At 55.2% G+C, this 70,337-nt stretch overlaps 2 protein-coding genes across 6 annotated transcripts; one reads left to right on the plus strand and one right to left on the minus strand.

The window, feature by feature from the left end:
- Positions 1–3,120: 3,120 nt before the first annotated feature.
- Positions 3,121–6,505, plus strand: LOC123369743 (bone marrow proteoglycan-like). Of its 2 annotated transcripts, XM_045015679.1 has the most exons (6): positions 3,121–3,200; positions 3,877–3,951; positions 4,427–4,602; positions 5,145–5,279; positions 5,829–5,940; positions 6,327–6,505. In XM_045015679.1, exons 2-6 carry the CDS (start codon positions 3,897–3,899, stop codon positions 6,383–6,385), a joined length of 537 nt encoding a protein of 178 aa, XP_044871614.1. In that variant the 5' UTR covers positions 3,121–3,200; positions 3,877–3,896; the 3' UTR covers positions 6,386–6,505. The 2 variants fall into 2 exon arrangements, with proteins under 2 accessions (XP_044871614.1, XP_044871615.1); XM_045015680.1 differs by lacking the exon at positions 3,121–3,200 and having other exon boundaries at positions 3,862–3,951.
- Positions 6,506–7,265: 760 nt separating this feature from the next.
- Positions 7,266–47,864, minus strand: SLC43A3 (solute carrier family 43 member 3). Of its 4 annotated transcripts, none has more exons than XM_045015675.1 (13): positions 47,701–47,860; positions 22,421–22,659; positions 21,756–21,885; positions 19,341–19,387; positions 18,282–18,358; positions 13,994–14,086; positions 12,586–12,725; positions 11,831–11,976; positions 10,684–10,866; positions 9,156–9,275; positions 8,666–8,852; positions 8,304–8,427; positions 7,266–7,874 (listed from the first exon to the last, which is right to left on the minus strand). In XM_045015675.1, exons 2-13 carry the CDS (start codon positions 22,608–22,610, stop codon positions 7,719–7,721), a joined length of 1,593 nt encoding a protein of 530 aa, XP_044871610.1. In that variant the 5' UTR covers positions 22,611–22,659; positions 47,701–47,860; the 3' UTR covers positions 7,266–7,718. The 4 variants fall into 4 exon arrangements, with proteins under 4 accessions (XP_044871610.1, XP_044871611.1, XP_044871612.1 ...); XM_045015676.1 differs by lacking the exon at positions 47,701–47,860 and adding an exon at positions 38,107–39,832; XM_045015677.1 differs by lacking the exon at positions 47,701–47,860 and adding an exon at positions 36,060–36,145.
- Between the last annotated feature and the right edge of the window lie 22,473 nt (positions 47,865–70,337).

The raw sequence follows: 70,337 nt of genomic DNA on the forward strand, positions 1-70,337 counted from the left end.
CGGCTTGGGACAGAGGCTGTGTCTACACTACCCAATCTGTGCCAACACAGCTCCCAGGGTAGACACAGCGTAGGCCAGTGGAGGAGCCTTTCCTGCTGCTGTAGGGATGCCGTCTCCCTGAACGGCATTCGCTGGGCCAACGGCAACACCCGTCCATCGACGTAGCTGAGTCCACTCTGGGGGTTGTGCCAGCACAGCTGCGCTGGGTTCTCTGACGTAGCTGTGCCAGTGTTTTAAGACTAGACCAGACCTGACTGGCAAAGGGACGTAGCGAGCCAGAGCCACAGCGTGAATTCAGTGTCTGTGCCAAGTGAAGCTGGCCCGCCTGGAGCAAGGCTGCCCGGTGCTGATGCGAACACAGGACGCGGTGAAAAGCCTCTGCACCGGGCAGCACTAGCGGGGAGAAGGAGGCTGGAGCCGTGTGGCCTGTCCGTGGGGAAAAGCACGACCCCTTGCGGGGGCTGGGCAGGAAGAGGCAGACCCAGGAGACCGGGGATGGGGCATAACATATACCCTGTGAATCCGTGACAGGGAGCCCAGGGCTGGGGTGTGCGGGCTGGGATTGAGGGGCACCGGCAGAGCTGGGCGTGTGCCTAGGGACGGGCTAGCAGGGGCTGCGGGTCGGGACTGAGGAGCACTGTTGCCAGTCACAGCCTCCATCCCACCCCCATCACTGCCCTGCTCTCCGGCCGCACTGGCTCAGGGCATCCCTGCAGATAAGCATCTCCCCGCCGCGCTGGGCAGGTTTCACAAGGGCATTTCACACAGTAACGGCTGAGCTGGGACCCCGCGTCTGGGCCGTCCTGATAACCCCGGGGCCGTTTCACCGCAGGCTGCAGCGCTGAGCGCCCGGCCACATGCCCCCTGAGTGTCAGCATTAGCATCCCCTCCCCTGCCAGCACTCCCTGGTAGTGTTGCCAAGCCTCCAGGATTGCCCTGGAGTCCCCAGGAATTAAAGATTATGTCCTGTGATGAAATCTCTAGGAATTCATCCAACCAAAGTTGGCAACCCTGCTCTCTGGGCCCCCCCCTCAGAGCCAGGGGACCCTCCCCCCATTGCCATGGGGACCCTGCCCAGTGCGGCTGGGACTCAGGAGCTGTAAACATGCCCCCCAGACTCTGGCGGACCCGGGGTCGAGCTGCCCAGCGCCCTGGCACCAGCCCTGTGCAATGCTGCTATCAGTGCCCAGACCAGGCTGTGGATTGTGCTATGACCTGGCCTGGCCTGACCCCGTCCTGTGCATTCCCACCGCTGCCAGCTCCAGCCTGCCCCAGCCATGGCACAACCTGCCCATGCCCCTGTCTCTGCCCTGGTCCCCACCCTGCTCCCTGGCTCTAGCCTGGCGCAGAGGAGCTGTGAGAACTGGGGCAAGCAGAGAGCAGGGCCTGGGGCCCATCCCGGGATATAGGGGATGGGGGGACAGTCCCATGCAGGGCTGGGGGGGCAGTGGGGCTGGCCATTGTGAGGGATGGGAGGACAGTCCCATGCAGGGCTGGGGAGCAGTGGGGCTGGCCATGGTGGAGGATGGGGGACAGTCCCATGCAGGGCTGGGGGGGGGGCAGTGGGGCTGGCCATTGTAGGGGACAGGGGCACAGTCCCACGCAGGGCTGGGAGGACAGTGAGGCCAGCTGTGGTAGAGGATGGGGGCACAGTCCCATGCAGGGCTGTGGGGTGGGGTAGGGGGGCAGTGGGTCAGCCCTGGTGGGAGCCTGGTTAGTTTTAGTAGCATCCTTAGACCCACAAGCGGCTGAACACGCTCAGTAGCCCCCTGTGGGTGTCCAGGGTGTTACCCTGCCCAGCCCCCTCCAGCAGGGGTGTCTCCCCCAGAGATGGCCCCAGGCCTCAGCACCTGTTCCCACCTGCGCCCCTCCCCAGACTGTCCCTCGGGGATCCTGCTCAGAGCTCTGCAGCCAGCAATGTCCTGCCAGCCCATCTCACTGGGCCCCCGCCAGCTCCCAACCAGCCCACGGAGCCCAGCCACAGACGCTCCCCCCAGCTCAGGGCAGCTGCAGTGGGGCGCAGCTGCTCTCACCCCCAAGGAGTCACAGGGAGCCCCAGGAATCACATGGAGGGCTGAGATCCCATAAGGCCTTTGACTCAGAGGCAAAGGCCCTAGGCACTGTCATGGCAACAGGAGCTGGTGTCCAGCCACTCAACTCTCCCAGCCCCACGCACCCTGGAGCAGGAACTCGAGCTGGGGGATCATCTCCTCCCAGCCCTGGGTTCTCACATATCAATTACTGAGATCAGAGTCCCTGATGGAGTCGGGGTTGGGGGTGGGGGGTTCTGGGCCAGTCCCAGCGCCCCTGCTCACCGCAGGCAGGGAAGAGCCATGTGCCAGGCTCTGGGTGATCACCCCACTCCAGTCCCAGCCCCATTGTGCACCGTCCCATGGCAGTGGGGAGGGTCCGTGGCTCTGAGGGGCTGCCCCCCAGGGAGTGCTGGCAGGGGAGGGAACCCCAACGCTGGCACTCAGAGAGTAGATGGCACCAGCCCGTTGGCTGCTGCCCCATTCCCTGTGACCAGGCACCCAGCGCTGTGGCCTGCGGTGAAACGGCCCCGGGCTTATCAGGACGGCCCAGGTGCGGGGTCCCAGCGCGGCCATTACTGTGTGAAATGCCCTTGTGAAACCTGCCCAGCGCGGTGGGGAGATGCTTATCTGCAGGGACGCCCTGAGCCAGTGCGGCCGGAGAGCAGGGCAGTGATGGCGCGGGGGGGCTGGCAGCAGCGCTCCTCAGTCCCGACCCGCAGCCCCTGCTTGCCCAGCACTGGCTCCCCTCTGCCTCAGCTCTGCCGGTGCCCCTCTCTCCTGACCCACAGCACATGCTAGCCCAGCCTTACAGTCAGGGTCTTTCTAAAGCGGGTCGCCGAGGGGCTGGGAGCCCAGCTCTCTGCTACCATCAGCAGGGGGGTGCATCCAGGACCTGGTCTATGGGGAGTTGGGAGCCCTTTGTAGACAGCTCGTTTATAAACTCTGCCAATGGCCCCTAGGTGGCAACATGGGACAGCTCATAGATCGGAGCCCAGGCTGGGTGTGGGGATGTCACAAGCTGGGCGGGGGGGGAAGGGGGACGCACTAGGGGCTGGGAGCTGATAGTGACTCTTTCCCCATCACCCAGCTTCCTGTTCCAGACCAACATAAGGGGCTGGGATGGCTGGAGCTGTCGGAGCTCACTGAGGACCCACAGCCATCACAGAGGTGGCGGGGGGTCTTTGGTTGACCCCGGGGAATATGGGGGGTAATGGGGACCTGCTCCAGAGTGGGGTCACTCGGTCAGGGCCTGGCTCTTACAGCAGCCAGTGCTGGTTGCCTTGGGGAGGTGCTTGCCATTATTCACCTCTCTGTGGCAGGGGCAGATCCCTGCCTGACTCCAGGGTCTGTTCAGCTCCTGCCCTGGAGCCTGAGATCATGAGGCCTCACTGTTGGCCCCTGAGGCTGCTGTGATGCCCAGAAAGGCCTGGCACTGCTCAGCACTCTCAGCCCCTTGTATCCTGTGGCAGGGAGTTCCACAGGCTAACAGCACATGCTAGAATTTTCCTGACTGCTTCTGCCCATAGCCAATATGTGCATGTACCCCTTGTCCTTGTGAGTGAGAGCCCCTCTGCTCCCACATAGAGGCAAGGCCCCAGGTTCTCTCCATCCCCCTTGGTTGGCCCAGCCCTACCTTAGTTGGGAAAGGCTGCCTTGGTTGTGGGGTGGTCATCAACCCAGGGGAGCTTGGTGGAAGGTTATGGCTCAGTGATTGGGGGGTCCCTAGATGGGGGATCAGTCTGAGCTAAGTGGAGGGAGGGGATAGATTCTAGGCAGGGAGGTCAGTCTGGGCTCAGTGATTGGGGGGTCCTGGTGGAGGGGTCAATCTGTCTCTGTCTCACAGCCCCGCCAGATCTGCCCGAGATGAAGCTGTCCCTGCTGCTTGCCCTCCTGGGGGCCGTCTCTGCTCAACAGCTCCGTAAGTCCTGGGGCCCAAGTCACCATGGCTACAGCCCCTCCCCCACCCTGTGGGGAGCCTGACCTACAGCCACTGCCCCCAATGGGAACCTCCACCCCCCCAGCAGACACTGCATGGACCCCATGGGCTTGGGTCAGACCCCAGCAAGCACAGTTCAGGGCTCCATTACCCCAGACCTGTGCTCTCACTAGCCCCCAGCCCCACTCTGTTCCGGCCACCTGGGGCGCCTGCCCCCAATAACCTTCCACCTCTCTGCAGCCCGGACACCAGGGTCCCCTGGCCCCGCAATGACCCTCTGAGCCTCTCTGTCCCAGACACCAGGGTTCCCTAACCCCCCAGTGACACCCTGACCCTCTATCCCGGACACCTGTGTCCCTGGCCGCTAGATCTGCTCCCACTTCCAAGGATTGTTTGGGCTCTGGGCTGCGTCTTGCAGCTGGAAGGGCCAATTGGTGTCTCTTGCACCCACCCTTAGATGAGGGCTCCCCAGAGCAGGAGGTACCAGCCGAACAGGGCGAGGAGGAGCCTGGGGAGCCAGAGCCACCGTGCCCCACGGAGAGCGAGAGCTTTAGGATGATAGTGCCTGGCCAGGAGGGGCACACCTGTCGCTATGTGATTGTGAACGATTGCCAGCCATTTTGGAGAGCCCAGGTGAGTAGGTCAGGGGCACAGGTGGTGGGGAAGACTCGCAGATAGGTCAGGAAGTGGGGTGAGAAGCCCATGGAGCTGGCGAATGGCCCATGGGGGGCAGTGGAGGGGGCATGAGGCGGTGGAGGTGTGGCATAGGTGCAATGCAGGGCCCATGGATGCAATCAAGGAGGTATGGAGGTGGTGGAGGGGGCATGGGGTGTTGAAGGGGTGATATAGGTGCAATGCGGGGCCCATGGATGCAGTCAAGGAGGTGTGGAGGTGGCATGGGGTGTTGAAGGGGTGGCATAGGGGTGCAGGGGGGCCCATGGAGGCAGTGGAGGAGGCATGGGGGTGGTGGAGGGGGCATGGGGTGTTGAAGGGGTGGCATAAGGGTGATGGGGGGCCCATGTAGGCAGTGGAGGAGGCATGGGGACGGTGGAGGGGTTGAAGGGGTGACACGGGGGGCATAGGGGCAGTGGATGGTGCATGGAGGGGTGGCGGGTGGATGTGACTCTGTGCCTGGGCCCTGACTGTCCCATGTCCCCCTCACCCTCTCCCCACAGAAACAGTGTGCCCGCTGCTACCACGGCCGCCTGGCCTCCATCCACAACCGTGCAACCAACCAGCGTCTGCAGAGCATGGCACGTACCCGCACCAACCGGGGCCAGGTGTGGATTGGGGGCTACACCTACCGCTGGGTAAGGAGAGTGTCCGGCCCTGCTGCTCCTGTTCCCCCACTGCCTGGGCCTGGCCCAGAACCAACCCCCCCACACCCCGACTCCCTCATCAGGGCCCTGCCAGCTCTGAGGCTGACCTCCCCTCCAGTGCAGCGCGGACAGGGGGATCCATCCCCCGCTGCGGCTCAGTGTGTGCCCAGCCGGAACCCCGCTCAGGGCAGCCCCAGACCACCCCCCATTTGCACCCTGGGAGGTGGGCCTGGGTAGCTCAGGTGTGGGTCCCAGCTGACCCCCCGATGTCTCGCAGTCTCCCTGGGACCCACTGATCTTGGTTGCCCACGAGGTGCCAGGGCTGGTGCCAGGGCAGAGACTGGTGCCAGCAAGTCCCAGGTACTTCCCAGCAAATCCAGAGCCCCTCACTGTGGCCCCCGGCTGGCTCCAGTGCAGGAGCAGCTCCTGCCCCAGCCCAACCGATGGCCCCGGCCCCTTGGGGGGCTGGAGGGGAGGGGATTTCCTGGGGCACCCTGCAGATGGGACAGCACTGATCCAACCCCAGCCACTTCCCCACAGTTCTTTCGTGTTTATCCCCGCTGGGTCGACCACAGTCCCTGGAACTACTCCAACTGGGCCAAAGGGAACCCCTGGCGCTTTTGGAAATCGTGTGTCGCCCTGTGCACTGTAGGTGAGTAGCCCCCTGGGGCAGGACAGGGCGGAGATGGGGATCTGTTCACTGCTTGTGGGAACAAGAGCCCTTGGGCAGAGGAACCGCGGATCTGTGGGACAGGGGTCCAAGGGCAGGTGGGGCTGTGGGGCCGTGAGGCAGAGGATCTGAGGGTAGGTGGGGTCATGGGGTGTAGGGGAGGTGGGGCTTTAGGGTGTGGGACAGGGAATCCATGGGGAGGTGGGGCCATGGGGCAGGGGATCTGAGGGTAGGTGGGGCCGGGGGTTTGGGGCAGGGGATCTGGGATTAGTGGTACTATGGAGGTCTGGGGCAAGGGATCTGGGGTTTGCTGTGGGCTGGGTGCCAGGTGCCAGCTGGGAGGGCACTAACCCCTCTCTCTCTGCCAGGTGGTCAATGGAGCAGCGTCAGCTGCGGGACACGCCTGCCCTTTGTCTGCGAGTACTGAGGGGGCTGCTCCCCCAACGGGGTCCCACTGCCCCCACCGCTCTCCTGGCCTGGGACCCCCACTCTGCCCTGCCAGAGGTGCCCCTGCTCCCTGGACTCGGCTTTGCTCCCAGCCTTGCCCCAGCTCCCCGGGGGGGCAGCCCCCACCCCTCGCTCACTGCCTGTGACTCCCTGCAATAAAACAGTGCTGGACTCATCATCCCTGGGTATTGCTCCTTCCTGCCCCGGGACACCGAGGGCCCTTCCTGGGGCTGGACCAGGGCAGGGGGAGGGCGAGAGGTGGCCTGCAGGGAACGGGGCTGGGGTTACCCCCACCCAGGGATGGAGTCGGGAGGGGGGAGTTACCGCTGTACCGGGCATTAGGGAGCCCACTAGTGGGAACTGCGTCCAGTTCAGGGGTACCCCCGCCCCCGGGACATTCCCAGCAAGCAAAGGGCTCAGAAATGCCCAGGCTGTAACCCTGCCATAGGCCGCGCCGTCAGGAAGTGCCAGCCATTTCGTTCAGCCAAGAGCAGCTTTTGGGGGCACTTGCACCCGGTCTGTGCGCCCCATCCCGGGGAGGAGATTTCTCACAGCAGAGGCTCTTCAGTCTGGCAGGGGCTGGGCACAGGTGTGCACCAAATTCAGACCAGGAACAGGGGGCATGTTTTTAACATGGAGGGTATCTAACTCCTGGATCCTCTTCCCCTGGGATGGTGGGTTCTCCAGTGCCTGGGGGGCACCAAATTAAAACCGGACGTCTGTCTCAGACAATAAGCCATGCTGGAGCCCCTGGGGGGCACTGGGGGAGGTTCAGGCAGTCAGACAAGATGGGCACAAGCGGGGCAGAGCGGGCCAGGGGCCTCCGGTGACCTCTGGAGAAAGCTAAGTGCAGAGCTGGGTTAGTTCCTCGCTAGCGTTTATGTGATTTCAGGGAGGAAGGCGCCGGGGCGTCCCATTCCCTCGCTTTTACAAAGAAGCACAGAAATAAAATCTCTGTAGTCAAAGAGAAGGAAATGGGGGGATTGAAATACACCCTGCCGATAGGGGAACTGTAACACACTTCCCGCCCCCACTCCCCCCGCCGCGCACCCTGGGCTCAGGGAGAGGGAAAGGCTGGATTTATACCGACCGGGCTATACAAAAACCTAGAAAATCAAGTATCTGTAAAAATAGCCCAACATGACCCACCACCCTGCCCCTGGAGAGGAGCGAGTGCCTGGCTGGCTGATGGTGACAATGCTGGGCTGGAGGGACACAGCTACGGATTGGCTGGGGCTCAGCCTGCACTGCTAATTCCCTTTCCTCATTCCCTTTTGGGGGGAGCAGCCCCTGAAGATCCCTGTGGGGGGGGGTCAGATGGAGGACTCCACCCCAGCCTTGGCCAGGGTCAGGGAGGGTGAGTCGACATGTTGCTTTTCCTGCTCCCTCTCCCGGCGCTGGCACTCCCGCAGCACCACCAGCGGACTGACGAAGGCCAGGAGGACGACGACGATGAGGCCAATGTTCACCTGGATGGGAAAATCAAGTTCTGAACAACACAGAAAGTGGGGGTCAATAAAGTTCCCCCAGGTCCGGTATGGGGCATCCCCTGTCTCTCACTGCAGGGTGTCAATAAAATTCCCCCAGGTCCAGTATGGGGCATCCCCTGTCTCTCACTGCAGGATGGCAATAAAGTTCTCCAGGCCCCAGACGGGGCACTCCCTGTCTCTCACTGTGGGGTGTCAATAAAGTTCCCCCCCAGGCCCTGTAAGGGGCACCCCCTGTCTCTCACTGCAGGGTGTCGATAAAGTTCCCCCTCACCCCAGACGGGGCACCTCCTGTCTCTCACTGTGGGGTGTCGATAAAGTTCCCCCCCAGCCCTGTAAGGAGCACCCCCTATCTCTCACTGCAGAGTGTCGATGAAGCTCCCCAGGCCCCAGATGGGACAGGACACTCACATAGAAGGGGTCGTCGCTGAGCGGTCCCTTGATGAGTGCGAAGCAGGGGTACTGGAGGAGTGACACCACGGCTGACAGGCCCATCACCAGCCCATAGAGCTTCCCGAAATGTTCCAGCGGGAACCTGTGGAGAGCCGACCCAGCGGGGCGGGACGGTGTTACAGATGGGGGGGAGGCACTGCTGTGAGACAGGCCAGAGGTGTACCCTGCCCCACTGTCCATTGCAGGGCATCTCTGTGCCCTGCCAGCCCTCCCCTCCATTTCCTCCACCCCAGCTCTGCACCCCTGCCCCATTGGTAGCCCTCTGCCCCCTCCATGTCTAGGATCTTCCCTCCCCCAGCCCATGCCCTCGGGTGACTCACGCGATGGCCAGGAAGGCGGCATTGCCCCCGTACAGGAAGGAGCGGCTCAGCACCTGCAGGATGAAGGTGGCGTACTGCACAGGCAGCACCGGCACAGAGGCGCACACCGAGAAGGCTACACACTGCAGCACTGTCACAGCCAGCGACAGGACGCAGGAGCGCAGGTCCGCCAGGGAGTCCGAGCCACCTGATAGACAGGAGAGACGCTGGCAAGAGGCAAGGGAGAGGCATGGGGCACTGCTGCAGGGAAGCTCGCAGCGCCAGGGTCCCAGACAGGCACTGCTGTGGGGAAGCTCGCTTGTGCCGCGGTCCCAGATGGGCAATGCTGTGAGGAATCTTTAAGCATCGCGGTCCCGGACGGAAACTGCTGCGGGGAAGCTCACAGCACCAGGGTCCCGGATGGGCACTGCTGTGGGGAAGCTCGCAGCACGGGGAGAAGCAGCAGCGGGCAGAGCTGGGTCCAGCAGCTGGTGACAGACGAGGTGATTACCTTTGGCACTGCCATCCTTGCTCCTCCCGCGCTTGTGCCGGTCTAAGATGAGCCCATTCCAGGGGGCGCACAGGACCCCACAGAGCTGGGTGAAGGCGAAGGCATTGGTGTAGGTGCTTACTGGGAATAGAGACAGGGAGCAAAGCACAATGCTTGAGACTTCACCCCACAGGCCCTGTTCACTTCCTGATCCACTGGACGGGAGGGTGGCCTGTATTGGCCAGGCACTCCTGGGTCCCACACTGAGCCCTGGTGACCTTGGCCAAGCTACTGACCCTCCCCCTGCCTCAGTTTCCCATGGGTGACAATAGTACCAACCTCGTCAGGTCATTTGAGATGCTGGGCAGGAAGGGCCAAGGGTTTGTACCTATTCCAGCCTCCCTCCCCTCCTCTGGAGCCTGCCCCACTTCAGTTCTCCTCACTCCATCCACACCAATAAGTACAATCCATTTAATCAGACAGCAGGGGGCAGAACTGCCCAGCTCAGACACCGCTGCCTACTCCAACTCCGTCCCACCCCCAACCTTACCTACAAAATCTCGCTCCATCCCTGCCTGCTCCTTTCCCTCCGTCCTTCCCTCCATCATCTCTCTCCATCCCCGCCTGCTCCATTCCCCTGTTCTCTCCATCATCTCTCTCCATCCCCACCTGCTCCATTCCCCTGTTCTTCCCTCCATCATCTCTCTCCATCTCGCCTGCTCCTTTCCCTCCGTCCTTCCCTCCATCATCTATCTCCATCCCCACCTGCTCCATTCCCTCTGATCTTCCCTCCATCATCTCTCTCCATCCCCGCCTGCTCCATTCCCCTGTTCTCTCCATCATCTCTCTCCATCCCCACCTGCTCCATTCCCCTGTTCTTCCCTCCATCATCTCTCTCCATCCCACCTGCTCCATTCCCTCTGACCTTCCCTCGATCATCTCTCTCCATCCCTGCCTGCTCCATTCCCCTGTTCTTCCCTCCATCATCTCTCTCCATCCCCGCCTGCTCCATTCCCCTGTTCTTCCCTCCATCATCTTTCTCCATCCCCACCTGCTCCATTCCCTCTGACCTTCCCTTAATCATCTCTCTCCATCCCCGCCTGCTCCATTCCCCTGTTCCCTCCATCATCTCTCTCCATCCCCGCCTGCTCCATTCCCCTGTTCTTCCCTCCATCATCTCTCTCCATCTCCATCTGCTCCATTCCCCTGTTCTTCCCTCCATCATCTCTCTCCACCCCACCTGCTTCCTTCCGTCCATCCTTCCCTCGATCATCTCTCTCCATCCCCGCCTGCTCCATTCCCCACATCCTTCCCTCGATCATCTCTCCCCATATCCACCTGTTCCAGTCCCTCCGTCCTTCCCTCCATCATCTCTCTCCATCCCCGCCTGCATCATTCCCGTTCTTCCCTCCATCATCTCTCTCCATATCCACCTGTTCCATTCCCTCCGTCCTTCCCTAGACCATCTCTCTTCCCCTCTGCCTGCCCTATTGTTCCGTTCTCCCCCTTCCCCCGTACCCCCAGCTGTGGCAGGCTGGGTGCCCCGTACCTAGCGCGGTGTCGCGGGCAGCCAGGTGCTCCAGCATGGGGTTGAGGGTGCCGATGAAGAGGTAGTGCCGCAGCTGCATCACCGATAGCCACATGAGGTGCCAGAAGAAGAGCTTGGAGAAGACACAGGCCCGGAAAGACATGCCAGGGGGCTCTCCATGGCCGGGCCCGGCCCCCGACTCTCCTGGGGATGGACACAGCGCACTCAGGATTAGCCCTAGGTCTGGAGGGGGTGGGGGTGAGGGAGGGGGTGTGGTTTCAGAGTGGGGGCCTGTGCCCAGGCGATCCAGAGAGAGAGGGACGCTGCCGGGGGCCTGAAGGGAGCTGTGAAGGCTGGAGACAGAATGAGGAGGGAGAGCAGGGATCAGCTCCCGGCCCTGCTGGTTCACCCCAGCCCAGCCCAGCCCAGCGGGCAGTGCCTGTCCCTCCTGGGATCCTCCACAAACCATCCCCCCACCTCCCCCGCGGGCTCCTGTGCTCGGAGGTGCCTGCCTAGGACAGGGCCGACCCCAAGGAGCCCAGAGAGGCGCCTGTGCCCGAGTCTGGGCGGTGGCTCCGCTGCCCTGGACACAGCCCTGTGGTGGGGGGCACCTCTGGGGGAACGGTGTCTGCCTGGGACCAAGAACAAAGGGCTGGGGTGGAGGTCAAGGGGGGCGCGGGGTTAAATGTGGGCTGCTGGGAGCTGGAGTCTCTCCTGGACCGGGCCAAGAGCGGGGTCGGAGGGCTGGGGCTGCCCAAGCTGGCCCCTGCTTTAACTTTCCGTTCTCTCCAGGTGTCGCAGCGCTGGCTAGTCCCTGCAGAGGCTGGGGGGCTGCCCTGCTCCCCTTGGGGGCACGGGGCTCTCCTTGCACCCATCGCAGCAGGGGTGCTGGAGGTGCTGAGGTTTGCAGTGGGGCTGAGTGGCTTACCCCAGTCACAGAGTGGGAGCCTAAAAGGGGGGGTCCTCCAGGGACTCTCCCAGAGCACCAGACCTGTGGATCTGTGAGGGGCTCACTGGAGTCCATGGGGCGATTCAAGAGTGGGGGATAATTTGGGGGGCTCACTGGAGGTCATGAGTGCTGCAGGGGTAGAGGGGGATTTGGGGGGCTTGCTGGGGGGGCCCCAGGAGGCAGAGGAGGAATTCGGTGAGGGGAATTGGCCAGCCCTACCTTTGCCCATGAGGGCTTTGCCGGCATCGGCGCCTCCCGGGCCTGGCTCCAAGTACGGGTCGCTGGGCTCGTGGGCTCCATCGCCCAGGCCTGGCCGCTGCTCCTCGTGGGTACGGTAAGAGCACCCCTGCCTCCGGCACCTCAGCCTGTGTGGACACAGCGAGCCAATCACCGCCCGCCACAGCCCACGGCAGGGCCAGAGACAGCACCCACCCAGGCCCACCACTAGGACCAGTGACCCCCATGCAAGAGCCGAGGCTCCCCAGCACCCACCGGTGCTCCCCTGCAGCACAGGAGCAGCCCCGAGACAGCATGGCCTGGGGGCCAGGGGAGAATCGCTCCCAGGGGTCCGGCACCGTCCGGTGCTGCCATGGGGCTGAGCCCCATTTACCCAGCAGAGCCTGTTCCCTGAGAGAGGACAGCAAGGGTGCAGTGGGGTTACAAGACAGACTGCGATGGCAGCATCCATGGGAAGCAGATGCGCAGGCAGAGAGCCCAAACGGAGGATGGAGAGATCCACACGAGGCAGATGTGGGGTGGAGGGGCCCATGGGAGGCAGATGTGGGGACAAAGAGGTGCATGGGACACAGATGGAGGATGGACAGGGCAAAGACACCTATTGGAGGCAGACGAGGGGTGATAGGGAGCAGAGGGCCCCACAGGAGGCAGATCGGGGATGGAGGGACCCATGGGAGGCAGATGGGGGGGTGGAGGGACCCATGGGGAGTGGAGGGTGCGGGCAGAGGGTGACTCACCCATATGCGTATCCTGGGGGCAGCGGGTAGGGGATGTGCCACCTAGGCATCAGGAAGAAGGTGCGGGTCAGGTGCCAGGCACTGCAGGCCGAGAGGAAGAGGAACATTTCTCGCAGGGTCAGGCCTTGCTCGGACAGCAGCTGGGGGTGAAGGAAGTTGTCAGCGGGTGCATACGGGGCCAACCTGGATTCAGTGACCTGTATTGTTCTTAGGGTGGCTTCCAGAGGCTGCAGCCAGGATCAGAGCCCCTGGTGTGCCAGGCCCTGCACAGACCCCCACCGAGACCCGGGCCCCCGTTGTGCCAGGCCCTTCACAGACCCCCACCGAGACCCGGGCCCCCTGTGTGCCAGGCCCTTCACAGACCCGCACCGAGACCCGGGCCCTCCGTGTGCCAGGCCCTGCACAGACCCCCACCGAGATCAGGCCCGACGCAGACACATAGCAAGGGACATCCCGTGCCTTGAAAAACTCACAGTCTAAACAGAAAAGTGGAAACTGAGGTACGGGGAGGGGAACTGATTCAACCTGTCCCCCCCCCTCGTGTGTCAATGACAAGGCCAGGAATAGCACCCACATGGCCTGATTTCCAAACCCGTGGTTTAACCACAGCCACACTTCATCCTGCCCTCATCCCAACAGCCCAGCAACAGACTGCCCCCCCGAGTGGCTCCGGCTCCCTTCATACGTCTCAGCACAGGGCTGGAAGATCATCACGGGATTATTTCTCTCAGTCGGCCCTCGCTGCAGAGACACAACCTCAGGTTGGTTGTTCCCATGCAGCACATAAACTCCATGGCAGCACATGGCCTGGAGGAGAGATGGGGGGAGAGGAACAACTCACTGCCAAAGCCAAGGGAAAGAACATGGAAGGAGTGGGAGTCTCCACAGCTAGGATCTATGCAGTGCCCTGATCTCAGCTGGGGCAGGGCCTGTCTGTCGCTGTGTGTCTATGCAGCCCCCGGCACGATGGGGCCCTGATCTCAGCTGGGCCGGGCCTGTCGCTCACTCTGTGTGTATGTGTGTGCAAAGCCTGGCACAATGGGGCCCAAATCTCAGCTGGGGCAGGGCCTGACTCTTACTGGGGCTGGATGCTGGCTGAGCTCAATCCTGCACAGGTGAGGCCAGTCTGGTGGGGATTGGAACGCAGTGCGAACCCCAGGGGTGTGCAGGAAGGGTGAGAAGAACCTGAACATTTGCATGTCACAAGATTTAGGAGGTGGCTGTATCTAAGGAACTCCTTGCTTAATGGACCCCAAATCTGCACCTCTAACCCTGCCCTCGGCCCCCATGGAGCAGAGCTGGGGTTTCCAGGAGGTGGTCTGCCCCACCCTTCCCACCCTCCCTATTGCTGTCTCCTCCAGCCACCTCCTCTCCCCACGGCCCCCGGAGCTAGGGCCCAGGGGCTCACCTTGACCACAAGGAAGACAGCAGAGGATGAGTCGAAGGCCCCATTGTAGAGGGTGATGATGGTCGAGCGGTGCTTCCCAAACAGGTTCCCCACCTGGAGGAACGATACCCCCCCCACACCCCCAATCATCATAGAACCATAGACTATCAGGGTTGGAAGGGACCTCAGGAGGTCATCTAGTCCCACCCCCTGCTCAAAGCAGGACCAGTCCCCAACTAATTCATCCCAGCCAGGGCTTTGTCAAGCCTGACCTTAAAAACCTCTAAGGAAGGAGATTCCACCACCTCCCTAGGTAACCCATTCCAGTGCTTCACCACCCTCCTAGTGAAAAAGTTTTTCCTAATATCCAACCTAAACCTCCCTCACTGCAACTTGAGACCATTACTCCTTGTTCTGTTATCTGCTACCACTGAGAACAGTCTAGTTCCATCCTCTTTGGAACCCCCTTTCAGATAGTTGAAAGCAGCTATCAAATCCCCCCTCATTCTTCTCTTCTGCAGACTAAATAATCCCAGTTCCCTCAGCCTCTCCTCATAAGTCATGTGCCCCAGTCCCCTAATCATTTTCGTTGCCCTCCGCTGGACTCTTTCCAATGTTTCCACAGCCTTCTTGTAGCGTGGGGCCCAAAACTGGACACAGTACTCCAGATGAGGCCTCACCAATGTCGAATACAGGGGAATGATCACATCCCTCAATCTGCTGGCAAGGCTCCTACTTATACAGCCCAAAATGCCGTTAGCCTTCTTGGCAACAAGGGCACACTGTCGACTCATATCATCAACACCGCCCAGGGCACCCCAATCTTGCCGGGCCATAGGGAGCATGGGATGGGGGCTGATTGAGCACTAGGGAGTCTGGGACCCACAGGGAGCTGGATGGGGGAGGGTGGCACCATGTGGCCTGGGTTGCCTGGGGAGCAGGGCTGCAAGCTCCTGGGGGACCCTGCGGGGTCAGATTTGTCCCAGGAGTCTGGGATGTGGGACTGGCACTGTGGGCTATGGTGTCCCTGTGGAATTGGGCTGAGGGGGGCACTGTGGGGTTGGAGATCCCCCAGGGAGCCAGGTTGGAGGTGCTATGGGGGCTGGGGTCTCTAGGGAGCTGAGCTAAAGGAGGGCCTGTTCTCTGCCTCCATTACTCAACTGGCAGCAGTTCTGGCAGGGCAGCTGGAGCTGGGGCATCTGCTCCCGTGAGGATGCCCTCACCCCCAGCTCTCTGCTTTTCTGCAGGGGGCTCTGATTCTATACACTATATATAAGTGGGATTTTAATCGGATTCGTGCTAACACAAAAAAGAACAAAACAATCATTGGTGGCCCCTGCTGACACTGATTTTGTCCCTGTTTCTGAAGCTTTCACACTTCAAGTTTAATTAATTTTTTTCAGACTTTCAGTTGCTGGAGACAGGGGTGTGAATTGGTGGCACTAATCGCTGGTTTCCGGCTGCTCATGGTAGCACTGCACGGTGAAGGTCACGTTTGAGAAGGAACGCTAAGTTAGAAAGAGAGAACACTGTAAGCAAGCAACCCAAATATACAAAACTATTTCTCTGCTAGTGCGGCTTCAAAATCAGCTTCCAAAGATGTCGGACCTGCTTGCTCCAAAAATGATAATCACAGTGAAGCTATGGCTATGAACTTGTTCCCTCAGGAGAGGTCAAAAGAAAGGACAAGCATTCCTGAAATCCAGGACAAATGTCATGATGAAAGAGAAGACCCACTTTTCCTACCACCTGTCCAAACAGAAGGCGGAGAGACAAGTCGTGATAAGGAGGATAAAGTGGCCATTAAGACAAACGAAGATCTGGATAAATGGCCTTTGATAATGGAGTAGTTTTGCATGCAGCGTAAGGAAGGTCGGCGCTATTTTTGAACTGCATCCTGGAGGGAAGTTTTAAGGCTTGTTGTGACAATTAAGCTTCTCACTGAAAGTGGTTTAACATTTAGAGGAAGGAGGGACATTATCGGCTATCCTGAAAATGGAAATTATCGAAGTATTCTTGAAACTTTCGCCCAAATATGATCCGTCTCTACGTGAGTGAGTTAAACGCTATGGAAACATCCTACTTGTTGAAAACAATCTGTGATGAGTTCATTGAGCCAATGGGATGTAAGGTTTTGGAATTCATTGTAAGTGAAGTCAAAGAAGCCAAATACTACTCTTTGATCACAGGTTCAACTCCTGATATCACTCACGTTGAACAGTTATCTGTCATTGTCCGATATAGCTTACACGGTGCCAGATATGAGCGTCTTGTTGGGTTTATACTCGTCAAAAGCCACACGGCAAAGTCGCTCTTCCAGCCCGTGGAGTCTTTATTGGACACAAACAACACTGCTACTGAAAACTGCAGAGGTCAAGCCAACGATAATGCAAGTTACAGGTCTGAAAAGTATGAAGGTCTTCAAGGTCAGATCAAAAGACTAAGCCCACTAGTTGGGTAGGTGCCATACACAACTCATTCTCTGAACGTAGTTGGAACGTGTAGCATTGATGCTTGCATGGAAGCCATAAACTTTCTCTGTTTTGTTCAGAAACTAAATGTTTTTGGGGTTTTTTGCAGCATCGCCCAGGCGATGGCAGCATCTGTGCAAGAAGCTTACCAAGAGTGACCAAATAACTCTCCTTGTCCTGAAAACCCTGCCAGATAGGAGCTGGTCCTGTCAGGCTGAATCTTGTAATGCAGTGTAGTGGACCGTGAGGACATTCAATGTTGTTTCAAAGAACAATGGACAACGCCGAGGAAAACAGTGGAACTCAAAGGGAAGCGCAACCATCTGCACCTTATGAGTACCCTGTGGAATGGGATATTAGAAAGGTTGGACAAAACTAGCCTAAGGATTCAAAAGCCAGGCCCGGGTCTTGTCATCGCTGTTCATTTGCTGCCTTCCTTGCAAGAATTTGCCACAAGCTTCCGATCTCAGTTTGACTATTTTGAGATGCAAGCGAAAAGAATTGGGAAGTGAAGGTGATGAGTCCTTCATGAAAACCACAAATGGACTGTAACACAAATACTTCCAGATGGCAAAAGTGAGGAAGGAGGAAATCGGAAGTTGAGAGCTTTTCTCCTCTCCGCCACAAGCTAAGCTGGGAACTGAAAAGAAGAAGTGAATGTTATGCGGAACTGTCATGCATGCCAGCACTGCTCAACGCTTACCCAAATGATCTACAGCCTCAGCTTGTCCACGAAATGGAGCCGTGTTCAGCGGTTGTAAGATACTGTGATGTGCAGGATGCGAAATGCTCCTGAAATCATCACATTTTTGCACGAGCAAGGCCTGAGTAACGTCTTCCCGACTGTTTGCATCACGTTGAGGCTGTATTGGGCTGTGCCCATTGCCAGCTGCAGAGCAGAGCGAGCGTTCTCGACGCTTGCCTTCATAGATAATCATCTTCCGCCAACGATGGCAGAAGCAAAGCCCAGAGCTCTCGCTATGATGGCAGCTGAATGGAATGCATTTCACACGCTGCCGTTTGAGGGTACAATCGCTGAATTTTGCGGCACCTAAAGCTCGCAAGATGCCAGTTGAAACGTTCGGCCTTTCATTTGACTCGCACTGTTCTGTGTTTATCCAGGCGGTATGTACCCTGGTCAGCATCTTCGCTTTTCTTTCTGTGTCGCGACCAGGTGGGCCTTTCGCTGGGGCCGCCTCAGTGTCCCCTCCTTTTCCAAAGTTCTCTCCCCGCTTGGGAACCGTACTCCAGCTTTCCAGGGGTCTCCCACTTCAGGGGACGTTCAGTCTCTGAGGCTCCTTATAAAGGTCTGATTAATAGATGAGGTCCAGCACGGCTGGACCCTGGGTGTCCTGTGATGATGAGCTTACCCTGGATTTCCTACGTCCATGTGGGCAGGAGAAGCTGTTCCCTCTCTCCGCTCTGTAGCAGGAGAAAGCTACCTTTCCTCTTGGCTGCCGCCCCGTCTGTGCCAAGCTCCCCTTTTAACCTTGCGGCCTCGGGCTCTGCAGCTGGGCCGATCCAATAGCACGTGAGACCAGAGTTGCTCCTGAACCTCGCCCAGATTGGGGTGGGGGCATGTCCCACCCCAGCCCTTATTCAGTCATGTACAGGACTTGTTGATTGCCTCTAAAAAACATTAGCCCTGGGCCTCCAGTCTCATCAATCCAGCCTTGCTCTCCCCAGGGGGACCAATAGGAGGCAGCAAACCCAGCCCCTCTCAGTAGGTTCCTTCATCAGTGCCTAGCTAGAGATCCCTCGGCCATTGCCTGGGCAGCTCCCGCCCCATGGCTGACACCCCCAGGAGAGCCCAGATGGAGCGGGTGGGAGGGTCAGACCTGCATGTTGGTGAGGATGAGGAGGATCCCGCCAATGGAGAGCAGACACATAGCTGGGAAGAGGATCAGCGCCGTGGCTGCAGGGGACACACAAGCACCGCATGTCAGGGAGTGGCACACCACAGACGCACCATACAACGCACACGCCAAGGCACTGGGCACACACACAGACAGCGAGTGCAACATGCACACACACAGGGACATACACTATCGGGCTTCTTAACAAGCCCCAGTGAGTGTAACACATACACACACACAATCATGAGATATAACAATTCCTAGCGAGTGTAGCACACACACGCCCATCCGGCCTCATAACAAACTCCAGTGAAACACACACACACACACACACACACACACACAAACACCCTGTTGGGCCTCGTAACAAGCCCCAGCGAGTGTCACACACACACACACACACACACACACACAAACACCCTGTTGGGCCTCGTAACAAGCCCCCGTTAGTGTCACACACACACAAAATTGGGCCTCATAACAAGCCCCAGTGAGTGTCACACACACACACACACACACACACACACACACATAAACACCCTGTTGGGCCTCGTAACAAGCCCCAGCGAGTGTCACACACACACACACACACACACACACACACAAACACCCTGTTGGGCCTCGTAACAAGCGCCAGTGAGTGTCATACACACAGAGACCCTGTTGGGCCTTGTAACAAGCCCCAGCGAGTGTCATACACACAGACACATACACACCCTGTGGGGCCTTGTAACAAGCCCCAGCGAATGTCTCTCACACACACACACACACAGAGGTAGGTGCCCAGCCACACTCGCCCAGAGGGGTGTCCACGCCATGGTGGATCAGGACTGGCTCTCTCTGCCCAGCAGGAGGCAGAGCTGCGCCCAGTCACAAGCGGAGGCAGAGTTCCCAGCCCAGTGGGGGCGCTTCTGCATGGAAGGGCTGGGTCCCCCCAGTGCTGCCATGAGGGGCAGAGCCCGGCCCTGCTTGGTGCCCCAACCCCAGCTCGGGCCATCAGGAGGTGCCCTGCCCCATCGCGCCCACAGGCAGAGGCCTCACCTGCCGTGGAGAAGGCAATAAGCAGCGTGCCGCCGGTGTAGAGGGATCTGAAACACACAGACACAGGGCCATGCTGGGGGAGCAACCGAGGGGGGGCAGCGGACACCCCCTCTCCATTGCGGCTTCTGTCCCACGTGGGGGAGCTACAGCTCCCATCGCAGCTCCAGGGGTGGGGGGAGCAAGGGAGGGGCTAGCGGAAGGCAGCGGTGGGAGCTAGACACTTGGGGTGCAAGGGGGGCAGGGAGGGGGAGTGGAAGGAAGGAGGACGGGGAGGGGCGATGGTGGGGGAGGGATGCAGGGAAGTCAGGGAGGGAGGGGAAGGAGGAAAGGGGACAGGGAAGGATGGGGGACAGAGGCAGGATTTAACCCCACAGTCAAGGTGGTGGAGGGCAGGAGACAGGGCTGGGAGGAGGGCCCAAGCCGAGCCAGGAGCTGCAGACCAGACACCACAAGCACTGGTTGCACCCCAGGGAATGCTGGGAGCAGTAAAGGCGGGTTGGGGGCGCACGGCAAGGCACGCTGGCGGAAGGGATGGAACAGGCGACCCTGCAAGGCGGCTGGGGCAGAGCTAGGTTGGGGGCAGGGGGCTACTGCTGGGTGTTGGCAGCCAGGGCACAAATGGCCACAGCATGGCCCTGAACACTGGGGCTTGGGCCAGCCAGCTTGTCTGCACTGGGAGACTGACCCCAGTACTGCACCACTCTAAAGAGTGAAGAACCAGATCCCCCAGGGAGTTACCCCCGTCTAAGGACAGCACCAGGATTAGAATGGTAGAACCTGACTGGTTAATATACCTGGGCAGACCTGCCCTCAGTTAGTGCCCTTCCTGGATGGGATAGATAGCTGGATGGATAGATGGGGTGTATGTAGATCGATCGATCAATGGATGGATAGATAGATGGATGGGTGGGTGGGTGGGGTGTAGTCAATACATGGATGGATTGGGTGTATGTAGATGGATGGATAGATGGATGGCTGGGGTGTATGTGGGTGGATGGATGGAGTGTATGTAGATCGATCGATCGATGGAGGGTATGTTGATGGATGGATGGATGGATGGATGGATGGATGGATGGATGGATGGATGTGGATGGAGGGAGGGAGGGATGGGGTGTATGTAGATGAATCGTTGGAGGGTATGCGGATGGATTGATGGAGGGTATGTTGATGGATGGATGGTTGGATGGATGGATGGATGGATGGGGTGGATGGATGGAGTGTATGTAGATCGATCGATCGATGGAGGGTATGTTGATGGATGGATGGATGGATGGATGGATGGATGGATGGATGGATGGATGGATGGATGGGGTGTATGTGGATGGAGGGAGGGAGGGATGGGGTGTATGTAGATGAATCGTTGGAGGGTATGCAGATGGATTGATGGAGGGTATGTTGATGGATGGATGGATGGATGGATGGATGGATGGATGGATGGATGGATGGATGGATGGTGTGTATATCAATAGATGGATGTACGGATGGGGTGTATGTCAGCCCAGGCAGCAGGCCTTTGCTTTGACTGCCATGGGCTGTGGGGCTGGCCCACAGCGTCCTGGTGAGGGAGCTCAGCTGAGCGGGAGGTACTGGAGCTGCAGAGCCCCGGAAGCAGGAGCCCCAGCTCTGCAGCAAGGACGGGAGGGAACAGCTTGTGGGAAGCCAGCAGCGAGCACTTCCTTCCGGGCGCTTGTGCAACCTCAGCAGTAGCCTGCTGGCCATGCTCTGGGGTGCAGGGAGTTAGCCCGGAGCCAGCTGCACCAGCGCCCCCGGGCCCAGCCGCATACAGGATCTGCTGACGTAGTCCCTGGCCCGTTCACAGACACTAACTCAGCCAAGGAGAAACGAATGAGCTGCAGGTGCCCTGGAGCCCTAAGGACGAGGGAAAGCTGTGGGCAAGGGCCTGTGCTGGGGGGGCTGAGCCTGTGAAAGTGATGGGCGGGGGGGTTGTGCTGGGGGGCGTGGTCTGAGGGGCTGGCGGCTACAGGCACGGATCCGTGGGCCCAGGCAGGGCGCTGCCGGGGGGAGGCGGATGGGCTCACTGGATAACCTGGGCCAGGCGTGGTCCCTGCTTGGTGTCCCTCATTTTCACCGCATTGCGGTGAGAGTGAGGAAGAATGAACCAAAGAAAGAAAGAGTGGGGAGGGATGGGGGATCCTGTCCCGGGGGACCTTCTCCCCTCCCCGCAACGCCACGGGGTTTATCCCACACACACACACACTCGCCAAACCCATGGAGAGCGTCCCATCCCCCACCCCCGGGTCCCCGAGGAGCCTAGGGGAGGGGTCCCGGAGGGGATGCAGTTCAGGGGAGGGATCCAAGAGGAGGGTCCGAGTGGCGGGGGGTGGGGTTGGGACAGGGGCCCAGCGGGAGGGGCCCACGGGGTGGATCCCTGGGGCCCCCCGCCCCCGCACTCACATGGCCAGCAAGCGGGCCGGCATGGTGCCAAAGCGGTCAAAGATGTAGCCGGTAGGAAAGGCCATGAAGTTATTCATGAAGGAGCCGACAGTGAAGACGAGGGACAGCTGCTCGTCCTGCGCCCGGCAGTCTGGGGAGAGCCTGGCCTGAGACACCGAACTGACCAACCCACCCCCACCGCTCCCACGTGCCCCTCACGGACCCCGACACCCCCACAGACCCTCCCACCTGGATCCCAACACTCATACGGGACCCTAACATGGATTCACCCCCAGACACAGACCCCCTGCCCTGACACCCCAGCCCCTCCCATACACACATCCCCCAGTCCCGATACCCTCTCCTCACCCCACCCATGGCCCAAGAGGGTGTCTAGGGGAAATGGGTGGCACTGGGCCGGGTGGGGAGCTCAAGGTAGGGAACCAGAAAGGGAAGGAATCTTAATTTAGGGATATGCAAATGAGACAATGCATAGTTCTGAATATGCAAATAAGGGTGTTGCACTATTTGCATATTCTCATCAGCCTTCTGGCCCTGGTGCAGCACCTGAGATGGGGACATCCCCCTATCCCCCCGGCCCTGCATCACTGCTCCTCCTCCCTCCAGCACCGCCCACTCCCCTGCAGCTCTCCCCGGTGCCACTCTAGTGCTGCCCCCCGCCATACCTGGGCCCTGTGTGCCATTGCCCGTGCCGTTAGCCGCCGGCACACACAGCTCCTCGAAGTAGTGAAAGTCCTTGAGCACATACACCAACGAGGCCCAGCCGAAGATGACGCCGGCAAAGCACATGCATTCCAGCAGGCCCGAGAGCAGCGTGCCCAGCCGCTTGGCCAGTCCCGTGCCCTGCTCCTCCATGGCACCCTGCCCGCTTCCCTTCTGCTCCTGGGAGGGTCCCTTTCTGAGCCTGGAACCACAAAGAGACACTCCAGGAGGTCAACGCTTTGCAGAGACAGCCCATGCCCGGTGCTGAGATGCAGCTGCTTCTGGGGAAGGGGGTGGACCAGATATTAATACAGGATTCCCCCACCCAACACTGAGATGCAGCTGCCTCAGGGGGAAACCTATCTCCTAATATGGAGGCGAGGAAAGAAGTTGGTAAAGTCCAGGAGAGGAACAGTCAAATGTAAGCATCCCATTGAAACACAACACATGGAGGCAAGCAACTGCATATAGACAACGTGCACAAGTGTTTATACACAGATGATAGACATCTAAACACTAAGCTGGGTGAACCCGAGTGCCTGGCATTAAAGGAGGCTATTGATGTAACAGGCACCACAGAAACTTAATGGAATGAGGCTAACCACTGGGACACAGAAATACCAGGGTACGAAATATACAGGAATGAAAGAGCAGGTTGTGCTGGTGGGGAAGTAGCACTGTACGGGAAAGAAAGCACCAAGTCAAATAAAGTAAAAATCTTAAACAAATCAAACAGTTCCACAGAATCTCTATGGCTAGAAACTCCGTGCTTGAACAATGAGAGTACGGCAGTAGGGATATACTACCCACCATATGGCTGTGAAATGTTCAGGGACATCAGGGAGGCTAAAATACCAGAAAACCCAATAGTAATGGGGGATTTCAACTTTCCCCATATTGACTGGGTACATGTCACCCAGGTCAGGATGCAGAGATCAGGGGCGGCTCCAGGCCCCAGCACGCCAAGCGCGTGCTTGGGGCGGCAAGCCGCGGGGGGCGCTTTGCCAGTCGCCGGGATGGCGGCAGGCAGGCTGCCTTTGGCGGCATGCCTGCGGAGGGTCCGCTGGTCCCGCGGCTCCACCGAAGCCGTGGGACCAGCAGACCCTCTGCAGGCACGCCTGCGGGAGGTCCACCGGAGCCGCAGGACCGGCAAGTGGCAGAGCGCCCCCCGCGGCATGACGCCGTGCTTGGGGCGGTGAAATGTCTAGAGCCGCCCCTGGCAGAGATAAAGTTTATAGACACCATAAACGACAGCTTCTTGGAGCAGCTAGTCCTGGGATCCACAAGGGGAAAGAGGATTCTTGATTTAGTCCTCAGTGGCACACAAAATCTGACCCCAGCTGAACCATTTGGGTAATAGTGACCATAACATGGTTAAATGTAGCAGCCTTGTAGGGGGGAAAATACCAAAAAATCCACCATACTCATATGTAACTTTACAAAGGGGAACGACATAACTTTACAAAGGATGGTAGTTAGATGGAAATTAAAAAGAGCAGTGCCAAGGGTAAAACGCCTGCAAGCTGCATGGAGATACTTACAAACACCATCCTCGAGGCTCAGACAAAACGCCCCCCCAAATCCAAACAGATGGCAGGAGGGCTAAACTGCAGAGTAATGGAGACGACTAGCGGCAAAAGTAAGGAGCATAAACTTTGGCAAATAAAATGTGAAAGTCTAACAGGACGGGCCAAAAAGGGATTTAAGAAGCAACTTGCTAAAGATGCAACAACTAACAGTAAAAAGTTGTAAGTACACCGGAAGCAGGAAGCCTGCCAAACAGTCAGTGGGGCCACTGGACAACAGAGGTGTTCAAGGAGCACTCAAGGAAGACGAGGTCGTTGCAGAGAAACTAAATGAATTCTCTGCATCAGTCTTCACTGCAGGGGATGGGAGGGAGATTCCCACACCTGGGCCATGCTTCTTAGGTGACAAATCTGAGAAACTGCCCCAAACTGAGATGTCAATAGAGAAGGTTTGGGAACAAATTGATAAATTAAAAAGTAATGGCCCCGGGGCCAAGAGTTCTGAAGGAGTTTAAATATGAAACTGCAGAACTCCTAACCGCAGTATGTAACCTACTGCTTAAATCATCCTCTGTACGAGATCACTGGAGGATAGCTAATGTAACGCTGATTTTTAAAAAGGGCTCCAGAGCACTCCTGGCAATTACAGGCCACTAAGCCTAACTTCAGTACCAGGGTAAATTGGTTGAAACTTTAGTAAAGAACAGAGTTACCAGACACACAGATGAACACAATTTGTTGGGGAGGAGTCAACACGGCTTTTGTAAAGGGAAATCATGCCTCACCAATCTATTACAATTATTTGAGGGGGTCAGCAAACACGTGGGGAAGGGTGACCCAGGCAATATAGTGTATGTGGATTTTCAGTTTAGCTTTGATAAGGTAACCAGGGACTAAGGGAAGATCCCTTCATGGATCAGTAACTGGTTCATAGATAGGAAACAAAGGGAACAAATAAATGGGAAGTTTTCACAATGGACAGAGGTAAATAGCAGGGTCCCCCAAAGGTCTTCACCAGGACCAGTTCTGTTCAACATATTCATGAATGCTCTGGAAAAGGGGTGAACAGTGAAGTGGCAACGTATGCAGATGCTACAAAATTATTCAAGATAGTTCCATCCAACGCTGACTGGGAAGAGTTACAAAGGGATCTGCCAAAACTGGGTGACTGGACCACAAAATAGCAGATGAAATTCAACGTTGATAAGTGCAAAGTAATACACATTGGAAAATGTAATCCCACCTGTACGTACAACATGAGGGGGTCTAATTAGCTGTTACCACCTAAGAAAGAGATCTTGGAGTCATCATGGATAGTTCTCTGAAAATGACCACTCAGTGCACAGCAGGGATCAAAACGGCTAACAGAATGTTAGGAACTATGAGGAAAGGGGTAGATAATATGACAGAAAATATCATAGTGCCACTGTAGAACCCAGGGTGTGCTCACAGCTTGAATACTGTGTCCAGTTCTTGTGGCCCCATCTCAAAAGGAATGCGTGGAACTGGCAAAGGTTGAAAGAAGGGCAACAAAGATGATCATGGGTATAGAACAGCTTCCATACAAAGACCGGGGCTGTTCAGCTTAGAAGAAACGACTCAGAGGGGATATGAGAGAGGGCTATAAAATCATGAATGGTGCAGACAAAGTGAACAGAGATGTGTTAATTAACCCTTCACACATGCAGAAACCGGGGTCACCCCGTGAAATTAGTACGCAATAGTGTGACTCTGTACCTCAGGGGAACACCCTGCACCCCCATGTTCATCTTTATAAAATGATTGTGTGGTGTCCAATGCAAAGTTTGTCATGTTGGGTGTCTTCAAAAGGCTCACGATGCACTGAGCATGGTCACTATAGTGATATTATAGTAATTGTTACAGTAATATTACAGTAATGTTATAGGTTATAATTTCAAGTACATAGTTATGAGGCTGAAAATGTATCCTCATGGCTTAAAGCAAGCCCAGGCAAAAACTCTCCAAGAACAGAGAGGCAGTTCACACCTCATCAGGGCAGGTATGGGACAAACCCAGCCCAGACTCACAGGAACATAGGACGCTGGCCTGGGCAGCAACAAAATAATTTGTTGGACTCTCGAGTGAGAAGCCCCCCTTCCTTTGGCCAGTTTGGGACTGCGATGAGGAAATGCTCACCTGACTCTGGGGGGGGGGGGAGCAAAGGAGGAAGAAAGGACAGGATAAAAGGAACAGACATTTGCCGTGCACTCTCTCTCTTCCACCTACTTCTACAGACACCACACCAAGCAACTGAAGCGCTGATCAAAGGGGAGAGCCTGGCTGAAGAGCAACCAGCCAGCCTGTGGTGAGAAGCATCTAAGTTTGTAAGGGCACTGAGAGTGTTAAAATCAGCTTAGAATGCGTTTTGCTTTTATTTCATTTGACTGCATCTGACTTGTTATGTTTTGACTTATAATCACTTAAAATCTATCTTTATAGTTAATAAATTTGTTTTGTTTATTCTACCTGAAGCAGTGTGTTTGGTTTGAAGCGTGTCAGTGACTCTCCTTGGGATAACAAGCCTGGTACATATCAATTTCTTTGTTAAATTGATGAACTCATATAAGCTCATAGCGTCCAGGGGGCAGAACTGGACACTGCAGGTTCCTAGGATTGTGTCTGGGACCGGAGATATTGGCTCATGTCATTCGGTTGCGCAATCCAAGGAGCAGCCTACATGCCAGAGGCTGTGCGTGAACAGCCCAGGAGTGGGGGTTCTCACAGCGGAGCAGGGTAAGGCTGGCTCCCAGAGTCCAGGATTGGAGTGACCTAGCAGATCACCAGTCCAGATAACACCAGAGGAGAACGTCACACACAGGTTTGATAAAAACAAGAGGCAGGATCTTTTCACACAGTGCACAGCTAACCTGTGGGATGCAGTGAAGGCCAAAAGTGCACCTGCCTTCAGAAAAGAATGGCTAAGTTCACAGAGGATAGATCCATCAATGGCTATTAGCCAAGATGGTCAGGAACGCCAGCCCGTGCTCTTGGTGTCCCTAAACGTCTGACTGCCAGAAGCTAGGTGTGGAAGACAGGGGTGGATCACTCAGTCTTTGCTGCTTTCTGTACAATCCCCTTGCAGCTCTGGCACGGGCCACTGTCAGAGACAGGACACTGGCAGTATGGACCATGGTCTGACCCAGTGTGTCAACTCTTATGTTCTCTTATATTCTTATGGAGCCTAGCAGCTGTTTACAGATGGAGCCACCACCCAACATTGAGATGCTGCTACCACTGGCTATTTGTAGATCACTCTCTCGACTAGTGCTGAGATATGGCTGCCTATGGGGAGAGCAGTGGCAGCTGTTTACCAGCCACAGCACATCACCACGCAGGGATCACTCACCGAGCACTGCAAAGCAGCCACCTCTGGGGTGGTGCGTAGCAGCTGCTTATACAGAGATCCCTTACCCATCACTGCAGGGAGACCACGCCTGGGGTGGGGCACAACAGCTCTTTATGCAGGGGTTTCTTGCCCAATGCAGCGGTGCAGCTGCCTCTGGGGTGGGATGCAGAAGCTGCACTGAAACAGCGCACAAGAGCTGAAGGCTGGATGCATCCAGCTGGAACCACAGGGAAACTGAGTATGGCAAATTAGAATTAACCCTGTGGGAAACAGGCCAGTGCATGGGGGCAGGTCTTGTGAAAAATGCCACTGGATCCTCCATGCCCTTGGAAAGTTCAAGAGACCTTGGTAGCATTGGGATAACACTGTGTGAGGACAGCACCCGCTACTGATCCTCTGCCCCGCTCCCTGCAGCACAGCGCCCCCTAGTGCCACACTAGGGCATTGGGGTCAGCACAGACTGTGTGAGGACAGCACACCCCACTGAGCCCCTGACCCACTCCCTGCAACACAGCGCCCCCTAGCACCGCACAGGGGCACTGGGGTCAGCACTGACTGTGCAGGGACAGCTCCTCCCTGCCCTGCTCCCTGAAGCCCAGCGCCCCCTGGCTCTCAGGTCTGCACTGGCTCTGAGGGGAGTGTGCCCCCTACTGAACCATTTGGGTTTCTCCCAGTCCCCCATCCCAGAGCTCCCCCCACTTAGTGGGAGGCCTGGGGGGGGTCAGAGCAAGTGTCACTTCGCCGGCAGAGACGTCTGCATTAGCTGCCACCTGCACAGAGCCAGGGGCTCAGTAGGGGACACGTGCTGAGCTCAGCGCAGACGATTGGGGAGGCGGGGAAAATGTGGGACATGGATCGGGGAACCAATAAAAGCCTCCCCCTCCATCTCCCACGCTCCTCCCCCGCCCTCCTCGCTGTGCTTCTTTGCCCAGCCTGGACTGTGTTGGGGGCTCTGGCACTGCGCCCAGGCTGGGGGGGAGCCAGTCGGGTTACTCCCTGCCCCCCAGTGCCGAGAATCGGTGCCTCGCCCTGGGCAGGATGTGCTCTGGGGGCAATAAGGGCCTGGCCGGTGCTGGCCGGGCGCGGGAGCCAGCGCCTTGAGTACTGGCAAGAACAATCCTGTCAGCAGGATTTTAATGCTGAGCTAGGAAGGACGCAGGGGTCATCGGGGACAGGGCCACGGGCAGTGATTTATGGCATCCCCAAGGGACCAGTTCCCACGGAGCGCTGCAGGGCTGGAGCCCCTTGGCAGGGTGACCCAGACTCAGCACTCCAGGACTCCGGTGGGATTGTAGAGACAGAGCTGGGGGTTAGAGGCAGAACAGCCCAGGGTCTAAATCACTAGCCTGCTGCTCAGGAGACTGGGTCTAGTCCTGCCTCTGCTGGGTGCCTGTGGGCAAGTCACTGCCCTGCTCTGTGTCTCAGTTTCCCCCTCTGCCTTGGCTATTTGGAGCGTGAGCTCTTTGGGGCAGGTCCTGTCTCTCACTGTGTCTGGCCAGCGCCTGGCACAATGGGGCCCTGATCTCACCTGGGGCAGGGCCTGCCTCTCGCTGTGTGTCGGTGCAGCACCTGGCACAATGGGGCCCTGATCTCACCTGGGGCAGGGCCTGTCTCTCACTGTGTGTCTGGGCAGCGCCTGGCATAACAGGGCTGTGATCTCACCTGGTGCAGGGCCTGACTCTCACTGTGTCTGTGCAGCACCTGGCACAACGGGGCTGTGATCTCACCTGGGGCAGGGCCTGACTCTCACTGTGTCTGGGCAGCACCTGGCACAACGGGGCTGTGATCTCACCTGGGGCAGGGCCTGTCTCTCGCTGTGTGTCGGTGCAGCACCTGGCACAATGGGACTCTGATCTCTGGGTGCTACTGAAATAGAAACAGCAGTCAAGTGGCGGATGCCCTCAGAGCCCAACAAATTGTTCCCACTGAATCGTTTACTCTGAGCATTTCCATCAGCCCCAATCACGGGGGATCCGTGTGCAGGGCTGCGACCAGGAGGCTGGTGGGAATCCAGGCAGGGCCACCCACACAGTGCAGTTTGTGATCCCCGCTTGGGGGCTCATGTGATGTAGCGACGCGGCACGAACACAGCGATCGCCAGCGCCAGGAGGACGGGGTCTGGCGGGAAACCAGCTGTTTGTGCCAGCAGAGCCCCTGGCGACTCAAAGGGACCAGGAGCAGGGCAGGGCTGGAATGTGCTTCCATAGTGCCAGGGAGAGGGGTTACAGGATGCCCTGCTACTCACCCACCCATCGCCTCACCCTCTATCTATCCCATATGCACCCGCTAGCCTTCCACCCTTCTGTTCGTCTATTGCATCCGCAGCTTCCAACCCCACACTCTGCACCTGTCCTGTACTCACCTTCTGTCTATCCATCCAGCCCCCCACACACCCTCTTTCTTCCCATCTGTCTCCCTACCTTCATATGAGGCTCATCACCACAGTGTCTGACCACAGTATATACACCAGGGGGTAGGAAGAGGCTGGTGGATAGATAGATAGATAGATAGATAGATAGATAGATAGATAGATAGATAGATAGATAGATAGATAGATGGGGTGGCTGGGGATAGATAGATAGATAGATAGATAGATAGATAGATAGATAGATAGATAGATAGATAGATAGATGGTGTGTGTGGGGATAGATAGAGGGGGGTGGGGATAGATAGATAGATAGATAGATAGATAGATAGATAGATAGATAGATAGATAGATAGAGGGGGTGTGTGGGGATAGATAGATAGATAGATAGATAGATAGATAGAGGGGGTGTGTGGGGATAGATAGATAGATAGATAGATAGATAGATAGATAGATAGATAGATAGATAGATAGATAGATAGATAGATAGAGGGGGGTGGGGATAGATAGATAGATAGATAGATAGATAGATAGATAGATAGATAGATAGATAGATAGATAGATAGAGGGGGTGTGTGGGGATAGATAGATAGATAGATAGATAGATAGATAGATAGATAGATAGATAGATAGATAGATAGAGGGGGTGTGTGAGGATAGATAGATAGATAGATAGATAGATAGATAGATAGATAGATAGATAGATAGATAGATAGAGGGGGTGTGTGGGGATAGATAGATAGATAGATAGATAGATAGATAGATAGATAGATAGATAGATAGATAGATAGAGGGGGTGTGTGAGGATAGATAGATAGATAGATAGATAGATAGATAGATAGATAGATAGATAGATAGATAGATAGATAGATAGATAGATAGATAGATAGATGTCCCAGCCCCTAGGTGACAGTCTTCTCCAGCTCTGGCCTCTAGACTGGGGGTGCCCGGGTGACTCACTAATGGCACGTTGTTGTACTGAAGCCTGTTCCTCTCAGCTGTGGGTGGTGGGAAATGTTATAAATAATCATCTGCATTTCTATGGCAGCGCCACATGCCACTCGCCAGGCGCTCCCCCCTCCCCCATGCATGGAGCCACATCCCCTGGGGATGTGCCTGCTCCCCAACTTCCCGAAGGGGAAACTGAGGCACAACCAAGGGCTGTCTCACTCCAAGCTACACACCCTGGAGTGAAGGCCAGATCCCCCTCAGCCTTGACCCCCCCCATGCACCCTGTGTGAGCTGTCATGCATATGTGTGACACAACTGCCATGCAACCTGTGTGAGCTGTCACATATGTGTGTGATACAACTGCCATGCAGTGGGTGTGCGGTGTCATGCATGTGTCAGACACACATGCCATGCAGCACCTGTCAGGTGTTACACATGACTCCCGTGCAGCATGTGAGGTGTCACACGTGCAATGAGACCCTATGTAGCATGTGTGCGACACAACAGCCGTGCAATGTGTGTGCGACATGTCAAATGGATGTGTGTGACATGACAACCAGGCAGTGTATGTGACATACCCCCTTGCAGTATGTGCAATACAACCCTATGAAATGTGTATGTGCAATGTCACATGCATGTGTAACAAGACAACTGTGCAGCCTGTGTGTGACACAACAGCTGTGCAAAGTGTGTGGAGATTAGATAGATAGATAGATAGATAGATAGATAGATAGATAGATAGATCCTATCTATCAAGGGTCAGGGTGGATTCTCCATCACTGATGATTTTTCAACCAAGAGGGGCTGGTTTCTAATGATTTGGGTGCAGGTCTCTAGCCTGTGTTATCCAGGTCAGACTAGATGATCACAACGGTCCTGTCTCGCTTTGGAATCGCTGTGTGTGTAACACAGCAGCCACGTACAGTGCCTGACACCAACCCACGCAGCATACATGTGACATGTCGCTTGTGTAACCCGACCTCTCTGCAGCATGTGCGCCCGGGATTCTGCGCTTGCTGTCACCACCAGGGGCCCTGCTTTGCCCCAGGGCGAATGCCCACCCAACTCGCAACCCCCAGCTTTCCCTGCCAGGAGCAGCCTTCCGCCCTGGCACAGCCCAAGAGACACAGCGTGCATTGCCCTGGGGGAGGAATGGCAGTGTCGGGACCAGCTGGCTGCCAGCCCCCCACTCCCTACGTGGGTCACTAGGCATCACTGCTCTCTGCCCTTGCACATGCTCCGAGCTAGACAGACACAAACCCAGGGGCGTCTTCCCCACTTCCCAGGGAGTTTGAGTTCCCACACATGGGGCAGGGACACGAGGGCCAACTGCCCCGTCCCCATCTGCCCTGGCTGGGGCACAGGATCAGCAAGCATCCGGAGGGGGGGCGGGGGGGCTGGGAGGGTGATGACATCAAGGCACTGACCAAGGCGTGGCCTGGCTGCCCTGCTCCACCTGCAACCCAGCCCTCCCTTGGCGTCTCTCCCACTTACCTGCTCATCTACCAACTCCATACATACCCCTCCATCCAGCCATCCATCCGCAACACCTTATCTATCCATTCATCCATCTGCAACACCCCAGCTATCCATCCGCAACACCCCATCTACCCATCCGCAACACCCCATCTATCCATTAATCCATCTGCAACACCCCATCTACCCATCCGCAACACCCCATCTACCCATTAATCCATCTGCAACACCCCAACTATCCATCCGTAACACCCCATCTATCCATCTGCAATACCCCATCTACCCATCCGCAACACCCCATCTACCCATCCGCAACACCTTATCTATCCATTCATCCATCTGCAACACCCCATCTATCCATCCGCAACACCCCATCTACCCATCCGCAACACCCCATCTATCCATTAATCCACCTGCAACACCCCAACTATCCATCCGCAACACCCCATCTATCCATTAATCCATCTGCAACACCCCATCTATCCATCCGCAACACCCCATCTATCCATTAATCCATCTGCAACACCCCAACTATCCATCCTTCTGCAACACCCCATCTATCCATCTGCAATACCCCATCTACCCATCCGCAACACCCCATCTATCCATTAATCCATCTGCAACACCCCATCTATCCATCCGCAACACCCCATCTACCCATCCGCAACACCCCATCTATCCATTAATCCATCTGCAACACCCCAACTATCCATCCTTCTGCAACACCCCATCTATCCATCTGCAATACCCCATCTACCCATCCGCAACACCCCATCTATCCATTAATCCATCTGCAACACCCCATCTATCCATCCGCAACACCCCATCTACCCATCCGCAACACCCCATCTATCCATTAATCCATCTGCAACACCCCAACTATCCATCCTTCTGCAACACCCCATCTATCCATCTGCAATAACCCATCTACCCATCCGCAACACCCCATCTATCCATTAATCCATCTGCAACACCCCAACTATCCATCCGTAACACCCCATCTATCCATCTGCAATACCCCATCTACCCATCCGCAACACCCCATCTATCCATTAATCCATCTGCAACACCCCAGCTATCCATCCGCAACACCCCATCTATCCATTAATCCATCTGCAACACCCCAACTATCCATCCTTCTGCAACACCCCATCTATCCATCTGCAATACCCCATCTACCCATCCGCAACACCCCATCTATCCATTAATCCATCTGCAACACCCCATCTATCCATCCGCAACACCCCATCTACCCATCCGCAACACCCCATCTATCCATTGATCCATCTGCAACACCCCAACTATCCATCCTTCTGCAACACCCCATCTATCCATCTGCAATACCCCATCTACCCATCCGCAACACCCCATCTATCCATTAATCCATCTGCAACACCCCATCTATCCATCCGCAACACCCCATCTACCCATCCGCAACACCCCATCTATCCATTAATCCATCTGCAACACCCCAACTATCCATCCTTCTGCAACACCCCATCTATCCATCTGCAATACCCCATCTACCCATCCGCAACACCCCATCTATCCATTAATCCATCTGCAACACCCCATCTATCCATCCGCAACACCCCATCTACCCATCCACAACACCCCATCTATCCATTAATCCATCTGCAACACCCCAACTATCCATCTGCAACACCCCATCTATCCATCCATCTGCAACACCCCATCTATCCATTAATCTATCCGCAACACCCCGCCTATCCATCTGCAATACCCCATCTACCCATCCGCAACACCCCATCTATCCATTAATCCATCTGCAACACCCCATCTATCCATCCGCAACACCCCATCTACCCATTAATCCATCTGCAACACCCCAACTATCCATCCTTCTGCAACACCCCATCTATCCATCTGCAATACCCCATCTACCCATCCGCAACACCCCATCTATCCATTAATCCATCTGCAACACCCCAGCTATCCATCCGCAACACCCCATCTATCCATCCGCAACACCCCATCTACCCATCCACAACACCCCATCTATCCATTAATCCATCTGCAACACCCCAGCTATCCATCCGCAACACCCCATCTACCCATCCACAACACCCCATCTACCCATCCGCAACACCCCATCTATCCATTAATCCATCTGCAACACCCCAACTATCCATCCTTCTGCAACACCCCATCTACCCATCCGCAACACCCCATCTACCCATCCGCAACACCCCATCTATCCATTAATCCATCTGCAACACCCCAACTATCCATCCTTCTGCAACACCCCATCTATCCATCTGCAACACCCCATCTATCCATTAATCCATCTGCAACACCCCAACTATCCATCCTTCTGCAACACCCCATCTATCCATCTGCAATACCCCATCTACCCATCCGCAACACCCCATCTATCCATTAATCCATCTGCAACACCCCATCTATCCATCCGCAACACCCCATCTACCCATCCACAACACCCCATCTATCCATTAATCCATCTGCAACACCCCAACTATCCATCCTTCTGCAACACCCCATCTATCCATCTGCAATACCCCATCTACCCATCCGCAACACCCCATCTATCCATTAATCCATCTGCAACACCCCATCTATCCATCCGCAACACCCCATCTACCCATCCGCAACACCCCATCTATCCATTAATCCATCTGCAACACCCCAACTATCCATCTGCAACACCCCATCTATCCATCCATCTGCAACACCCCATCTATCCATTAATCTATCCGCAACACCCCGCCTATCCATCCTTCTGCAACACCCCATCTATCCATCTGCAACACCCGATCTACCCATCCATCCACCTGCAACACCCCATCTACCTATCCTTCTGCAACACCCCATCTATCCATCCATCTGCAACACCGCATCTATCCATTAATCCAGCCGCAACACCCCATCTATCCATCTGCAACACCCCATCTACCCATCCATCCACCTGCAACACCCCATCTACCTATCCTTCTGCAACACCTCATCTATCCATCCATCTGCAACACTCCATCATCCATCCATCCATCCATCCATCCGCATACACACATATCTATATGCATATAACCCTCTATCGAACAATCTGCATGCACCCATCTATCTATGTGCAGATATCTCTATCAATCTATCTGCATACACCCTATCTATCTCATGCACACTCTTTTCTTTCTTTCTTTCTTTCTTTCTTTCTTTCTTTCTTTCTTTCTTTATCTGGGAACCTCCTTAGCAGTAATGCCTCCCCCTCTCTCCGCCCTTAACTCCCCATGCCCTTCCCACACTGTCTGAGTCACTCATCCTTAGCAGCAGCCAGAGCCACCCACCCCTCCCCCCACATCACTCACGATGCATCTGTTTTCTCTTAGGCTATGTCTACACTAGCACTTTTGTCCGTAAAACTTTGTCACTCGGATGTGAAAAAACACACCCCTGACCGACATACGTTTCACCGGCAAAGGCACCGGTGTGGACAGCGCTGTCGGCGGGACATAGCTACCGCCACTTGTTGGCATTGGTTTAATTATGCCGGCAGGAGACTCTCTCCAGTGGGCACAGAACAGCTACATGGGAGACGTTACGTGGTGCAGCTGCTGCAGTATAGTGGTGCCGCGGGAAGGTCCGTAGTGTAGACATAGCCTGAGCCACGTCACCAGCTAAGTATTTCCAAAGCCCCCCATGCCCCTGCCCCTCGCCGCATCCACTCAGCCCTGTGTTGTGCCCCAGGTGCCTGGCCGGGCTCTTATGAGATCTGGGGTGGAGGGTGTCAGGCAACAGGGCAGCAATGCCAGAGAGACACAGCCTACCTGACCCCTGCACAACCAACAGCCCCCTCCTGTACTCTTGCCCCTCCTCCCACAAACCTCTGGCAGGCTCAGTGGGGAGGTGGGCCCCTCACAGAGCAGGTGGATGGGGAGACTCACCGTGGGTCACCAGCTCAGGAGCGGGGGTGTTGGCACTAGACTACCAACAGCATGAGAGCGCAGCAAAGAAACTCCAGGGCACACCCTCTCCTTCCTCTCCCCTCTGTGCCTCTCCCCAGCTCCACCCCTGCCTCTGCCCCTTTCCAGGAAACAGATGTTGGAATGAGCACTCACTGCTCGCACGCACACATGCTCATGCATGCACACAACATGCACACACAGCACACACACACGCATCTGTATGTGCACATGCAGCACACACATACATACACCCAGCATGTACACACATACACTCCACTCATACATGCACACACATACACCCAGCATGTACACACATACACTCCACTCATACATGCACACACACGCACATACATGCTGCATGCACACACAACGCACACACACACACACACACACACACACACACACTGTTGCAGAGCCCTGCAATCCCCACCCCCAATGCCCAGTCGCTCTCAGGGGCAGTCACAGGGCGCTGTATGAAAAAGGGGTTGTCCCTTTTGCATGTCATGACATTGTATCAGACACTGAACTGCCTCTTCTTGCATGGCCATCAGGTGCCAAAAAGTCCTCTGTACCGCCCTTGTTCGCCTGCTGTACCTTTGGCAGGGCCAGTGTACAGCCCAGGGGTTGGCAACCTTTCAGAAGTGCTGTGCCGAGTCTTCATTTCTTCACTCTAATTTCACGTGCCAGTCATACATTGTAACATTTTAGAAGGTCTCTTTCTAGAAGTCTATAATATATAACTAAACTATTGTTGTATGTAAAGTAAATAAGGTTTTTAAAATATTTAAGAAGCTTCATTTAAAATTAAATTAGAATGCAGAGCCCCCCGGACTGGTGGCCAGGACCCGGGCAGTGTGAGTGCCACTGACAATCAGCTCGCGTGCCGCCTTCGGCACCTGTGCCATAGGTTGCCTAGCCCTGGCATAGCCCTTGGCCGCCCGGCTAGGGCTGACAATAGCAGTCTGGGCAGGGGAGAACAGTCTATATCAATGATCACCAGCTGTACAGCCTAGTGGCAAGCACGGGGTGAGAGTAGGGGAACCCGGATCCACCCTACTCCACTGGGTTCTGACCAGTGTTTAATTTGTGCCAGGGCTTGGCAGTGCTGAGACCCAGCACATCTGGGCCTGGCAGTTCACAGCCCCGGCACCTCTGGGCCTGGCAGTTCACAGCCCCGGCACCTCTGGGCCTGGCAGTTCACAGCCCCGGCACCTCTGGGTCTGACAGTTCACAGCCCCGGCACCTCTGGGTCTGGCAGTTCACAGCCCCGGCACCTCTGGGCCTGGCAGTTCACAGCCCCGGCACCTCTGGGTCTGGCAGTTCGTAGCCCCAGCACCTCCGGGCTTGGCAGTTCACAGCCCCGGCACCTCTGGGTCTGGCAGTTCATAGCCCTGGCACCTCTGGGTCTGGCAGTTCACAGCCCCGGCACCTCTGGGTCTGGCAGTTCACAGCCCCGGCACCTCTGGGCCTGGCAGTTCGTAGCCCCGGCACCTCTGGGCCTGGCAGTTCACAGCCCCGGCACCTCTGGGCCTGGCAGTTCACAGCCCCGGCACCCCTGGGCCTGGCAGTTCGTAGCCCCAGCACCTCCGGGCTTGGCAAAAAATTGCTTGAGCCCCGGCACAGGGCCGCCCAGAGGGGGGGCAAGTGGGGCAATTTGCCCCAGGCCCCGCAGGGGCCCCCACAAGAATTTTTTGGGGGCCCTGGAGCGGGGTCTTTCACTCGCTCCGGGGGGCCTGGAAAACTCTCACGGGGCCCGGGCCCCCGGAGCTTCTTCCGCTCCAGGTCTTCAGCAACAATTCTGCAGCCCCGAAGACCTGCGGCAGGAGCTCCTTCCATCCCAGGACCCGCCGCCGAAGACCCCAGGCCCCCTGAATCCTCTGGGTGGCCCTGCCCCAACATATAATTGCTTACGCCCCAGCACCTCTTTAATTACAAATTAAGCACTGGTTCCCACTCAGGGTCCTGTAACCTCCTTATTAAGTATTCAAGTGTCAGCTCCCAGTGCATTCTCTGGGTCACTTCTTACCCTTGAGCCTCCCACAGGTTTGTCTTCCCTGGGCAGCGGCTTGGCGTCTCCGTCGGGCTCCATAGCTGGTGGACCCTCTGAGGGGTAGGCTAGGATATGCCCCTCGGCAGTCTGGAGAGCTGACAGTTCTTCAGCAGGAGCCTGCGGCGTGTCCATCCTCCTCCTCAGCCAGCCCCGACTGAACTGACCAGTCGCCTTGTATTTGTTCCCTCCACCAGGAGCACGCGCAGCAGGGACGAGAAGGCGTGGCCTCCTCTGCCCAAAGTGATTTGTTACCCCCCTCCTGACCAGTGCTGGGTTTATACACCCTGTCACACATCCGCCCCCTCAAGTTAGGGCTGGTGTCACCCCCTCTCCCTCAGGAGAAAAGGTCAGCATTCACACGAGCCCTACCCAGACCATGAAGGACCTAGAACTCGTAGGGCTGGAGGGAGAGGTACCACCTCATAGCCCTGGCGTTGGGGTCCTTTGTGGAGTTAATGCACCAAAAGGGTGCATGGTCGGTGATGAGGTGGAAAGGGCACCCCAGCAGGTAATACCATAGGGCTTCAACTGCCCTCTTGGCTGCCAGGGCCTCTTTTTCGATTGTAGAATATTTCGTTTCATGGGGGACTAACGTCCTGCTTAAGTAAAGTATGGGGTGCGCCTCCCCATCCCGCTACCGGGATGGAACAGGACTGGTTCCTGGCTCGACTGGCCCTTTAGGGCCTGGAAGGCTTGTTCACACTCCTTTGACCACTGAACTTTTCATGGCCGGGAGTTTTTCATCTTATCTGTAAGGGGAGCAGCTAGGGTGGTGAACTCGGGCACAAAGTGCCTGTAGTAGCTAGTCAGCCAGAGGAACTGCCTCACCTGCCTCATGGTCATGGGCAGTCTCTCAGATCTGATCCACAAGCAGATGCAACTGACCCCGTCCCACCATGTACCCTAGGTATGTCATCTCCCTTTGCCCTAGGTGACATTTAGCTGGGTTTGCAGTTAGCCCGGCTTCCCGGAGTGTTTGCAGCACTGCGGTGAGGTGTCGTCGATGATCTTTCCAGCTAGTACTGAAAATCGCAGTATCAGCAACATAAGCTGCTGTGTACCGGTTATGAGGTTGCAGCAGCTGGTCCGTTAGCTATTGGAAGGTCGCTGCGGTCCCATGGAGTCGGAACAGCATGGTTATAACCTGGAAAAGGAGTGGCAAAGGCTGTTTTCTCCTGTGATGTTGGGGTCAGGAGAATTTGCCAGTATCCCTTTGTCCAGTTCAGCCTGGATATAAATTCCCTAGAGGTTTGAGCAGCTTGGGGCATTGGGTAAGCATCAAAGTGCAAGACAGCACCAGCTTTCTGAAAGTCGATGCAGAATCTCATTGACCCAAATACAGCAGGCCTCCTCCACTCCCTTCAAGACTCTTCTATAACCCCCAGGGCCAGCATTGCTTTGAGCTCCTCTTGGATGATTACCCACATCTTCTGGTGTATTGGCTGATGATAGTCTTCGACCCTCTGCCCTGGGCTGGTGGCTATGTGATGGTATGTTAGGTTCATGCATCCAGGGCAGGACGATAGCATGGCTGGAAAGGATTGAACCAGCTGTCGCATCTACTGCTGCTGCTCTCCACTGAGATCACATATGATTGACACGGGAGTCGGATTGGATGAGCCTAATGCTATTGGCGCCAATTCTGGTTCGGAGTCCTTGTGGCACCTTAGAGACTAACACATTTATTTGGGCATAAGCTTTCGTGGGCTAAAACTCACTTCATTGGATGCATGCAGTGGAAGATACAGTAGGAAGATATATATACACAGAGAGCATGAAAAAATGGGTGTTGCCATACCAACTATAACGAGACTTATCAATTAAGGTGGGCTATTATCAGCAGGAGAAAAAAAACTTTTGTAGTGATAATCAGGATGGCCCATTTCCAACAGTTGATAAGAAGGTGTGAGTAACAGTAGGGGGGAAAATTAGCATGGGGAAATAGTTTTTACTTTGTGTAATGACCCATCCACTCCCAGTCTTTATTCAAGCCTAATTTAATGGTGTCCAGTTTGCAAACTAATTCCAATTCTGCAGTTTCTCGTTGGAGTCTGTTTTTGAAGTTTTTTATTGGAGTATTGCGACTTTGAGGTCTGTAACTGAGTGACCAGGGAGGTTGAAGTGTTCTCCCATTGGTTTTTGAATGTTATAATTCTTGACGTCTGATTTGTGACCATTTATTCTTTTGCGTAGAGACTGTCCAGTTTGGCCAATGTACATGGCAGAGGGGCATTGCTGGCACATGATGGCATATATCACATGGGTAGCTGTGCAGGTGAATGAGCCTCTAATGGTGTGGCTGTTGTGATTAGGTCCTATGATGGTGTCACTTGAATAGATATGTGGACAGAGTTGGCAACAGGCTTTGTTGTAAGGATAGGTTCCTGGGTTAGTGTTTTTGCTATGTGATGTGTGGTTGCTGGTGCATATTTGCTTCAGGTTGGGGGGCTGTCTGTAAGCGAGGGCTGGCCTGTCTCCCAAAATCTGTGAGAGTGAGGGATCATCCTTCAGACTAGGTTGTAGATCCTTGATGATGCACTGGAGAAGTTTTAGTGGGGGGCCGAGGGTGACGGCTAGTGGTGTTCTGTTACTTTCTTTGTTGGACATGTCCTGGAGTAGGTGACTTCTGAGTATTCTTCTGGCTCTGTCAATCTGTTTTTTTCAATTCAGCAGGTGGGTATTGTAGTTTTAAGAATGCTTGATAGAGATCCTGTAGGTGTTTGTCTCTGTCTGAGGGATTGGAGCAAATGCGATTGTATCTTAGAGCTTGGCTGTAGACAATGGATTGTGTGGTGTGTCCTGGATGGAAGCTGGAGGCATGTAGGTAAGTATAGCGGTCAGTAGGTTTCCGGTATAGGGTGGTGTTTATGTGACCATCGCTTATTAGCACTGTAGTGTCCCGGAAGTGGATCTCTTGTGTGGACTGGTCCAGGCTGAGGTTGATGGTGGGATGGAAATTGTTGAAATCATGGTGGAATTCCTCAAGGCCTTCTTTTCCATGGGTCCAGCTGATGAAGATGTCATCAATATAGCACAAGTAGAGTAGGGGTGTTAGGGGACAAGAGCTGAGGAAGCGTTGTTCTAAGTCAGCCATAAAGATGTTGGCATACTGAGGGGCCATGCGGGTACCCATAGCAGTGCCACTGATTTGAAGGTACACGTTGTCCCCAAATGTGAAATAGTTGTGGGTGAGGACAAAGTCACAAAGTTCAGCCACCAGGTTTTTTGTGACATTATCGGGGATACTGTTCCTTATGGCTTGTAGCTCATCTTTGTGTGGGATGTTGGTGTAGAGGGCTTCTACATCCATAGTGGCCAGGATGGTGTTTTCTGGAAGACCACCGATGGATTGTAGTTTCCTCAGGAAGTCAGTGGTGTCTCGAAGATAACTAGGAGTGCTGGTAGCATAAGGCCTGAGGAGAGAGTTTCATTATAGTTGGTATGGCAACACTCATTTCTTCATATTCTCTGTGTATATATATCTTCCTACTGTATTTTCCACTGCATGCATCCAATGAAGTGGGTTTTAGCCCATGACAGATTATGCCCAAATAAATTTGTTAGTCTCTAAGGCCTGGTCTACACTACGGGGTTAGGTCGAATTTAGCTGTGTTAGGTCAATTTAAAAATGACTGCGTCCACACAACCAACCCCGATCCGTTGACCAAAAGGGGTCTTGAAATCGACTTCTGTACTCCTCTCCTGCGAGGGGAGTAGTGCTAAAATTGACTTTGCTGGGTTGAATTTGGGGTAGTGCCAGGGCCGGCTCCAGACCCTAGCGCGCCAAGCGCACGCTTGGGGCGGCATTTTGCCGGCAGGGCGGCAGGCGGCTCCGGCGGACCTTCCGCAGTCATGCCTGCAGGAGGTCCACCGGAGCCGCGGGACCAGCGGACTTCCCGCAGGCATGACTGCGGAGGGTCCGCTGGTCCCGCAGCTCAGGTGGACCTCCCGCAGGCATGACTGCGGAGGGTCCGCTGGTCCCGCGGCTCGGGTGGACCTCCCGCAGGCGACTGCGGAGGGTCCGCTGGTCCCGCGGCTCAGGTGGACCTCCCGCAGGCGACTGCGGAGGGTCCGCTGGTCCCGCGGCTCAGGTGGACCTCCCGCAGGCATGACTGCAGAAGCTCCACCGGAGCCGCGGGACCAGCGACCGGCAGCACGCCCCCTGCGGCGTGCCGCCGTGCTTGGGGCGGCCGGATTCCTAGAGCCGCCCCTGGGTAGTGCGGATGCAAATCGACGGTATTGGCCTCTGAGAGCTATCCCAGAGTGCTCCATTGTGACCGCTCTGGACAGCACTTTGAACTCCGATGCACTAGCCAGGTACACAGGAAAAGCCCCCGGAACTTTTGAATTTCATTTCCTGTTTGGTCAGCGTGACGAACTCAGCAGCACAGGTGACCATGCAGTCCCCCTACCATCTCCATCCCTGAGCTTATCGCAGAGTAGAAGGCGAAAAAAACGACATGTTTTCCGAGCTCATGCAGTCCTCCCGCACTGATAGGGCACAACATAATGCATGGAGGCATTCAGTGGCAGAGGCCAGGAAAGAATTAAGTGAGCGCAAGGACGGGATGCTGAGGCTAATGGGGGAGCAAACGGACATGATGAAGCAGCTGTTGGGGGAGCAAACGGACATGATGAAGCCAGGCCTGGCTCCAGCTTTTCTGCCGCCCCAAGCGGCAAAATAAACCCAACAATCAGCAGCACTTCAGCGGCAGCTCAATCGTGCCCCTTCATTCTTCAGCGGCAAGTTCTTCACTCCCTCTCTTCCTCTTCAGCAGCACTTCGGCAGCAGCTCAAAGAGGATGAGAGGGACTGAGGGACCCGCTGCCGAATTCCTGCCGAAGACCCGTTTCAAAACATGGTTTTGAAACAGTAGTTACTTTATTCCGAAGGGGGGAGGGTGGTTGGCTTACAGGGAATTAAAAATCAACTAAGGGGTCGGGTTTGCATCAAGGAGAAACACACACAACTGTCACATCGAAGCCTGGCCAGTCATGAAACTGGCTTTCAAAGCCTCTCTGATGCGCAGCGCGCCTAGCTGTGCTCTTCTAATCGCCCTGGTGTCTGGCGCGAAACGATTGTCTGCCGTTGCTTTCATGGAGGGAGGGGAGACTAACAACATGTACCCAAAACCACCCGCGACAATGTTTTTACCCCATCAGGCATTGGGAGCTTAACCCAGAATTCCAATGGGCGGCGGAGACTGCGGGAACTGTAGGATAGCTACCCACAGTGCAACACTCCGAAAGTCGATGCTAGTCACGGTAGTGAGAACGCACTCCGCCGACTTAATGCGCTTAGTGTGGACATACGCAATCAACTGTATAAAATCGATTTCTAAAAATCAACTTCTATAAAATCGACCTAATTTCATAGTGTAGACAAACCCTAAGGTGCCACAAATACTCCTCGTTCTTTTTGCTGATACAGACTAACATGGCTACCACTCTGAAACCTGTCACCATGCAAGACACTGAATTTAGCCGCATGAAGTGGAAATCCATCAACTTCATGAAAAAACTCATACAGATACAGACAGACATCATCTTCCTTTCCAAATGCAAACAGATGGACTGAAGGTAAAAAATCCGTTACAATCTACATACCACACAGACTATGCTGAGAGATTGTGCCACACACTCGCAAAGAAATTGTGGAACCACCTGATCAACATCCTATGCAGCAAACAGGGAAAGATTAAGAATGAGCTCTCAAAACTAGAGACTCTCATAAAAGAACAACCTTCCACACAGGGCCGGCTCCAGGCACCAGCCGAGCAAGCTCGTGCTTGGGGCGGCAGATTCCAAGGGGCGGCATTCGCTGCTTCGGCCGCCCCCGCAGGGTTTTTTTCTTTTTTCTTTTTGGTTCGCTGCTCCGGCCGCCCTGTCGGGGGCAGCAGTGCAGAGGAGGGGAGCGCCCTGCTGGGAGCGGTGCCAGGTCTGTAGCAAGCGCGGCAGGGCAGCCGGCATCCTTCCCTGCCCGCCCACCGGAGCGGCGCGGAGCCCTCCTGGCAGGCAGCATGGCGAGCGCCACGCTGAAGGAAGCCCTGGCTGCCCCCCTTCTCTCTCTCCCCCCCCACCCCCGCTGCTGCCCGTGGCACATCTGCAGGGCCGGGAGTCCCCCCTGCACCCGCACTCCGTCCATCCTGCAGGTTTGTTTGTCCGCCCCCCACTTCACTGCTCCGGCCGGCCCACAGGTGTGTGTTTGCTTAGGGCGGCAAAAAAGCCAGAGCCGGCCCTGCTTCCACACAAACTTCCTCGTGGCTGGACTTTACAAAAACTAGACAAGCCATTTACAACACACACTTTGCTTCTCTACAAAGGAAAAAGGACGCTAAACTATCTAAACTACTACATGCCACAAGGGGCCACAACAGTGGTTCCCTTAACTCACCCAACAATATTGTTAATCTATCCAGCTACACTCTTAGCCCGGCAGAAGAGTCTGTCCTATCTCGGGGCCTCTTCTTCTGTCCCTCCACCCCCACAAACATGATACAGTTTTGCGGTGACCTGGAATCCTACTTTCAATGTCTCTGACTCAAGGAATAGTTCCAACACACCTCTGAACAGCACACTAACCCACAGAAACCTCCCTACCGACACTACAAAAGGAAGGATTCTGCATGGACTCCTCCTGAAGGTCAAAACAACAGATAGGACTTCTACATAGAGTGCTTCCGCCAACGTGCACGGGCTGAAATTGTGGAAAAGCAGCATCACTTGCTCCATAACCTCAGCCATGCAGAACACAACGCCATCCACAGCCTCAGGAACAACTCTGATGTCATAATCAAAAAGGCTGACAAAGGCAGTGCTGTCGTCATGAATAGGTCGGAATATGAACGAGAGGCTGCTAGGCAGCTTTCCAACACCATATTCTACAGGCCTTTATCCTCTGATCCCAATGAGGGTGACAAAAGAAACTGCACCATCTGCTCAAGAAACTCCCTGAAAAAGCACAAGAACAAATCTGCACAGACACACCCCTAGAACCAATCCATCCCCAAACACACCCCTCCATCCAACCATCCATCCCCATACACATCCCTCCATCCATCCCCCTGCACACCCCTCCTGCCACCCATCTGTCCCTAGACACATCCCTCCAGCCACTCATCCATCCCCATACACATCTCTCCATCATAGAATCATAGAATATCAGGGTTGGAAGGGACCTCAGGAGGTCATCTAGTGAGTCCAACCCCCTGCTCAGAGCAGGACCAACCCCAACTAAATCATCCCAGCCAAGGCTTTGCCAAGCCTGACCTTAAAAACCTCTAAGGAAGGAGATTCCACCACCTCCCTAGGTAACCCATTCCAGTGCTTCACCACCCTACTAGTGAAAAAGTTTTTCCTAATATCCAACCTAAACCTGCCCCACTGCAACTTGAGACCATTGCTCCTTATTCTGTCATCTGGTACCACTGAGAACAGTCTAGATCCATCCTCTTTGGAACCCCCTTTCAGGTAGTTGAAAGCAGCTATCAAATCCCCCCTCATTCTTCTCTTCTGCAGACTAAATAACCCCAGTTCCCTCAGCCTCTCCTCATAAGTCATGTGCTCCAGACTCTTAATCATTTTTGTTGCCCTCCGCTGGACTCTTTCCAGTTTTTCCACATACTTCTTGTAGTGTGGGGCCCAAAACTGGACACAGTGCTCCAGACAGGGGCGGCTCTAGCAATTTGGCCGCCCCAAGCACGGCGGCATGCTGCAGGGGGCGCGCTGCCGGTCGCCGGTCCCGCGGCTCCCGTGGACCTCCCGCAGGCATGACTGCGGAAGGTCCGCCGGAGCCGCCTGCTGCCCTGCCGGCAAAAGGCCGCCCCAAGCGCGCGCTGGGGTCTGGAGCCGGCCCTGGCTCCAGATGAGGCCTCACCAATGTTAAATAGAGGGGAATGATCACGTCCCTCAATCTGCTGGCAATGCCCCTACTTATACAGCCCAAAATGCCATTAGCCTTCTTGGCAACAAGGGCACACTGTTAACTCATATCCATTCACCCATTCATGCCCATACACACTCCTCCAGCCACACCCACACATCCTTCCATCCACCCATATACAGACCCCTCCTGCCACCCATTCGTTCCTATGCACACCCCTCCATCTACCCATCCCTCACCATACACACTTCTCCAACCACTCTTCCATCCATCCCCATACACATCCCTCCATCCACATATCCATCCATCAGCATACACACCCATCCAGCCACCCATCCTTCCATTCCCAAACACACCCCTCCAGCCACCCATTCTTCCATCCACACACACAGCCCTCCACACGTCCATCCATCCCAACACACCCCTCCTTCCACCTATTCTTCCATCCCCATACACGCCCCTCCAGCTACCCATCCATCCCCATACACACGGCTCCTTCCCCATACACACACACCCAGCCCCCTCCTCCAGCCACCCATCCTTCCATCCATCCCTCACACACCTCTCCAGCCACCCATCCATCCCCACAGAGACCTCTCCATCCATCCATCCCCATAGACTCCCCTTCCACCACCCATCCTTCCATCCCCATACACACCCCTCCAGTCACTCATCCTTCCATCCATCCCCCCTACACCTCTCCAGCCACCCACCCACAACCTGGGCCATCTGTCACTGTGCCTCTCTCCCATCCCATGTCTCAGTTTCCCCATCTGCGTGGATAATGGTAGTGACCGTTGGAAGGCACTTTGAGATTTACAGATGGAAAGCACTAAAGATGAGCTAGGTAGTGTTACAATCTACATAAGAACGTAAGAACGGCCATACCGGGTCAGACCAAAGTTCCATCTAGCCCAGTATCCTGTCTACCGACAGTGGCCAATGCCAGGTGCCCCAGAGGAAGTGAACCTAACAGGCAATGATCAAATGATCTCTCTCCTGCCATTCATCTCCATCCTCTGCCGAGCAGAGGCTAGGGACACCATTCCTTACCCATCCTGGCTAATAGCCATTTATGGACTTAGCCACCATGAATTTATCCAGTTCCCTTTTAAACATTGTTATAGTCCTAGCCTTCACAACCTCCTCAAGTAAGGAGTTCCACAAGTTGACTGTGCGCTGCGTGAAGAAGAACTTCCTTTTATTTGTTTTAAACCTGCTGCCTATTAATTTCATTTGGTGACCCCTAGTTCTTGTATTATGGGAATAAGTAAATAACTTTTCCTTATCCACTTTCTCAACATCACTCATGATTTTATATACCTCTATCATATCCCCCCTTAGTCTTCTCTTTTCCAAGCTGAAGAGTCCTAGCCTCTTTAATCTTTCCTCATATGGGACCCTCTCCAAACCCCTAATCATTTTAGTTGCCCTTTTCTGAACCTTTTCTAGTGCTAGAATATCTTTTTTGAGGTGAGGAGACCACATCTGTACACAGTATTCGAGATAACCTACCTGTCTATCCCGACACACCTAACTCCATTTTCATGCTGTGCCCCTCACCATGGCTCCTGTGCAGCTCAGCCCCTAGAACTTGCACCCCAGCAGATTCTCCCAGGCTCCAAGCCTCTCAGATGAGACAACCCCCCCCCCCCCACATCCACATTGTATGTGGCAGCTGACACTTACCAAAGCCAACTTCTACTCCTCAGCGCTACGCTGCACTGCTCCGCATCGGGTCAGGATCAGCCGGCCATCCCCTTCTCCCCGCAGGGCACTGCTGCTGGTCTCTGCCCTGGCACCGGAGCCCGGCCCCACGCCCCACTAGGAGTCTCCCGCTGGGGGAAAGCTGAAATCCTGGCCAAGACTTTGGACCTTAGTCCACGTTTATTTCTGTCCATTAACAACCCTCAGTGAGGGCTCCTTATCTCCGGGGTCGAAATGTCCAAACAGTTACATCCCCCGGGATGCTGGGAGCTGCCAAACGTGAACTCCTGCCAAGCGCTCGCAAGCTTTCGAGACGGCTGGAGCCTCACGCGTTCTATTTCCATGGGCCAGTCCCCTCTATTTTTAGACAACTCAGCAGGGTACACGGAGGCACCGGCTGGGTGCTGGGTCCTGACAGCAGCTGCTCCCAGCCGCTGGGTGAAAGTAATTTTGACCCAGGGTATGAGAGACATTCGGGGAGCGAGCAGGCAGTTTATGGAGAACGAAAGAGACTAGCAATAAAGGTGGCAGTATGGCCTAGTGGGTGGGGAGCTGGGCTAGGATTCAGAAGACCGGGGCTCTAGTCAGAGTTCTGCCTATGGAAGAGTCACTTCCTCTTGCTGTGCGCCTCAGTTTCCCCAGCTGTACAATAGAAATAATGCTACTGACCTGCTTTGTAAAGTGCAGTGAGATGGAGGCATTATGATTGGAAAGGGAGCATTGACTCAAGCCCCTTTAAGGGTCTGAGCTCATCCAGCAAGCCTGTGCCACAACATCCGTGCGGCTAGCTTTAGCACGCCTGACGTGGGCTGGGAGGTTTGCTCCCAGCTGCAGCCCAGTTACACCCCGTGGGCTCTGAGGTAATGGATTTGGCTACAATGAAGGATGTGATCGAGTCACATGGCATCATTTTCCCGCCTTCAGAGGGAAATTCCCAAGCCAAGTTGATCCTGGGGGGTAACTCACCTGATATTGGTTGGGATATAAGGGATGGTTTCATAGAATCATAGAACTGGAAGAGACCTCGAGAGGTCATCTAGTCCAGTCCCCTGCACTCAAGACAGGGCTAAGTATTATCTAGACCATCCCTGACAGGTGTTTGTCCAACCTACTCTTAAAAATCCCCAATGATGGAGATTCCACCACCTCCCTAGACAATTTGTTCCAGTGAGGAACCACTCTGACAGTTAGGAAGTTTTTCCTAATGTCCAATCTAAACCGTCATTGTTGCAATTTAAACCCATTGCTTCTTGTCCTATCCTCAGAGGTTAAGAAGAACAATCTTTCTCCCTCCACCTTGTAACAACCTTTTATGTACTTGAAAACTGGTATCATGTCCCCTCTCTGTCTTCTCTTCTCCAGACTAAACAAACCCAATTTTTTTCAATCTTCCTTCAAGTTTTCTAGACCTTTAATCATTTTTGTTGCTCTTCTCTGGACTTTCCCCAATTTGTCCACATCTTTCCTGAAATGTAGCACCCAGAACTGGACACAATACTCCAGCTGAGGCCTAATCAGCGCGGAGTAGAGCGGAAGAATTACTTCTCGTGTCTTGCTTACAACGCTCCTGCTAATACAGCCCAGAATGATGTTTGTAATTTGACCAAGTTTCCACTTTTTGTAGGACTCTTTTTTGAGTTGTAGATCATTGAAGATCTCCTGGTTAAGCCAGGGTGGTCTCTTGCCACACTTCCTAGCTTTCCTACGCAGTGGGATAGTTTGCTCTTGTGCCCTTAATAACGTCTCTTTGAAAAACTGCCAACTGTTTTCAATTGTTTTTCCCCTTAGACTTGCTTCCCATGCGATGTTCCCTACCAGCTCTTTGAGTTTGCTAAAGTCGCCTTCTTGAAACCTATTGTCTTTATTGTGATGTTTGTCCCATCAGCTCTAATACTGCAGCCTCCTGGCCTGATCCCTTCCCACACACGTTATTCCATGACTCACCACTAGAAAGGTCCAGAGCTCCCTAGCCAGGCACTTGGGAATCTGCAGAGCCCGAACACCCAGCCAGGACCTTACTGACACCAGTCGTCCCACCTGCCCCCTCTCCCCCCGCCCCCACTCCTGATCCCAGACCAAGGATTTCAGTCTTCTTCCCTCACAGCCAAATTCCTCCAGCCCCCCGTGTGGAGCCAGTCTGGGGAAAGGATGCAGGGTCCATACAGTGACAGGCTGGATGGACAGCCAGGCTCATCCTGGAGGAGCACCGAACGGCTGGGCTCTGAAACAGATTGACAGGGATAAGCCCACTGACCCACTAACAACACAGAGCCAGAACTATGGGGCTGGGAATCAGATAGATAGATAGACAGACAGACAGACAGACATTAATCCCTCCACAGTTAAGGCTGAAGCTATTTCTCAAATCCTTCATCTTCCCCAATGCCCACCTAAGCTGGTTATGCAGACGTCGTGATGGGGACAGAATTCCTTGTGGAGGACTAGAGGAGTGTCTGACCGGCTGGTGGTAGCAGGGGTGAAGAGATTATACCAGCTAACTCTTATTCACTCTGGGAAAATTGGTCACAGGGTTTTTTTGTTTGTTTGTTTTGTTTTGCAACTTGTCACAACCCCAAAAGAGAATCACTCACAAAAATCAACCTGCCCCTTCCAAAGAGTCCTTAACAAATAGAGGGGGCAGGCAGGCAGGTAGAGGGGTGTGTGTGTGTGTGTGTGTGTGTGTGTGTGTGTGTGTGTGTGTGTGTGTGTGTGTGTGTGTGTGTGTGTGTGTGTGTGTGACCATAATCATACCAAAGCACCGGTATTCTCAATCTCTCTGGGACTTACGCCGCCTCCCTCACCATAGCATCTGAGTACCTCACTGTTCTCACGTACTGAGCCTTCCAACACCCCTGGGAGGCAGGGCTGTGACCCCCATTGCACAGAGGGGGAACTGAGGCACGGGGAGGCCAAGCGATGCACCAAGGTCCCATTGGTCATCCGGAGCACAGCAGGGAATGGAACAAGTCCCAGGCTAGAGCCTGCAAGATTATTCACAGGAATCGAAGTGTAACACACTTTCCAACTTTATTTTATACAGATTCAGTTCTTATCCTCAGTGGGGCCCAATTCCCAGCTGGTGTCAATCAGCCGTAGCTCCACTGGAGCCAAAGGGCCAGACCCCCAACTGGTGTCAATTGGCCGTAGCTCCATTGGAGTAAATGGGGCAGATCCCAGCTGGTGTCAATTGGCCGTAGCTCCACTGGAGCCAAAGGGCCAGACCCCCAGCTGGTGTCAATTGGCCGTAGCTCCATTGGAGTAAATGGGGCAGATCCCAGGCGGTGTCGATCAGCAGTAGGTCCATTGGGATCACTGAGGGCAATTGACACCAGCTGAGACTCTCTTTCAACTCCATGCGTGACATCATGAGAACAAGCGGCTGTTGTCTGGGCTGGGAGCCCAGAGCAGCGCTGCTGGCTGGGACGCCTCGTTTATCCATTAGCCCTTTGATGGCTGGGCACCACACGCACCTCCCTTGCTCTAGGGTGTCATGTTTCTGGGTCATTGCCCCACTGGTCTCACGGAGAGAGCGCTCTCAATTCTCTAGCGCTCCGACTCCTGGAGCCTCGTCCATCAGCAGGCTCTCACACAGAGATCCCCCACCTCTGGGGGGGGGGGGGGCGGGGGCGAGATCCCAGCTCCCCACCCCCTGCCTGCATCTCCCACACAGATCCTGCTCTCTGGGGTAGCAGCGCCCCCATCTCTTCTCTAGCCGCTTCCACCCAGACACCTTTGCCCCCGTTACTGCATTTAGCCTCCCGCTCCGTGGCGTATAGGCAAAGCTATGCCCATACAACGGCCAGCGAGTCAGCCCAGATCCCAGGGAGCACTGAGCTCCCCGATCTAACCACTAGCCCAAACTCTCCTCTCGGAGAGCTGTCTGCTCTCCAACCAGGCAAACATGGCCGGGTCAAGCAGCCCCTGTGCCATCCAGGCACTGGCTAAAGGGGGAAATAAACCATTCCAGAAGAATTGGGTATTCACCCACGAAAGCTCATGCTGCAAAACCTCTGTTAGTCTATAAGGTGCCACAGGATTCTTTGCTGCATTCCAGAATAGCGCCCCCTGTGGGCTCTCTGTTGCAGAATCAATATTCTGGATTAATTACTCCTCTTCCTGAACAAAGTCTATTTTATTCTGGACTGGGGAGTCCACACGGAGGCAGCTACTCTGGAAGGGCTTATGCTGCTTCATTTTCCCATGTAGACCAGGCCTGATCCAGAGAGAAGGGGCTCGAGCCAGAGGAGACGCTGCCTTGGATGGGCTTCTAACAGGGAGAGGAACTGACTGGAAACGTGTGGATAGTGGGGAAGGCAGGATGCCACGAGCCAGGCATTCAACAGAGAGCGGTTAGATCCCAGCTGGCGCAATGGAGGGCGGCTTCACTGGGACCATGTCGGGCCAGGCGGGTGTGGGGCCCCTGGAAAGCACCCAGGTGTTAAAACCCGGCAGCGAGGTGGGAAGGCTGGGGGGAGCCCAGAATCAGGGCAGGGGGAGTTCTCGCCCTGTACTGCCCTGGTAGCGTCAGGGAGCTTTGCCTGCTGCCTGGGACGGAGCAGGCCCTGTGGGGCTGCTGCAGGTTACCGGGGCTGAGCGGTGGCCTGGGGGCCCTGCACAGGGCTGCACTGCCAGTGGGACAGGAGGGAAGTGATCAAACCTAGCAGGAGGCCTGCAGGGGACTGATAAGGGCAGCAAAGATAGAGCCACTGTAAGAACCGAGGGGCTTAGAACTGGGGTCTGCAGTGGGGGGTGTCAAGGCAGGTGTTGCTTCCTCATTACCACCAGGGGGTCCCCCAGGACTGCTCCAAGACATATGGGGAGGCTAAGCCCTGCAGGAAGTTCTGCCCTAACGGGCATGAGCGACAGCTCTGTGATTGTCTGACTGGCCGGCACTACCCATATCAACCAGGAAGCCGGTCCCAGGAGTTGGCTGAGTGGCCTGGGTACTTCTGCCTTAGTCCTGCCACAATACTCAGCTCCTGACTCTGACCTGCGGTTTCCTGCCTTCGGCTCGAGACCATCACTAGCCCGGCGGCCGAACCCCATTCATGACTCTGACTTTAGGGTTTTAGGGACCCCGGCAGCCCCCACTACCACAGGCTACCCACGCCCCGGCCCAGCTAGCATGAGCCAAGCTGGGAGTGGATCCAGCGAGGCCTTCGAAACGGACAGGGCCCGGGGGGAGAGCAGAGTCCTGAGGCGATGTGTGTACAATTGCGTAGCTCCATCAGTGCATACACTGTGCGTGGGGGGGGGGCTGTGTGCAATGTGTCGGGAACAGAGGAGGAGGAGATAAGGCAGCAGCTGCGGGGGAGTGGGTGGGGTGGCCGGAGTAGCAGAGGCCGCTGGAGATAGCTGCAGGGAGGGGCTTGAGGCAGGAGCCTGAGCTGGAGATAGCTGCAGAAGGGGATTAAGAAAAGCTGGGGAGACAGGGGCAGAAGGGTCTGTAACCAGTAGAGGACACTCCCACCATTCCCCTGCTGTCAGCCAACAGCTGGAAAACCCACTCAGCTTACCCCCTTGTGTGCCAGGTCCACATAGACCAGTCCTCTCCAACCTTTTTATGACCAAGATCCCTTTTTGAATCTAAGGGTGACGCAGGATCTACCCCCCTTCCCCAAAGCCCTGCCCCGCTTACTCCATCCCCCCCCTCCCCCCCCCCCGTTGCTGGCTCTCCCCCACCCTCACTCACTTTCACCAGGCTGGGGTATGGGCATGGGCATGGGGTGGGGTTGGGGAGGGGATGCGGGCTCTGGGCTGGAGCCGAAGGGTTTCTATTCTTCCAATTTTTAAGATTTTTTTTTTAAAGTAGGAAATTAGATTTAAAAACCAATGTTAAAAGAACATTATGGTTACAAGGCCAAGTGCTCAGAACTGAGCACACCCTTAATTGTTATGAGTTATGGGTAGTAGCGTAGTGTTCTGGATCCCCAGCCACGGACAAGGACCTCGCCGTGCGAGGCGCAGGGACGCCAGAACAGTGTGGGTGCAGGGCCTCGGGGGGAGGAGCAGAGCCGGGGGCAGGGCCACAATCCGGGCATCAGTGGCCCCCCTCTTCAAGGGAGCGTCCCGCACTCCTCGCTAAGCACCATATAGACACAGAACAACAAGATGGACCCTGCCCAAAACGCTCACAATCAAAGTCCAGGACAAGAGACGACCGTGGGATACAGGTGAATGGCCAGATCGTGGCAAAGGAGCGGGATTTGAAGGTGGTCTAATGAGATGGCTTAAGGGATGTTGGCAGTGAACTCCTGCCAGGAGTGAGGGGAAGGGGGGAGAAAGCCTGAGAGTGCTTCATTGAAAATGTAACTAGGGGGCAGTGGAGCATCACCACCTCGACAGCGAATGAGAGACGATACATCGGGTGGGGATAGACCATGAAGGGCCTAGAACGGGGTCCCCAACGCAGTGCCCGCGGGCGCCATGGCACCCGCTGGGGCATCTAAATACGCCCGCGTACTGGCCGGTGGACGAGCATCTGCTAAAATGCCGCCGAAATTCGGCGGCGACACCTCTGGATGACGCCGCTTGCCACAGACAAGCAGCATCATCCAGAGGCGTCGCCGCCAAAATGCCACCGAATTTCGGCGGCATTTCGGCAGATGCTCGACCGCTGCCACGCTCCTTCATCTGGCACCCGCCAGACAGAAAAGGTTGGAGAACACTGGCCTAGAATGTGAAGGCAATGTGTTGGATGTGAAAGGGAAGGGGAAGCCGCTGGAGGGGTGCAAAGAGAGGGGTGACGTGGCCAGAGCAACGGGCTAGGGAACTGAATGGATATCAGCAGGCCAGGATTGCATGTGTCACTGCTACAGAGAAGGAGGGTGCCATGACTGGGACGCTACATGACGAGAGCTTGGGGTGCAGATGGATAGGAAGGGCTGGATCTTAGAGAGGCCATACAGAAAAAATCTGCAAGACTTAGCCACAGCCTGGATGGGAGGACCTAGAGAGAGGTCTGAGTTGAAGATGACACCCAGGTTACCAGTCTGAGTGACAGGCAGGATGGTGGCATTGAAGACGGGAGATCGCAGGGAGAGCTTGGGAGGGGAGATGAAGAGTTCTCTTTTAGCCATGTTGAGTTTGAGCGGGCGGCTGGATATCCAAGAAAAGATGTCAGACAGAGGGGCTGAGATTCTAGTTTGGACAGACGGCAACAGGTCTGCAACAGAGAGGTAGATCTGGGAGTCAGCAGTGTAGATGTGGGAGTTGAATTAGGTTTCAGAGTGACAGCCATGTTAGTCTGTATCAGCAAAAACAACGAGGAGTCCTTGTGGCACCTTAGAGACTAACACATTTATTTGGGCATAAGCTTTTGTGGGCTAAAACCCACTTCATCAGATGCATGGAGTGGAAAATACAGTAGGCAGGTATAAATACACAGCACGTGGAAAGATGGGAGTTGCCTTACCAAGTGCGGGGTCAGTACTAATGAGACAAATTCAATTAGGGTGGATGTGGCCCATTTCCAACAGTTGACAAGAAGGGGTGAATATCAACAGAGGGAAAATTATGTTTTGTAGTGACCCAGTCACTCCCAGTCTTTATTCAGGCCTAATCTGATGGTGTCAAGTGTGCAAATTAATTCCAGTTCTGCAGTTTCTCATTAAAGTCTGGTTTTGAAGGTTGTTGTTGAAGAATTGCCACTTTTAAGTCTGTTATTGAATGTCCAGGAAGATTGAAGTGCTCTCCTACTGCTTTTTGCATGTCACAATTCTTGATGTCTGATTTGTGTCCATTTATTTGTTTGCATAGAGACTGTCCGGTTTGGCCAATGTGCATGGCAGAGGGGCAATGCTGGCACATGATGGCATATATCACATTGGTAGATGAGCAGGTGAACAAGCCCCTGATGGTGTGGCTGATGTGGTTAGGTCCTATGATGGTGTCCCTTGAACAGACGTGTGGACAGAGTTAGCAACACGGTTTGTTGCAGGGATAGGTTCCTGGGTTAGCGTTTCTATTGTGTGGTGTGTAGTTGCTGGTATTTGCTTCAGGTTGGGGGGCTGTCCGTAAGCGAGAACTGGCCTGTCTCCCAAGGTCTGTGAGAGTGAGGCTGCTAGGTAACTCTCTGACACCACATTCTACAGGCCATTACCCTCTGATCCCACTGAGGGGTACCAAAAGATACTGCAACACCTGCCGGATTTCGATCAAGCATTCTTAAAACTACCATACCCACCTGGGGAAGTGAAGAAACAGATTGACAGAGCCAGAAGGGTACCCAGAAGTCACCAGCTAGAAGACAGGCCCAACAAAGAAAGTAACAGAACGCCATTAGCCATCACCTACAGCCCCCAACTAAAACCTCTCCAGTGCCTCATCGAGGATCTACAACCTATCCTGAAGGACGATCCCTCACTCTCACAGAACTGAAATAATGTTTGCGGATGAGATTACCCAAAGATATGGTGTAGAGGGAGAAGAGACACAGCCCTGTGGACCCCCACAGAAGGCTGGAGGGGGGATCCTTTGAAGGACATGCTGAAGGAGTGACTAGAGAGGTAGGAGGAGAACCAGGAGAGGACAGGGTCATGGAAGCCAGAGGAGCAGAAGATCTCAAGAAGTGCATGGTCAACAGTGTTAAAGGCAGATGACAGGTTAAGGAGGATGAGGCTGGAGTATGGTTCTGAGCTTTGTCTAGGAAGAGCTCAGGAGAGACGGTTTCAGTGGAGTGCAAGAGGCGGAAGACAAGTTGAAGGGGTTCTGGGATGGAACTGGAGGAGAGGAGCTCCAGAAAGCGATTGTAGACAGTGCATTCAATGGCAGCGGGAAGGGACATGGGGCAGTAGCTGTAGAGGCCAGCGGGGTCAAGGGTGGGGTTTCTGAGATGCCTGGCTTCAGCCAGGGGGCTCTGGCGGTGGGCTCTGGACTCCAGCCCCCTAGGATGGCAGAGCTCCAGGCTTCAGCCCCCCTCTCTCCCTCAGCTCCAGCTGTGGGGCACTGGCTCTGGGCTTCAGAGCAGGGCAGTGGGGTTTCAACAGGGCCAGCCTTACTGGGGTGCCATGCTTGAGAGGCAAGGAGCAGGTTGAGCCTGGGTCTGGAGCTTGGGACAATGGAGGGGGGGCGGAGGAAGCAGTGGAGTCTGGGAGGCTGGAGGAGGAAGCAGGAGCCCAGGCACCAAAATACAACTGTAATTTATTTTTATTACTGAGTTTGCAAAAAAAAAACCCTACATAAATACATTATAACGATTTAGACATTACGATTTAGACATGGATATGTGCATATTTATTTGTTTTTCCTAAAGCTAATTAAGTATTTTAGGAAAATTTGTCAGAGCGGCCACCAGCAAGAGTCGTGGCCTCACTCTGAGGCCACCAAAAATGTGTTGTGAACCCCTGGACTAGAGCATGTTTGTAGTGTGGGGGAAAGAGCCAGAGGAGAAGGGAGGGGATGGGAGTGGAGGTGAGGGAGATCAGGAGAGATCAGGAGATGGGATGGGGTCACTGGGGCAAGTGGAGCGGGTTAGAGGAGGAGAGCAGGTGAGAAACTTGTGCCGGGGAGAAGGAGGATGGAGTTGGAGGGGGAAGGGAAGGCAAGCCGAGGGGATGGAGACGCTCACGTGGTATTTCATCAGCGTTCCCTTGGAAGAAATGGGCGCCATTCTGTGCAGAGAGAGCAGCGGAGGCAGGAGTTGAGGGGCTGAGACAAAGGCAGGCAGGATTCAGTGGAGCTGGAGAAGCGAAGCTGTTCAGCCATGGCTGAACTGAAGGAAGAGAGGATGAATCTGCAGCGGGGGAGGCCAGCCTGCTCTCCAGATTTCCACCAGAGACGACAGCAGGAACGGAAGAAGTGGGTGATGGGGCGAGCCAGGGCGGACCTTGCAGGGGGACAGAGGGTAGGTGTCCCTTAATGACATGATCACGTGCTGGTTTTTTTCCACAGGACCCCGGCCCTGGTGACGAACCAGGGCTGTGCAGGGAAAGGGGCTGTTGTCTGCAAGGCCCCTGCCTTGTTTGTTGCAGAAGTTGGGAGGTGTGTTGTGCAAGAGGCAGATGATTGGGTTGGGGCAGAGAAGGGAGGGTCTCATGGCCAAGGCAGCTCAACGCCATCCTGGAGACCTGGATTCTAGCCCTGTCTCCGCAAGTCACATAAACCAAACTGAGCACTCCCAGCTGCACCGGACATCAATGGCGGCTGCCCTCTGAACACACAAAGTGGCTACCTAGCACGAAGTGCGTGGGAAAGTCAGGGCCAGGCGTCTCAAACTGGGCGCCCACAATTAGTGGCGACGGATGGGTGACAATTTTGGCTTTGATCTCAGCGCCCCACCTGCAAAGTGGGGATATGCCCACACCCTCGCCTCCCACAGGGACAGTGAAGATGGAGTCCCTAGTGATTGTGCAGCTCTCCAATGCTATAGTGACAGGCACCATAGAAACGCTCACGAGGAAATTAAAAATTCTGTCTTCAGAACCAGGTTTGAATAGAGGGCAGTCAATCAGACCTGGGGGTCATGCACCGAACAATGAGGATACAAAGAAATATTGAACAAGCCCCATCCATCTTGTGCACTGAATGAGGCAGGGGCCCTGTGAAAAAAACTCTGTGATCATGTAATTAAAGACCTGATCATAATACACAAGAGGGGTGAATTTAGATTGCTCTGGCATCCTGAACTTTGGCATCTCCTAACTTGGCAGGGCTTGACACTGCAACCTCAGTGTTCTTTTAATGTAGCTGTTTCAAACAAAATAGCTCGATCGATATGTTTCTCATGCAAGAGAATTTGGCTCTTTAGAAAATAACTCACAGCTCTTCAGAGAAGCTTCTGATAAAGAGCAGGAATACATTATTTTGTATAAGAAATGTTTTATTATCTTTTCAATCATACTGCCCATGTAAACACAATTAGCTACATCACACAACGTGCAAACCCAATACCACTAGCAGAAGCTCCCACCACCCCACCGTTTCCTCTCCACTTCAAGAAGCTACATTACAGTAATGAATTCAAATGCCCAAAAGACAATATTCTCTGCTGCTCCTCAGACTGCTGAGCACTAATGCAACCTCGTGCGGCCATTTATGCCAGTGAAAAGCAAGTGCAAAGTGGATGGACGTTCACACGAGTGAAAATTGACACCAGTGCTATGAGAGTGCTGAGTGGAAATGAATAACTGAGAAGCCAGTAGCTGAAAAGGCTTACAAGAAATAGGAATAATAATAACAACAGACCAGGAGATCTGAGGAGCATCTTTGGCTATTTGAAGCTGATCAGCATGAGTCTCACCACCCCAGAACGACAAGAATGATTCAGATTCCAACAAGCACTCGTGAAACATACCAGCTTATCCAATCAAATTAATGAACAGTGCTCATGGTACCAAACAAAGTCCCATTATAATCTCTTTGCTGGCTAGATCTCCACTAATCAGCTGGCATAAACCACAACTGTCACTGACAAAGAAGATCTAGGCCCCTGCCACCTTGGTAAAGCAGGAAACGTTCACAGGATTCTCTTCCAGTAGCGAGAGACATCAGTGTGTTGGGGCCTCCGGGTCTGGACAGATTTGCTCCACCATTTCCTATTTTCATAGAATCATAGAATCATAGAATCTCAGGGTTGGAAGGGACCTCAGGAGGTATCTAGTCCAATTCCCTGCTCAAAGCAGGACCAAACCCAACTAAATCATCCCAGCCAGGGCCTTGTCAAGCCTGACCTTAAAAACCTCTAAGGAAGGAGATTCCACCACCTCCCTAGGTAACCCATTCCAGTGCTTCACCACCCTCCTAGTGAAAAAGTTTTTCCTAATGTCCAACCTAAACCTCCCCCTCTGCAACTTGAGACCATTACTCCTTGTTCTGTCATCTTCTCCCACTGAGAACAGTCTAGAACGCTTTCAGAGTTGTTTGAGAATTAAACGGCTCTCTCTAATCTTGGTCCTTTGGCCTCACTGGCTCAAAAAGGCAAATACTTGTTATGCAACAGTTCATAGCTCGCAAGGCCAGAAGGGGAGCCGGCAGCTGCGACAAAGTGGGGATTGTTTGTAATGTTTTTATGAATGTCGGGCATGGCAGTGACTCACTTGTCTAGCGACTGCTCCCCGCTGGGTGCAAAAAGGTTAAACAGCTGTTCCTGGGGCGGAGCAAGGGACAGGAGGGGGGGGTGTCAAACAGCTGGGTGGGGAGCTTAAAGAACTAGCTGAAATTAGGGTGACCAGATGTCCTGATTTTATAGGGACAGTCCCGATTTTTGGGTCTTTTTCTTATATAGGCTCCTATTACCCTCCGCCCCCGTCCCGATTTTTCACACTTGCTGTCTGGTCACCCTAGCTGAAATGGACTCATAACAATGAAGGATCCGGCAAGACAGTGGGAACCCCAGTGGTCGGGGACATACTAGCAATCAGCAGCCAAGAGGAAGCAGATCTCCCCTCACCTCTCTGCACAGCCTCTTTGCTCTCTGCAGAGCAAAAGCCTGGAGCTGGAAAACAAAGGATTAAGTGCAGGGCCAGCAGGTCTCACCTTGGACTGACAGACAGGGGCAGCTCTAGCCATTTCGCCGCCCCAAGCACGGCGGCACGCTGGGGGGGGGCGCTCTGCCGGTTGCTGGTCCCGCGGCTCTGGGGGACCTCCCGCAGACGTGCCTGCGGATGCTCCACCGAAGCCGCGGGACCAGCGGACCCTGCGCAGGCACGCCTGCGGGAGGTCCACTGGAGCTGCCTGCCGCCCTCCCGGTGACCGGCAGAGCGCCCCCCGCGGCATGCTGCCCCAGGCACGCGCTTGGCATGCTGGGGCCTGGAGCCGTCCCTGCCGACAGACAAAGGGAAAAAAACTAAAATGGATTCAGCAACAGCTTAGCTGGGGAGGGCCTCATGCTGGCCAGTCTGAACTCTAGCTTGGGGGTTCTCAAAGTGGAGGTCATAGAAGATCAGGGTTGGAAGGGACCTCAGGAGGTCATCTAGTCCTGCCCCCTGCTCAAAGCAGGACCAATCCCCACGCAGATTTTTACCCCAGCTCCCTAAGTGGCCCCCTCAAAGATTGAACTCACAAGCCTGGGTTTAGCAGGCCAATGATCAAACCACTGAGCTCTCCCTCCCCCCCTCAAGGGGCTGTGAGGTTATTACATGGGGGGGTCGCTATTACATGCGAGCTGTCAGCCTCCCCCCCAAACCCCGCTTTGCCTGCAGCATTTACAATGGTGTTAAATATATTTAAAAGCGTTTTTAATTTACAAGGGAGGTCACACTCACAGGCTTCCTCTGTGAAAGGGGTCCCCAGTACAAAAGTTTGAGAACCACTGCTCTAGCTTGACCTTTGCTTCTCTCTGCTAACCCGAGGCCTTGAAATGCTGTGCACCAGCCACAGACCCTTGTTCGGTTTGCAAAGGCTGCCCCGTGTCCCTGCACTCAGGAGCACTGATCTCTGAGGAGGGCAAAAGATCTCTGCCCAGGATGCCTGTCTCTGTTGGACTTGCTGGGCAGAGCTCACTGCATGCAGCAGGAGGGCCAGGTACTTACAGACTGTGAGCAAGTCACCTCTGAACCATTCAGATAAGGTTTTGGCTCATTCAGTTGCCCTATTAGCTGGGTGAGTGGCAAAAATACGAAACGAATGGTGCAAAAATTAATGTTTCTCTGGGATTCCAAGAGGAGCCAATTATTCCTCATTTGATTCTGGCATGTTGCTTTTCTGGGCTGTTTTTAAAGTGTCAGCGCAATTAAGAAGGTGGAATCGGTGCTTTTGCATCTCTTAGAGCGTGAGGATTCTCACGTGGGAATTTTGCTTGCTGAGCGTCAGGGCTGGCTGCTAAGATGCTTTGTTAATAAATGGGCCTTTGAGTGGAAACTCACCCAGGTGCAAGGTGGGTGGAGACTGGGTGGAAACTCATGCCAGGGAATCCACACCGCTGCAAAGTGATTATCACGTGGGTGGAAATACACACTGGTGGAGTGAGGCCACAAAGGGGGAGAAATCGACACCAATACAAACGGGGTGGATGTTCACACCGGTGCAATATGAGCGTGAACTGGGTGGAAATTCACACTGGCGAATCCACAGCCTTGCACGGTGGGTGGAAATTCACACCGATGCAGGGGTGGTGCAAACTGCTACCCGTTGGGTTCAGCAGCTTTCCATCCCATCCTGCACTGGTGTAATGACAAGGTGAGGGGCAAGAAATGATGAACCAGGTGCATCCTCGGGCACAGCTCTCACTTGTATTTTTGGGGGGTGCTTCCCATGAGGCCCCTCCAGATTTACAGCCCTGGATCACAGATCAGAATCTCCTCCTCGGGTGTGAGTTAATTCTGGGACATCAGTCCCTCGCTGCCTTTCTATCGTGGGTTCCCATCTGGGAGCAGGGCCGAGGGCAGCTAACCCTGCCCCCGTTGAGGTGCAGTTCTTGCTCGCTCACCGATCTCCCCCTCCCCTTGCATTGATGCCATTTGCGGGACAATTCCGCCGTGCATGTGGGGAAGTGCCACATACATGTGCACACGCCTGTCTACACATGGATGGCCGTTCTTCACAGGGCCATTGTGGATCGTTCTGAGCCATGAGCGAAGCAGGGAGGAGCTCTTCACATCCAGGAGTGGGGAAGGGGCTGGACACGGAGATTTAGGCCACATCAAAACTTGGGAACACAGCAACAGCCAGGCTGGATCTGACCCCAGCCCCATCTTGCCCAGTCCCCAACACCGCCCAGCAACAGCTGCTTCCCAGGAAGGCACCAGGACCCCACAGTCACAAACCTGTCACGATCCCAGTGCCCCATGTTGGGGAAACACAGATATGCCCAAGGGGGCTGGGCGTGGCCTCTGCCAAAAACTAAGAACCTACTGGTTAAGAACGGAAGGACGGCCAGAGTGAGTCAGAGCAATGGTGCAGTGTCCTGTCTCTGACAGTGCCAGGTGCTTCAGAGGGAATGAACAGAACAGGGCAATTATCGAGTGATCCATCCCCTGCCGTCCAGCCCCAGCTTCTGGCAGTCAGAGGTTTAGGGACACCCAGGGTGTGGGGTTACATCCCTGACCATCTTGGCTAACAGCCACTGATGGACCTATCCTCCATGAACTCAGCTAGTCCTTTTCTGAACCCAGCTGTGTACTTTTGGGCATCACAGCATCTCCTGGCAACGAGTTCCACCGGTTGCCTGTGCGCTGTGTGTAGAAGAGCTGCCTTAGGTTTGTTCTAAACCTACTCTTTGGTTGTCATGGTTATTGTGGGATGCACACACAGGAAAGAGTCTAAGGGTGTGTCTATATGTACCGCGCTGCAGCGGCATAGCTGCTCCGACACAGCTGCACCGCTGCAGCACGTCTAGGGAAGACGCTCTGTGCTGACGGGAGAGAGCTCTCCGGTCGGCATAAAAACCCACCTCTGGAAGCGGCAGGAACTGCATTGGCAGGAGACGCTCTCCCCCCGACACAGCACTGTGCACATCAGCCCTTATGCTGGTGCAACTTCTGTCGCTCCAGGCGGTGGCATATTCACCCCCCTGAGTGACATACGCTTTCCCAACACAGGCTGTAGTGTAGACGTCGCCTTACGAGTCAGGTACCGTGGAGAATAGTGTGGCCAAAGCTGCTGGACGTGAAACTGGCCACCAGGCGGGCGGGCGCGTTCTCAGACCTAATGCAGAGTGAGAACTGCCATCTTTCGCTCCAGCCTGACCAAGTGTTCACAGCCTAGACGGAGGCTGGCTCGGGCCTTTACAAAGCTCAGAAGAGCCCAGGAAAAAGGACCCTGACTAGTGGGCCCAGCAGGGGCGAGCTGAAGTTAATGAAAAGAGGGTTGGGAAAAGAGACGAAAGGTCTGGAGCTGTAGAATATGGGAAAGGAGGCATCCGTTATGGAGGGGCACTGCCCGCCCGCATGAGCGTCTCATGCAGAAAGGAGCCCAGCTCTCGACTGGCCAATCGCTGTCCAGATGGACTGACCACTGGGTGAGAAATACCTTAGTAGGCGAGGCAGGAACTTGTTCCTAAGCAGAGGCTCGAGAGGCTGCTTTCTATTTTTGGTTTATCTGCAATAAGATGTTTCCAATCCTTCCGCTCACGTCTATTTGGAGCTTTATCTTAAGCTCTGTCACATAAACTCCTAATTGGTTTTAATGCAGACATGGCTGGTGCTGGGTGCCAAGGAGAAGCTAGTGCGCTGCGCGGGGGGCAGCGAATCCATGGGCATTGTGGTGTCCAGAAGTCAAGGGCCTGGGCACTCAGTGGGATGCGGGGGGAGGGGGGATGTACAGACATGTTGGGGGGACTGACGACTCCATAGATTTAGCCACAGGCTATGTCTGCTCTGCCCCAAGGCCCCATGTAGGGAGCCCTAGGCCTGAGGTGTGTAAATTGTTAGCCTGTGGCAGAGAAGAACAGGGCTTGCGGAGCCTGCAGTGGCCACCAGCCAGTGGTTTGGGGCCAGTTTCTCCCAGTGGGCACAGACAAGGCTCCCTTGTAGCTGATTCACACTGCACCCCCTGGGTTACCCCAGAAGTGTCACACTTCCCCCCCCCCAGGGAAGTCCCCTCCTGCCCCCCAGTCCTTAGAGCCTGGTTCATGCCTGGAAGCAGGTGAGAGCCCTCCCCACAGCACCTTTGGTAAACAGAGGGGAGATGACCTCACATGGTGGGTGGGTGGCTAGAGAACACGGAAAAATCTCTGAAAGTCCAATGGAGCTATGGACGATTGACACCAGCTGGGATCTGGCCCACTGAGTCCCATGGAGCTACAGACGATTGGCACCAGCTGGGATCTGGCCCACTGAGTCCCATGGAACTACAGACGATTGGCACCAGCTGGGATCTGGCCCCACACCCAGTCCAGCCCGTTCCCACGGTCCCTGCCTGCGGCACGAAGGGCACAGCCGGTCTGGCACGGGCTTTCCCCCCTACAGTGCCACTCCCAGCACAGCACCAGGCCAGAGTCACAGCCAGGACCAAAGCAACAGATGCTATTGTCCAGTCAGGGTCCCCGCCCGCCCGGCGCAGCTGGGGTGATGCCAGTGTAAGCGGGGGAATGGTCCCACTATTGTGGGGAACTTTCCTGGCTTCTGCACTACCCCGGTGAAGTGGGCTAGCGAAAGGATCTGAGTCCTCACTCCCACTTCCTTTACCCAGAGGCCTCGCTGCCCTTGAGGACTCCCCTTCCACTCTCCTGTCTGGCAGAGTCCTCGTAACCCCAACAAGGCTGGGCCCAGGATTCCTAGGGGGCTCGACCCCCAACCCTGCTGTGGTCACCTAGGACAGGGGCTAGGGTGTCCCCACTCCGGGGTACTCTCTCTGCACTGCGCACATCCCTGACCCACTGATCACATCATACAATTTAAAGCAAATACAAGTTATTTAATTAACACTTAATTTAAAAAAAGAATAAGGAAAAATGGGAAAGGTTACAGGAAACACATCACCCTGCTCTGTGGCAGGGAACATCACAAACAGTGTCTCTGAAAGGTCAGGGCAGTTCACAGTCTGTTCCATGTAGGTCCCAGGCCTCCTTCTCAGGTCCTGGCTGTGCTGCAGGGATGCTGTGGGTTGGACACTTGCTCTGGCGGTGGCCACACACTCTCAGGCTCTGGGTGGCAGGACCCTTCTCTCCAGCGTCACCCCCGCCCTGTCAGGGTTACGATCCCCCTCCCAGTCTGGCCTGCAGGGCCTCTTGGCTGAGGTATCTCCCTGCGCTGGGCCCACTGCCCGGGGTCCCCCTCGCTCTCCCCAGCTGCTCACCGAACCCGGCTCTGGACTGCTCCAGCTCCAGCTCCACTCTGCCTCAGCACGGCTGCTGCTGCTGCTCTGACTTCAGCTCCCTGGACTGCTTCTCTGGCCTCTCTGGCTCCAGTTGCTACCACTCTGCTCCCAGGGCAGGGCTGCTCTGCAGGCTGCTTCTGTGACTCTGCTCTGAGCTCTCATCTGCTCCCTGGGCTGCTTGTCTGGCCCCTCTGGCTCTGGTTGCTGCAGCTCTGCTCCCAGGGCAGGGCTGCTCTCTCTGGGCTGTGCTCTGGCTTTTTGGGCTGCAGCTCCGCTCCCATCAGCTTAGCTTGGGGCCCCGCTCTCTCCTTAGCTCGGCCCCACTCCATCTGACTCAGACAAATCCAGCTCACACACGGAGGACGGGAACCCCCCTGGCCTCCTGACTCCTTGATTAGCCTGCCCGCCCTGCCAATCAGGCTGACCTGGCGCACTGGCCTCTCCACACTGTTCCTGGAGACTGTCAGTCTCAGGCTCCTGATTTCCCATCGACCGCTCCCTTTTTAGTGCTGGGAGCTAGCAACCAAACACCCCCCCACTGAATGTCAGTAAGGGGGCAACAGTCCCCTTACACCAGCCTGCCCCACCGGGTTGCCTGCTCCATCAGCAGCCCCTTACTTCCAGGACCTTCTCCAAGCCCCACTCCGGTGCCCAGGGCTCCCTCCCCCACCTGCTCCAGTCCGCTCCCTCCACCCCCAAGCTGCCCCCTTTGTCTCCCAGCCTCTGTGCGCTCCCCGGTCTGCCCCACCCGGGACGGCAAAGCCCCCGGCGGCCCAGCCCCGTGGATCGGCGGCGCGGGGCTCCCCCGGGGGGCGCACGGTGCCCACTGCCTGGAGAGCCCGGCGGGGGCCAGCCCGGGCCGTGCAACGCGCTCACCGCCCACCCCGCGATCCCCGCGGCTCCTGCCATCGCCGCCCGCTGCCGTCCCGCGCGGCCACACGGGCAGCCGCCGGCCGGGCCGGGGCGTCTCCTCCGCCCAGCTGGCCCCGGCGCCGCAGCATCCCCGCCGCGGGGAAGGCGGCGGCACCTCGGCGGGGGACTCTGCCGGGCGGCCAGCAGGGGGCGCCCCGGGACCGCCAGTGCCCCGTGCGCGCTAAGGAGGGAGCTGAGTTACCAAAGCTCACGGTGGATTCTCCATCACTGACATTTTTTAAATCAAGAGGGGCTGTTTTTCTCAAAGCTCTGCTCTGGGGGTGATTTGGGGAAGCTCCCTGGCCTGTGTTAGCCAGGAGATCAGACTAGCTGATCACAGCGATCCCTTCTGGCCTGGGAATCTATGATAGATAGATAGATAGATAGATAGATAGAACGGGACAGGTGCAGAGTGTGGGGTTGGAAGCTGCGGATGCAATAGACGAACAGAAGGGTGGAAGGCTAGCGGGTGCATATGGGATAGATAGAGGGTGAGGCGGTGGGTGGGTGAGTAGCAGGACATCCTGTAACCCCTCTCCCTGGCACTATGGAAGCACATTCCAGCCCCACCCAGCTCCTGGTCCCTTTGAGTCGCCAGGGGCTCTGCTGGCACAAACAGCTGGTTTCCCGCCAGACCCCGTCCTCCTGGCGCTGGCGATCGCTGTGTTCGTGCCGCGTCGCTACATCACATGAGCCCCCAAGCGGGGATCACAAACTGCACTGTGTGGGTGGCCCTGCCTGGATTCCCACCAGCCTCCTGGTCGCAGCCCTGCACACGGATCCCCCGTGATTGGGGCTGATGGAAATGCTCAGAGTAAACGATTCAGTGGGAACAATTTGTTGGGCTCTGAGGGCATCTGCCACTTGACTGCTGTTTCTATTTCAGTAGCACCCAGAGATCAGAGTCCCATTGTGCCAGGTGCTGCACAGACACACAGCGAGAGACAGGCCCTGCACCAGGTGAGATCACAGCCCTGTTATGCCAGGCGCTGCCCAGACACACAGTGAGAGTCAGGCCCTGCCCCAGGTGAGATCACAGCCCTGTTATGCCAGGCGCTGCCCAGACACACAGTGAGAGACAGGCCCTGCCCCAGGTGAGATCAGGGCCCCATTGTGCCAGGTGCTGCACCGACACACAGCGAGAGGCAGGCCCTGCCCCAGGTGAGATCAGGGCCCCGTTGTGCCAGGCGCTGGCCAGACACAGTGAGAGACAGGACCTGCCCCAAAGAGCTCACGCTCCAAATAGCCAAGGCAGATGGGGAAACGGAGACACAGAGCAGGGCAGTGACTTGCCCACAGGCACCCAGCAGAGGCAGGACTAGAACCCAGTCTCCTGAGCAGCAGGCTAGTGATTTAGACCCTGGGCTGTTCTGCCTCTAACCCCCAGCTCTGTCTCTACAATCCCACCGGAGTCCTGGAGTGCGGAGTCCGGGTCACCCTGCCAAGGGGCTCCAGCCCTGCAGCACCCTGTGGGAACTGGTCCCATGGGATCCATATCTATCTAACCCTTTGTCTAGTTCCATATACAATCATCTATCCAACTTTCTGTCTATCTCATAAGCCTCTATTTATGGATCTATTCCCCTGATCCATAGAGATCCATTTATCTATCACACCTCTTTACCCAGCTGCCTGCCTGTCTACTAAATGGCAAAAATCTTTGTTACTGCCCTGTGACGATTGCCTGTCTATCCCTCTTGCCCTCCTGGAACATCAAGTTCAGCCAAACTTAAACATCTGAAAACCAGGAGCTACAGCGTGAAGGTAAACACCCATATAACCTTAACTCTGCCCCCTGGAGCAGTCTAGAATCACTGGCAATTCTCAGCACACACTCCAGCAGTAGTCATTGAGCTAGGTGTTGTGGTACTGAATGGTGGAGGGGTTGTCTGCTGCAGCTTGGCAGAGCTGTGATTGTGACCTGAGGGAGCGGGACCTCTCAAGAGGGGCTGGTGAGCCCCTCTCCCTGGCCCCTGTGTGTGATCAAAGGAAAGAGGTGTGTGGGAGGGACACTTTTGGGGGTTAGCCTAGGTTCTGGGATGAATCACTTCCACCTGGGGAAACCCACCCGAGCCACCAGCTGCTGGCAGTACAGGTGCTCTGCACCACGCTCCATGCACCACGCTCTTTCCCAGTGCAGGCTAGCAGCTGACATACCTTGTGACGGTGCACTCTATATGATTTTATGAAAATATGCTAATGAGTGTGACTATAATGTGACTGGAATATGCTCCATGCAAAAGGTCTCTGGTAAGGTATCATTACAAAGCTTCTAATCTACTGAGTGTGGTCATCCTATTTGTATAAATGTGCCACTCTTGTATCTGAAACTAGGAATATGAACTATAACTCTGAGGGCCTATTGTAATGATGCAAAGTGTGAGCCATTAATGGAGGTTTGGAATCTTGATGGCTCCCATCGACCAGGACAATTGACTGTGGATGGCTCTGTTTGCAGGCCTTCCTGTGAATCAGGGTCAGGCTGGGAGGAGTGAGGGCTTGGGGTCTTACAGTGACATGTGATCATGTCACCTGAACTGGAATCCATCTAACCTGGTGCTTTTCCATTTCGAAGGAGGGCTGGGAACCCAGAGAGGGACAAAGGATTCCTGCCTTGTGCAAAAGAGATAAGGGGGTGGAACAGAACAAAGGGGGCAGCCATCATGAGAAACCCCCTAGCTACCACCTGAGCTGGAACAAGGGCTGTACCAGGGGAAAGGATTGGGCCCAGACTAGGAAGGCGTCCAGTCTGTGATAGAAGCTTATTGAAACGTCTGAGGGTGAGATTTTATCTGTATTCAGTTTTCTTCCGGTACTAGACTTAGGCTTGCGTGTTTTATTTTATTTTGCTTGGTGATTCACTTTGTTCTGTCTGTTATTACTTGGAACCACTTAAATCCTACTTTTGGTATTTAATAAAATCACTTTTTATGTATTAATTAACCCAGAGTATGTATTGATACCTGGGGGTGGGGGGGGAAACAGCTGTGCATCTCTCTCTATCAGTGCTATAGAGAGTGAACAATTTATGAGTTTGCCCTGTATAAGCTTTATACCGGGTAAAATGGATTTATTTGGGGTTTTGACCCCATTGGGAGCTGGGCACCTGAGTGTTGGAGGCCGGAACACTTCTTAAGCTGTTTTCAGTTAAGCCTGCAGCTTTTGGGGGACGTTGCTCAGAGCTGGGTCTGGGTTTGTAGCAGGCCAGCGTGTCTGGCTCAAACGAGGCAGGGCACTGAAGTCCCAAGCTGGCAGGGAAAACGGGCTCAGAGGTAGTCAAAGCACATCAGGTGGCAGCCCCAAGGGGGTTTCTGTGATCCAACCCGTCACACCCCTCACTTTGCTACACTTGGGTGCCCAGTCCCCTGTCTTCTGGACACCCGCCATGCGCACCGATCTGCTGCCCCAGGGCACTGGATTTGGTTCAACACTCTCCTTAGCACAGGGCACTTCGGCCAGTTTAGAGCAGAACCAAACTGAAGTTTATTAAATGAGCTAGAGGGAAAGATTCAGATAAAAGCAGGTGTAAGGAGTTGGAAACATGAGGTTACAGGAAAAAGAAAAACATCAGACCCAGTCAATAGGCTGTACTTATTAACTAGTCCTTTTCTTGTTATGGTACGTGGTGTCACGGACTCACAGGTCGTGCCCACTCTTGGCCCCGTAGGGTCCCTGGGGGGAACCCCCTTCAGTGTGACAGCCCTTCTAAGGGGTCCACTCTCTCTCACGGGTTAAGCCCCTCAGCCTCCTGGAGCCGCACCTCTCCGAGCCTTAGCACGCCTGTCTCTCGCCATGGGCCCCCTCAGGGAGTCCACTCACTCTGGACTCCTGGGGCCTCCACTCCCAAAGGGAATAATGCAACCCTGTTCTCTAGGCTGGAGTGACACTCAGCCAGCGTAAAACAGGAGGGTTTATTGAGCGTTTGAACACAGCACAGGAAACTCTCAGGGCCTTCAGGCCTGGCCTCCCTCAGCACAGCCCGTCTAAGTCTCCCCTGCATCCAGGTGGGCTCT

The sequence above is a fragment of the Mauremys mutica genome, chromosome 4 (assembly GCF_020497125.1).
Source record: "Mauremys mutica isolate MM-2020 ecotype Southern chromosome 4, ASM2049712v1, whole genome shotgun sequence".
NCBI classification, from domain to species: Eukaryota; Metazoa; Chordata; order Testudines; family Geoemydidae; genus Mauremys; species Mauremys mutica.

Coding starts and splice junctions, on each gene's coding strand:
- LOC123369743 (XM_045015679.1), top strand. CDS start 3,897: ATGAAGCTGTCCCTGCTGCTTGCCCTCCTGGGGGCCGTCTCTGCTCAA. Junction 3,952..4,426: donor CGTCTCTGCTCAACAGCTCC/GTAAGTCCTGGG, acceptor ACCCACCCTTAG/ATGAGGGCTCCCCAGAGCAG. Junction 4,603..5,144: donor AGCCATTTTGGAGAGCCCAG/GTGAGTAGGTCA, acceptor CTCTCCCCACAG/AAACAGTGTGCCCGCTGCTA.
- SLC43A3 (XM_045015675.1), bottom strand. CDS start 22,610: ATGGAGGAGCAGGGCACGGGACTGGCCAAGCGGCTGGGCACGCTGCTC. Junction 14,087..18,281: donor TCATCCTCACCAACATGCAG/GTCTGACCCTCC, acceptor TCGTTCCTCCAG/GTGGGGAACCTGTTTGGGAA. Junction 9,276..10,683: donor TGCCCGCGACACCGCGCTAG/GTACGGGGCACC, acceptor CTCTATTCCCAG/TAAGCACCTACACCAATGCC.